Source organism: Cavia porcellus, unplaced genomic scaffold (genome assembly GCF_034190915.1).
Source record: "Cavia porcellus strain 051 isolate PalLab524CR breed Dunkin Hartley unplaced genomic scaffold, mCavPor4.1 scaffold_24, whole genome shotgun sequence".
NCBI lineage: Eukaryota > Metazoa > Chordata > Mammalia > Rodentia > Caviidae > Cavia > Cavia porcellus.
Genome location: NW_026947507.1, coordinates 54,465,619 through 54,537,707, shown reverse-complemented (window position 1 = coordinate 54,537,707; position 72,089 = coordinate 54,465,619). Strand labels below are relative to the sequence as shown.

Below are 72,089 nucleotides of genomic sequence, written 5' to 3'. Positions count from 1 at the left end.
ATGACTGCTTTTCTTTATACAATCAATGACTGCTATGAAATAAACAATTATAAGACTTGTCTATCAGACTCTTCAGAGAAACAGAACTAATAGGATGTGCAAAAGTGCAAATAAGAGACTTCTTAAGAATCAGCTCACAATTGCAGAAGCCAGAAATCCAAAATCTGTGTAGCGAGCAGGCAAGCTGGCTTTTGCAAGAAAGAAGCTGACAGACAGAGCAGTTCTTAGAGGCATCAGTAAACAGCTCTCGATAGCCAAGCAGGGCTCCAAGGGAGAAGGCATCCAGGCACCATGTTCCGGGGTTTGTATGCAATCTTTAGGGAGGTCCTTTGTTGGCTTTGTGAAAGTGAATCAATACAGTTGCCATCTTTAGGAGGGCTTCTGGTCAGAACAGACTTCGTGGGGTGTACTCAGTTTACCCAGGTCCTTGTGTTTTGAAGCAATGCAGTTGCCGTTTTTCACCTAGGCCTCTGACATGAGCTCAGATTTTCACTGCATTCTAACCTCAGAGAACCTCTTTCCCTTGTGCTCGTTTCCCCAGTTTATTCCGGTTTCCTCAGGTCTCCATCCGTGGGCCTCAGTAGTATAGACAGCTTTGTGTCTGTGATGTTCATGAGCACCATACCCCCAGAGAGGCTGGATCACTTCCTGATGGAGATGGGTTGAGAGAATTCATTAGTTGCTAACAATAGCAAACCTTCCCTACTCAGTGCTCCATCTCTAATGGAAATTCCACAGTGTGTGAACATGTGTGTGTGAAGATGTCAACATCGCGTTTAATTATAAAAAATTGAGAAGCCGGCTGAATAGTCATACAAAAGGAATGTTTTATTATAGTATTCTACACCCTATCAATGGAATATTCTACAGTGTAAAACCCTTAACTAGAACTTTATTTACTTCATATTTTAAGGAGAGAAAAATGTTAAAAACAAAAAAACTGTGTGTGCTTATACATGTTTTCATGAGCATGAAGGAAACAGGTAAAGATCCACCCTGCTACTATCATGAATGACCTCAGGGGCGCGGCCGTAGTCGGGTAGTTTGGTGCAGGAGGATTAGAGTACTCTTTACTTGAGTTCAGATTCTTTGCTTTTCTTTTTAAAAATTGGCATAGGTTACTTCTGCAATTCATTTTAAATGAATGAAAAACAGTTTCTGAAATTCGTTAAGTGCCTCAAGAGCACAGAGCAAATGGATGTATTATTTTGTCAAAAATAAATTCTGCGAGAGGGGAGAAGTTTAAGAAGTAAAGACTTAAATCATTCATTATTGTCCAAGGTACTAAGCCATCAAGGCACGGTGTAACTGGAGCAGATGGCAGCTCCATGGGACAGCCAAGGTGAGAGGCTGGTGGAGAAGAGCAGCACTCTGAGGCCAGGCAGGGCTGACTGGGGATGAGTTTTAAAATGTGGCACTAGGAAGTTATTCCTGGACTGCCATCTCTGGCCTGAAGAAGCAGGGTATTCTGGAGAGCAATCGCTCTACATGGAAATCTTCAAACAGTAAATAATTGCCAGGTCCCTGTGTAGACATCTCAAGAGGCAGAGATGAGAGACAGGGCTGACTCCCTGGATTCTTTTCTTTTTTTAAAATAAAAGCAAAATTTTGCAACAAAGTCATAAGAAAATCACAATAGTTAATTCACTGCATATCATTATCTTCAAAGTAATTCCTGGATTCTTGATAGATGTTCAGTCATACATTCCAGTTAGCCACTGAGTCCCCTTAGCTACTACAAGTTCCTCTGGATCCCGTTAATAAATTCTCCTTTTTTGCTGAAGTATCTCCAGTGATTTTCTATTCCTTGTATGTTGTATTGTGTTGCATATCTTGACCTTCTGACTTTGTCTATTCAGATATATAATTGTTTTTCTAACTAACGGACTTGTCAAATATTTACATGACACTTATGAGACATTGTCATCCTGTAGTTATAAGTACATAGTCATCTTCCTGAAACTAGTAGATGTTCCTTACATATGGAATAGTATAATAACAACAACAACAACAACAACAACAACAACAAAGAACAGGGCAGTTGATACCAGGACAAATGTGAATGTCAACTTTTTACATTTATTTTCACATCTTGTCCCAGGTACACCTTAAACTAGAAATGCTTACTGTCTTGATAGGTGCAGAAGTCTTTCAACTGCCAGCCTAACAACTATTACCCAGGGTTGATATTCATTTAAAATAATATATTCTTCTACGATATGAGCTACTAAGTATGATTTGGTATATTAGGGATATTCTAGCTATATCCAAAATAATTCAACAAAAAGTACTTGAAAATTTATTATGTGCCCAGTCACATATTCAATACTTGGAATAACTCAGAAACTACAAGATAGAAGAATAGCTGCCCATGGAGGGTTTCTGTGACATTGGTAAGGTACAGCAAGACCCATAATACGACACTGCCTACACTGGTAGTTTCGCTAACCCTGATGAAGTCATTGCAAATGAGCTGTTCATGGTGCACTACTTTCTTCTGCTTTGCACGCTGTGATACCAAATAAGTCTCTTTCTCTTTATCTATGTCAAGTCCCTGTATTTGGCAATGTTGATTAGAATAATTTGTGTAAAATATTTTCCAACAAATTGTAAATCTTCACATATCAAATGATTTCAGCAGAGTTCACTCTTCCCGTGAGTCAGCAGAAGCCTTGCTGGGTCTGGAGGAGTACAAGAAGCCAGTTCACCCTTCCTGTGAGCCGCGCAAATCATGCAGGACCCAGGAAGAGAGAAGCCAGTTTGCCCTCCCATGAGCTGATCAGCGCATGGGCTGAGAAGCAAGACCTCCCCCACCCAAGCAACTGGCTGGTTTGAAGGACAGGCTGAGTTGACAGCAACTGAGGTTCAAAAACAGCTAAATGCCTCTATTGTCTGACTTTGCAGGCCTAAGGCCGGTGGTCTGAGCATTTATTAGGGGGATGATAGTATGAAACATGGCAAATATGGGGGATTTCCTTCTGTCTTATTTTCATTTTCTTTTGTTTGTTATTTTAAAAAAGCAAAACAGAAAAAAAAGAAATGATACAGAATTTTAAAAAATAGTAGGAAATTAACACTAATAAATATATTGCATATTGTTATCTTAGAAGTAGTTGTTCAGGTTACAAGATTTAGGCACAAAAAATATCAATCAAACAATCAAAGCACAAACCGTTCTTTTGGATGAATTAATAGCGATTAGTAGTAGTTACCTATACTAATACATACATGTATACATATATATATGTGTGTGTGTGTGTGTGTGTGTGTGTGTGTGTGTGTGTGTGCCTATGTACCTATAATCTTTTCCCTTCTTCTTCTCTCCTTTCCCAAACAATCCCAGTTGTTCTTTCCTTTCGAGCACTTTCCCTTTCATTATCACAATATCTATTGTACATTTTGGATCTTATTACTCTTTCAAAGTTTTTTTTTTACTCAGCTATAAAGGATAATCTTGAGGATTTTGTAGGTAAATGAAGGTAACTTGAGACAATACTCATATGTGAGATCAATCAAACTCACATTTGTAAATATCATATTCTGTCTTGATTTTGAAATCAAATATTGCTCTCACTGTTTTGTTTTGTTCTGATTTCTTGTTTTATTTTTTAAGTCCATTTTATTTAAAGATAAAAAAAAGAAGAAACAGCTACTACAAAATTTCTAAGCACAACAATCAGGGGTATTGTTTTGTTTTATTAGTGTTCTTTTTTTTTTTTTTTTTTTGGTCTTTTTCTTTTTTATCGGTACCAGGGATCGAACTCACGACCGCCTGCTTACAAGGCAGGTGCTTATGCCGCTGAGCTAAATCCCCAGCCCCCTTGTGTTCTTTTTTGATTGGTTTTATTCTGGTTTTTTTTTTTTTTTTTTTTTTTTTTTTTTTTTTTTAGTCTTACTATGTCTGATGGTTTGGACAACTATTGTGAAGATAACAGACAGATTATGGTAGCCATTGTTGATTTCCTATTATCCTGCTTCGATGTTCTGTACCACTTTCACTGTTTTGTTTTGATTGGTTTGATCTGTTTTGTTAGGTTTTATTCTCTTTACAATAAAAAAGAATACCTCGTGCTCAAATAATTTCACCATATTGACCTCTTAATTGTGCAGTAGAAATAAACGAATATTTACTGAAGTGGAATAAAATCGATTCTGTATCACACCATGAAGGACCTAGGGACCGGGTGAAATGTGGTAGATGGTTGACGTCTCTTGCTGCCCTGGGAAGTTTCCTATGCCCTAGCTATATTTGAAAAGTCTCCCACCATTTAGTTCCTGCCTTGCCAAGGTAGAAAATGACCTGGGCAGTCAGGAGCAACCCTGAAACTCCACCATCCTTTCCAGTTGGAGATCCTATGAAAACAGACAGAACCCACCCTCTGCTGGACGTGGGGTATGGTGGGGGCATGTCCCAGGGACCTCAGTACTGTGTTCCAGGGTCATTACAGGAGCCCTTAACTCTGCACTCTGGCAGCAGCAGAGGGCCTGCAATGCTCTGCACTTTGGCTTCGAGTCTGGTCCTTTAGATCTCTGACTGGCCTGTGAGGCCCTCTTACACTTTCGATAAACTATTTTTCTATTTCATTCACACAGACTTCTTTTTCATTATTTGCTATTAAAAACACTGATCTACATTATTTTGCATAAAGGAGAGCAATTCTGAGTCACCAATAAACTGAAATTAAAATTGTATACACAGAAAAGAAGAGCAACCCTGGTATCCAGAGAAACAGTGGAAACTCATTGTGCAGGGAATGGGCCAGGTGAAGTTAGGACCAATGCTCCCAGCTCTGTTCCCGAAAGCCTGCTGCCCGTGAGAAGAAAGTTAGCTCTCCAACCCTTCCACTCAGTCAAGCAGGGAAAACCTTAATGGCTTATTTTCTTGCTTCGACCACTCACTATTCCCAAGATGTGCTTATACAGAGGAACACAAAAGCAGAATTATCAAGGGCAGATACAATAACATTTCTAAAGATCTAGGAAGCCATGGATCCTGCATGCGCTGGGCTTTTATTTAAATAACACATGCATGTTTTGTTTTCTCAGCCGCAATCTGCTGTAATTTGACTTAGCTTGTGAGTGATTCTAAAGCACGGCTGGGGGGGAATCCACAGCTCCTGCTGGCGCTGGGGTCAGAAATCTTCTCCACCAGTGGTTTCTCAAGTCCAGCTGCGCACACGCACCTTCTCAGGCCCCACTGCACTACTGAACCAGCAGTGACATCCTCTGAAGGGCCTGGTGAATGGTACAAACACTGACTTTCGGGCAACACTGCCCTAGACCATGTGTGCATTGTTCACGTGGGGATCATTTCACAAAATTCTGCGATCACACCCAGCAAGTGGATATCACAGGTTTCCTTCTCCACTCTCCCCTCTCCCGCCCTTTCCAGGGTTATCTGCAGCAGTAGAGCAGAGATTTCTGTTCATCTCTTCAGGAGATGATACCTGAAATCTCCATCTTCCTCCGAAAATCAAGCTTCTCATGTTTAATAGTTGTAGCATGAGATTCTGAATGTTTCCTGACCCTGCCCGCGCAGACACTGAGTGGGCTGGGGAGGGAGTGTGAAGCATGTAAGGTAAACATTATTTGGAAAAGATATTTTGGATAAAAAGAATACTTTATCTTGAAATAAAAAAACACTTTATTATATGTACAAATTTATCATTCTAATTTTATTAAGTTGACAATAACATTATCAACTGGGCCTGCTGCAGAAGGAAGTAATAAGCCCTTCTGGATTTGAAAAGTAGACGCATTTATGTTTCCAACCAAGGAAATACAATGCAGTAAATTATTTTATAAGAAAGTGGGTTGGTTGCATGACTTCTATTTTATTTTGTTGTTTCCTTTGTTTTTAACAATAGAAATAACTTAAGAAAGCATAGGACCATATTCTCTCTGCTGACTTAACTTTTCTTAGGTTATAATATGGATCTGACCCTGGTTGTTTTATAATTACTGATAGAAGCTTGTTAAATTTTTAGAGTTGGTATTTTAGTTTAGAACCCAGAGTATAACAATCTTCTAAATGGGGAAATTCCAGAAGTACAATGGTAAGAAAACAAAACCAAGGGCCGCCTTTGAGGGATGCAGTTCATGGCTCCTCTAGACAGAAGCCAAATTTGCTGATCTGCCCGCTTCCCCAGAACAGCCTAGTGTCTGGACTAAGCACTTCCTGCTTCCCCAGCAGGTCCGCATCCTCATCTTCATGGTGTCTTCAGGGCCTCTCTTCCCTGAGACACATTACTGTTGAGGAGGAAATAAAAAAGCAGGTCAGTGCGACTGCTGCCGTGACACAGGGCTGCACACAGCCCGGCCTCAAGAAGTTCGCTATCAGAATCAGACCATCATCTGAAAGGGAGTGGTTTCCAAGTCTGCATTTTATCCACTAAAGTTATGCTAAAATTTCTCCCAGTCAGGAGACAAAATTATGAGTAAAAGTTAGAAACTCCTTTATCAATTCATCCTTTTTACCAAGACATTACAACCCACCCTTACAATTGCTATTAAGAATTCAAACACCCAGAGAGAAGAATCCTGCTACAGCTCTCCAAATTGTGCTACTCAACCCAGAATAAAATTTCCTTCTTCACAGACACTGGTGAAAATCACACTGCAGCACACACACCCAGCAGTCTGTGGACAGGACACACCAGCTCGCTCTCCAGGTTTCTTTTAAGGTTCTTGACCCACAATTCCCAGTCTGAAGAATCAGGTCTCCAGTCTTCTGCAGCAAGGCTCCTCCTGCCTGATGATGCCATCTTGCAATGTGAGGAGCGTATGGCCCTCTAGGCCTGCTGGCTTTCCAGCTGAGGTTTTTCAGGAACGTCCCTTTTCTTCTTCATCAGGGGACATTCTATTCCCTATTCCCTTCTCATAACAAACATCCTTGACATGGCATGCAAAACCAGGAGTGTAACTTAGAAACATCCCTGTCCTCTCATCCTCTTCCTTTCTGCTCACCACACACAGCTCAGGTGAGTTCATCCACACTAGTTACTGAGTCCTGAGTTAACATGTGGCAGAGAAAAAGACAGGGCAACCACACGTGGAGAGCGTTTAGACCAAAGCAGGGATTAGGTTCCCACATACATAAGTGCCACCCACAAATGCCATGGAAGCAATCAACTGTGCCCTTTGTTGGGTCAGAGGATGTTGGGTCAGAGGATGCTCATATCTTCCCGCTCCACTGCGGTAAGCATCTTCTCAAGGCATGGTCCTCATGACACACCCCTGAAAAGTTGCTTGCAGCGCATATAAACCCTCCAGCAGGGACCTAACCAGATGACATGCTGGGTCCAGAAATGACTGCTTGCGCTCCAGATGTTGGACTGAGATCAATGCACCCTCCTGACCCTTCACACAGGTGGTTTTGGGGCTGTAGGTTGGTGCTCCAGATCTAGACCTACCGGCATTCCAGCTGCATGAAGGCGAAAAACCGGGAAGGGAGGTTATGCAACAGAGGTTAGTACCCTGTTACAAAGTATCTTCCCAACCCTCACCACCACTAGCAAATCACTGGCCACAGCTGGGTTCCATGAGCTCTATTATCTGCAATACAGCCTGAGATTTTGCTTTGAATTGAACACTCATTGCCTCAGCCCCCAGTATCTGAATTCTTTGTGTATGAAAAAGAAAATTAATATTGTGCAGGCTACACCATGCCTGTTTTTCATTACCTTTCCTTAAAATGACATTTCTGAGCCTTCTCATTGGCTTCCTTATTTTCCTGTAAAATCATCAAAAAGACTGAAATGTGTATGTGTAGATGAAATAATTTCATTTTGCACAGTAGTACAAGATGTACAAGAAAATGAAAAAATAAATACATTTGGCAGACATTTTTTTACAAGGAACTACACCAATGGTATTTCACCTTTTAAATTTTTGTGTAAAAAATTTACAGTAAATAGTCCATATCCTGTACTCTCCTTCTACCTGTGAAATAAAAATGATCCAAACAATTACTGAAAAGTCCAAATCAGACACCTCTGACATAAAAACTGAGAATTTTGAAATTGTTATTAAACTTTAATGTCAGGTAAGATTTTTAATTTGTCCTAATTTAACAATTTGAACCTTTGTGTTTCATTATGATAAGAACACTTGTATTAAGATCATAAAGGTCGATACTTCAGCCAAAATTTTGAAATCATTGAACATAGGATAAGAGACAAACTCAAGAAAACCTATCAATAAGGAAGTAAATGTTTCTTAAGTAATTTAAGGAGTGGTAATTAAATGACCAGAGAGAAGCATGAAAATATTTACCATTAATCAGAGAACTGTAGAAACCCAAAATAATGGCTATTTAATAGAGATGTAAAACATCTGATATAAAAATAATTATATGGAGATGTGCTTGTAATTTTGCCTTCTGGTTGTGCCCCACTGCTGGAGCCAAAATCTCAAATAGGTTCCTATTACTTTATAATCTGTCCCTACAAATGAAATAGCTTAAAGCAACGCAAATGTCCAATTTCACTTTTCTCAGGATCCTAGGGCCTTCACGATAGCGTTTGTGCCTCGGGTCTCTTAAATATTAATTAATTCAAATTAATATTTTGTTCTTTTTTTTGTTTTGGTACCAGTAGGTACCGGTAGGTCTAGATCTGGAGCACCAATTTACATGATATAAAAATAATTATATATCTTGCATGATATAAAAATAATTATATATCTTGCTTTCAAATTAATATTTTGTTCTTTTTTTGTTTTGGTACCAGGAATCAAACTCACGACCTTGCACTTGCTAAGCAGGCTCTTGTGCCACTGAGGTAAATCCTCAGCCCCAAACTGATATATTTAAATAAATTCTCTAGTAATGGTTGTAGCAGAAAGAAATCAAAAACTTGCTCCTCCTACCAAAATTTCTACTCTCTATTTAATCAAGCATCAAGCACTCAGTTTATTTAATAAAATCCTAGATGCTATTTTGAAGGAGTGCTTGATTAAAATCCTACATCAGGTCTGAAGGTATGAGCAGCTATTTTGAAGATAACAAGAGGCATTACGGTAGCCATTGTTGACTTCCTATTACCTTGTTTGAAAGTCCTGTGTCACTTCCACTGTTTTATTTTGATTAGCTTTACTCTGTTCTATTTTGTTTGGTTTTATTCTCTTCAAAATAAAAAAAAATTCCTATCAGTTAAGATAGAGAGATGACTTGGGAGAGAAAGATGTTCTAATAACTGAGACCTTTAAAAGCAGACCAGGAAGACAAGGAGAAAGACAGGCAGGTTCAAAGTCTGCGAGGATTCACCAAACACTACTAAATCAAAGATGAAGGAGAAAAGGAGCACAGAGCAGCCTTCAGGTAAGGAGCCGGGGAACCAAGACCACAGTGCTACAACCACAAGGAACCGCTTCCACCAGCAGCTTACCTGGAGCTGGGAGCAGTTTTGGTCCAGAGCCTGCCACAGAGACCCTCTCCAGCCAACATCTTCAATTCAGCCAGGGGAGACCCGAGGCACAAACGCTATCATGAAGGCCCTAGGATCCTGAGAAAAGTGAAATTGGACATTTGCGTTGCTTTAAGCTATTTCATTTGTAGGGACAGATTATAAAGCAATAGGAACCTATTTGAGATTTAGGCTCCAGCAGTGGGGCACAACCAGAAGGCAAAATTACAAGCACATCTCCAGAACTGGACAGCAGGCGGAAGCTGGCGGAAGTTCTGTAAGAACTTCAGGGACATGGTAGAGGAAGCCTAGACAATCATAGCTGAGCTGAGGATGATAAATGCACTGCTTGGGAAAGCTCAGAATGAAGCCTGAACATCTTCTAACAATTGAGGAAACAAGACTATTACACCATAGTAGCAGAATACTTAACGAAAGTTGGTCCTGAATATGTGGAAAGCAGCACTTGTAAATAAAAAACATGCATTTAGCTGAAGAGATTTCCAAGCAAAGGGTTGACGATACTCCCTGGCTTTAACCTGCTGCTTATGACAAAAAAGTGAGAGAAGGGAGAGAAACTGATGGAAAAACTGTTGTACGTCATAAGATGACAATAGGGGCTACAGAAGGCTCCTCAGTGAAATTAGGGAGGACACAGAGAGAGAGAGAGCATCAGGGCACAACCATCACAGGAGCAGCCAAAGCCAGAGAAAGGATCCTCTCAGGATGATCCTGTTACCATTGATACATTGTGTCAACTTGAGAAGTTTAGAAGTTTGACTGAGAGACTCAGCAGGGAGCCAGGATCCTTATGTTGGGAGCATCCTCATCCTGTGCAGGAGGAGGGCACTGAAGTGGTGTGAGTGCTACACCTGCCCTGGGGAGGGTAACCTGCTTACAGTATAGGGGAGGAGAAGAGGCTTGCTCACCCTCCTTTTGCTCTGGCTGCTTTTGCTGGCTGCCGCTGTGAAGTGTTGCCCTTCAACCACGCCACCCTGCCTGGGAGCCAGCTGATTATGGACTGAAACCTTCACAAACTGTGAGCTAAAAAAAACCCTTTCCTTCCTTCATTTTGGGTGTCAGGTATTTGGTCCCAGCAATAAAAAGTAACCTAAGCAGGCCCACAATGTGAGACATCTTGAATAGCATAAAGCTGTGCCCCATTGGAGTTTTCTGCAGCCACATAAACACTGACTGTGTGGCGTAAGAAGCAAAAAGATCACAGGATGAGATGTGGTTCAGCCCACGATTGCACTGACGGGAAGGAGGCAGAGGGTGTGAGGCCGGAAGGGAACCTTGTCCAGGCCCAAATCCTCATCTCCAAGCTGCATCTGAGAACTGTCTTGGACCAGCTACTCCTGTTTTATCTTACTTTCCTTTCTATTTTTGAAATGAACTGCTACTAACTATCCTCCTGTCCTCTCCCACCATGGTGTAAGGGAAGTTACAGAGCCAAAGATGTACAGAACAGTCGATTGCCTCTGTCCTCACTGATTTGGATGGGTTGGGAGGTCTTCAGTTTTGAATCGATGCTGACACAGGATGAGACTCTTAGGGACACTGGAGTTGGATGACTATATGGGTATTCTGCATACATAGGTCAGATATGAATCCCTAGGAGGCAGGGAGGATCCTGCTGTGCAAAACAACACCCCATGTCTTCCTCCTTTCGAGCTCTGCAACCACTGCTCAGCCTTTCTCTAGCCCTCCTTCCTCCTTTCTCGAGATTCTGGCCACTCTTAAATTCTATGAGATCAACATATTTATTATTGTTACACATATGAGCGGAATCCCACAGTACTTGCCTTTCTATACCTGGCTTATTTCACTTCAAACAATAATCTCCAGTTCCAACCATGTCGCGTCAAGTGACCAGATCCCATCCTTTTACTGTCTGAATAATATCTATCATCTATCAATAGGTGGACACCTTGGCTGTTCCATTTTGGGCAACTGTCCCATTTCTTGGCAATCTGATACTGCAGTGATCAGGACGTGCCGCGGCCTCTTCAGAACACTGGCTTCATTTCCTTGAATATAATCCCAGTACGGGGATTGTGAGATCACAGGGGAGTTCTATTTTAAACTTGTTTAGGAACCTCTATGGTGATTTATTTCTATGGTGACTAATCTAATTTAAACAGAGTGCAAAAATTCCCTTTCCCCCATGCCCTCTTTATCTTTGGACTTTTCTTAATAATAGCCATTCAGATATTTTCATTTGCATTTTTCTAATAATTATGTTGAGTGTTTCTTTAAACAACTGTTAATCACTTACGTGTCTTCTTTTGAGAAATGTCTGCTTAGGTCTATTGCTCATTTCTTTAAACTGTTGTTTTTCTTTGGAGATTCTGAAGTCCCTTGCATGTTCTGGAGATACATCTATATCTCCCAGTCTGTAATTTATTTTTTTACTTTGTTGATTGTTTCTTGCTGTTTCCCCTTTAGCTTGATGGAATCTTATTTGTCTAGCTTTGATCTTGTTTCCTGTGCTTGGAGGGTCTTATCCATACAATCTTTGTCTATTCCAAGATCCTGTGATATTTTGCCCATGTCTTCTCCCAGTAGCGATATGGAATATAGTCTTCTATTTAAGTCTTTGATCCATTTTTATTTGACTTTTGCAACTGGTAAAATCAGCTTCCTGTTTCTGTTTGTAGATATTCATCTCTCTGAGTGCTGTTTATTGAAAATATGTCCTGACACCCCGGTGTCAGCAGCCAGCCACATGTGTGGGCGTGCACTCCTAGGCTATCCATTTTGTTCTGTTGGCCTGTGTGTCAGTATTTATGCCAACACGATGTTGATTTGATAAAGACAGATTTGTGCTATGTTTTGAAGTCAGTCAGGTAGTGTAACAAACGTCTCCTGCTTTGTTCTGTTTATTCAAGATGTCTTTAGATACGTATTCGGAGATTTTTGTGATTTCATGCAAAGTTTAGAATTCTTTTCCGAGTTCTATGAAGAATGTTGGTATTTTGATACATACTAAATTGAATCTTTCATATGATAGTTTTCTCCATTTTTCTGTGTCTGTTTTTCCTCTTCAATTACTTTTATCAGTGGTGTATAATCATCATAGTAAATACTTGGTTAAATTTATTCCAAGATATTTATCTTGCAAATAAGATTATTTTCTTAATTTTGATTTAAGATAAATCATTACTGGCATACAACAATGCTAGTAACTTTTATACATTGATTTTATATCTTGTGACTTTGCCAAATTTATTTATTAATTTTCATAATTATTGGTGGGATCATTTGGATTTTCTATATATAAAATGATGTCATTGATAAACAGTGACATTTTGACTTCTTTCTCAATTTGAACACCATTATTTCTCTCTCTCCTGTGATTATTTATCTACATCTTCCAGCTGCTTGAGGCGGTATGCTTGCCTTGTTCTAGATCTTAAAGAGAAAGTTTTTAGCTTTTTCTCATCCAGGATAATATTAATAGCTGACTTATTATAAGTAGCTTTCAGTTATATGAGGTACAATTTTCCATGCTGAAGATATTCAGAATTTTTATCATGCAGCAATGCTGGATTTTATCAAATGTTTTATGCATCTATTGAAATGTTCACGTGGCTTGTGTCCTGTGTTGGGCTGATGTATGTATGTCACACTTACTGATTTCAGAGGTTAAGCCATTCTCGTGTCCTTGGGTGAATTCCCCTGGACCATGACAAGCTTTCCAGGGTGCCACTGGACCCTACATGCACAGCCACCACAAACATGGCCTACTGTTCTCTTTTTTGTTATTGTGTTCTTATTTGGTCTGGTAGTAGCACACGCTGGAGAGATTTCCTTCTACCTTTGGGAGTAACTTAAGAAGAGCTGTAGTAGGTATTCTTTGCCTATTTGCAACACTCAACAGTGGAGTCATCTGGGCTTTTTTTTTGACAGGAAATTTTTATACCTGATTCAATCTTATTGTTACTACTCTATTCATATTTTCTATTTTTTATTATTCGGTTTTAATAAGATGTATATATCTAGGAATTTGTCTATTCTAGGTCTTCAAATGTGTTGATATACATTGTAATTTCTAACACTCTCACATTCTTCACAAAATCTTAGGAAATTTAGGGCTAGGGATTTAGCTCAGTGGCATAAGCATCTGCCTGGCAAGCACAAGGTCATGAGTTCAATTCCCAGTACAAAAAGAAAAAACTTAGGAAATTTTTTTTACCTCATAACAAGAAGATCATGTTCAGAAATGCAGAGTAAATGAATTGTAATCTTTGGGGCCTTAAAGCAACTGAAATATTGCACCCTGGGTTTATAAATGAGCCTCTGGGAACCACTACAATCTCCTCTTTATGCTTTTCCTTTGTAGCCTTCCATACACACACCTTCTCATCACGCTACCAATTCACATACAGTTGTATAATGGCTCTATAATGTGTGAAATGCCAAGCAACAGGACTGTGTGTTCAGAAACGGGTCTCGCCAAGCTACTCTCTCAGTAGATTAATCCACTGACAAGTTCATAGTGCAGTGCACCATGGCGGGTGGGTCCAGTGGATGAGGGAGGTCACTGAAGGTGTGCATATGAATGCTCTCTCCCTGACTCCCTCTGTGTGTGTGTGTGTGTGTGTGTGTGTGTGTGTGTCTTTCTGGTTGCTCTGTCTGTGCTTCCTGGTTGCCACAGCTGTGCAGTTTCCCTCCACCATTCCCTTCTGCCACAGTGTTTCTATCTTGGAGCCAGCAGATCATGGACTGAAGCCTCTTGAACCATAAGCCAAAACCAACCACTCCTCTTTAAGTTGCAAATGTCATGGTTTTTGTTTTTGTCCTAAAACTTGGGAAAATGACCAATATAAAATGTGATAATCAACATTCTTGAAAATTAGTCTTCTCATGTTTTCCTCTGGATTTTTAAAAGCTGTCTCATTCCCTAAATACTAACAGTCACAGCCTGGAACCTCCAGTTTCCTCCGCACCCTCCCCATGATATCAATCTTAGAGGACTGTACTGCATTAGAACCCTAACACCAAAGATATCAGGGGCATAGATTTTACATCAAGACAAAGAGGGTGTGTGCTTTTTAGCTTGTTATTATCTTCTGTCATCATGATAGCTGTGCTGAAGACAGAAGTGGAAATGCTAACAACTGATCTTCCAACAGTAACAATCCTCACCCAGAGCAGCTTTTCAGTTCAGTGGATGCTCACAGTGCATCTTAAATGAGCCTTTTTAAACTTGCAGAAACTCGTCTTCTTTCTTCAGACAATTACTTTACTGGTTTGGGAAAAAAAGGCGGGAAGAGGGAAAAACAAGCTCATGTCAATAAATTTGAAATTGCAGGCAAATGCTTCATAAACATGCATACATAGCTGTTAAAGAAATTTAATTCACTCACTGTGGTGGATTATATTAGTGTTCAAAGTATTTGCAGTCTTTCTTTCCGATGCCCCTTCCCTAAGGCATATGTTCCCAGCCTGTTTATATCAGCAGTGACCACGGGACTTCCTTTGGTCAGTGAAATGTCAGAAGAAAAGAAATGTCCTCCTCAGGCAAAAGCTTGCGAAAACATCACACTCTTCACCATGAACGGTTTCACCAAGCCCTGTAACTGGTAACGTTACGGACAGGGGTGACGCCATGTTTTTCTGTGACAGGTAGAGAGAGGACAAACTTTTCTTTAAAAACTACTGCCTTGTTGAGGTAACTTGTTATCAACAGCCTAACCCAGACTATCCATAAACGGGGAGAAATTTCCTGTTTCTCAGCTGCAGCACAGAATGCAATTAATAGTGAAACTTTAGAGCAGTATTCCCTGGGCTAAAGCTAAGGGTTAGCACTGTCTGCAACACTGTATAACACTGTGCTGGAGGTTAGGGTTAGGTCTCAATGACAGGCACAAGAAAATAGATGATAGAATACAGGTAGATGACAAATAGATGAGGTATTTTTACATGCAATATATGTATATATATATATATATATATATATATATATATATATATATATGATATGTATTAAAAAGAACTAACCATTCTCCCCAGGGAACTGACATCCAAATATTGCAGTTGCAGACTTGTTAGCAAAGGTGAGGACACATAGCAAGTATGAAAATCAGCGCAGACCATTCATCACATTCTCCTACAATGACAGCAAACAACAGGAAGATAAAAATGTCTTAAACTTCCACTTAAAAAGCAATAATAGAACACCAGGGATGAATCTAACAGAAGAAGCCATGAAGAAATAACAAAATGTTATTGGAAAACATTGAAGAAGACTTAAAATAAAGGAAATCACTCTATTAATCTATTAATCATTAAGTTACTTTCAAACTCACAGAAGGTCAGTTTACTGAAAGTTAGCAAAACCCATTTCAAATGTATAAGAATGAAAAAAGACCCAAGAGTAGTAAATGTAATACAACTTATATAAATAAATACGGGGCTGAGGAAAACAAGGTGTGGGGACTCTCTCTGGTATGGTGGCTAAGTACTAGTCACAGCGCTTGAGACAGTGCAGCCCTGGAGGAGAGCTGCAGGGAAGGAGGGTGCAAACCGCTGGAGAGGACGCAAGAAGCAAGCGGGAGCAGATGAGGAGGAGACGGATGACAGCCATGAGGCAGGGACAGGGGAAAAACGTCCTCAGCGCTTCAGGATAGGAAGAGCAAACTTACGGAAAACATTATAAGTAGACTATGTTAAAGTTTAGAACTAAAACAGAAAGAAGCAAAGTTCCACGAAATGAATGCAATCACATGTACTGCAAACGCAGGCTAATGAGAAACAAAATTTAATATAAAATTAAATGTAAAACTAAGGTACATGAAGAGGCATGTGAAGAGAAAGGAGAAGGCGGGAAAGGGGAAGGGAGAAAAGGGGGAGTGGATATAAACCTGTGCGTCACCAGCGAACAGCGGTGACTAAAACCCACAATCACATACACTTAATTACCATAAGGCAACTCGTGAAAATGCGCAAAGGATAAGGAGTTGATTTCTGGAGAGAGAAATCAGAGCAGTCAACAAACACATAAAATTAATAAATCCCTAGGAATCCGTGAAATACAAAAGTAAGAAAGTGCAAACGTTGGGCCTCGAATTGGCGGGAGTGTGAGCGCCTGGTTGCGGAGGGAAGGTGGCTGCTCCCCTGGGCTGTGCGAGGAGGTGCTGTGTCCCCTGCAGTGACCCCACACCCACTGCTCAGGGGCACCCCAGATGAGTGCTGGCCTGGGCCTGGGAGGCTGGAGCTCAAAGAGAGGCCCGAGCTGCCTGTGGTAGAGATGACCAGCGACTGAGGGCTGTGCCGGACAGAAGCGAGCTCTGGTGGTCAGTCCTGAGCGCAGCCCAGGGCAAGTGTGTGTGCATAGTTGTTCACAAATTTGTGTTTTAGGGTTCCCGTGCCATGCTGTGGACTGCCAGCAACCTCTGCACGGTGCTCAAGGCTGGAGATTCCTTTGCAAGCTTTCCTTTCCCCACAACCCCTGCCCCTGCCTTAATAGCTGGCTCCCCGAGACCCAGGCAGGTGGGCTCTCCTGAAATGCAAGGGCCCCCGGCAGCCTGGGCTGGGTAACCCTCATGCTCTCAGGTTGTATTTGTGCAGGGTAAGGTGGGCAGCCAGCCCATCCTACAGTGCCCCGTGAGGTCCTCAGAGCTCCTTCCTTCAGCCATCGTCATCTGTCCGGTCAACCGCAAGCCAGGCCACAGACTTTCAATCTCGCCCTTCACAGGATTCTCAGTGGCAAGGCTCTGCTCCTCACAAACGTGAAAGAGACCAGGGAAGCAGGGAGAGAGGGGAGGGCGCGGAAATTAAAGGAAAGCAAAGACATTCCAACTGCTTTTCAGAGGCGGGAAGACCCCGAATGATGGCAATGTAGAGAACTTCTGGCATCTCCACCGAAACTGGGACCTCAGCATCTGGACGTCCAGGCTTCCTTAGAGCTCTTTCACAGTCTCCACGCTTCCTTCAAATAACTGCTCACACAGCCTCCGAATCATGTCTCCGAAATGCTTAACCCCACAAAAACCACTATTAAGGATTAATGGGCACTAACATAATGATATACCGCATTCTCCAGATATATGTTGACCACCTGAAGGGCCAGGTAAAATAGACACGATCCACTCCTGGCACTTTCAGAGTCCTTCCCCGCTTCGCAGGCTTCAGTCACCGTGGCCACTGAGCCGGGAGATACCTCCGGGCAACAGAGCCTTAGGACCTGACCAGGCCATCCGAGGTTCCCAGCTCACCTGCTGACCCTTATGACGCCGGTCTGCAAATTCCCTTCAATCCACCCCTTCCCTATTTCATGGTGTAATTACTGGGGAAGGTTAGATCACCCTGAGCGTAAAGAGTGTGTATTCTTTTTACCAACCAATCCATTTATTTCAGAAATATTTATAGAGCATTGCAATGTGCCAGGTAAACATTAACCTGCTGAGTTACAAAATGTTACTTGCTTTCTGCCTTACTGTGTTTAAGCATTCCCTGCTCTTGCAACCCAGATTTGCTTCTGCTCCTTCTCTTGGTCTTTCTTTGCTTTGTCAGCACACACGCACACACCCACGCGCGCACACACACACAATTGCACACCGCCTACAGTGGAGACAGGAGTATGGGGTATGAGGTCAGGCTAGTTAGGGTCATGTGGGTTTCAACGAACAGCCTCTTTGATCCTTGAATTAGAGGACCAAGATTTTAATAAGCAGTTCATAAAAATAAACTTTTCTGGGAAATACACTTTTAGGAAATTTTTCCATTTACCTTTATTGATTTAAACACCCAACATTACATAAGCTCTTTGAAAAATATTATTTTTTCCATTGTTGAGAAATTCCTTATTTAAAAATCTTTGCAGCAATTCTGAGTACAAAGTAACATTAAAAATTGTGCAATGAGAGAATTATTGGTTTAATTATATTTTGTCTTCAAAAGGACACGAAAATATGAAAAATACAATTCATTTTATTATAAATGTATGACATTTGAAAAATAACAACTCCAGAACCTAGAGTTTTAATCTGATTATCTCTGTTCTTTCCCCTGTCTTTAACTTTTTATTCCTTTTCTTTTTGGAGACAAAACTTCCTGGTTGTTTTGCATTTTTCCTTCTTACATATCAACAAAGGATGAGAACGGTATATTTTGCTCTTGTTAAAATGGTAGTTTAGCGATTTTTTAAAAGCCCTGTTCCTGCCAACCTACTGAGATGACCCTTAACCCTCCTATTTATCAGGAAGACTATTGCAATTGCCTCTTCCTTTGTCTGTCTGCATCAGACTGTAATCGCCTCCTGCATTTTGCTCCCAGGTGTGCCTGCTTTGCGCCACAGCCAGGTCTCCTCCCCTGCAAGTCGGACCCTTTACCTTTGCACAGCTGTAAACCCTAAATGGCTCCTCTGAAGTCCATTGCTCCTGCGCTTTTCAGTTAGTCCCAGATTCCTACTTGGAGCATTTCCCACTGGCTTATACAAAAATAGTGAAAATGGGTCAAGATTTGCTTGTCAACCAGAACAAAGATACTCAGTGAGTTTCTACCCAGACGAAGCCCTTCGCTCTGAACTTTTATGCATCTTCTTGTCTCAAGGATTCTGACGTGAGACTTGCACTGACAAGGAATCTGAGACTTGGTCACTGTGGAAACTGGCATCTTGCATCTGATCGTGAAGCTGATGACTTCGAAACCAGCACAGGCTTCACCTGACCCCCAAATCTATGTTCTTCCCTAAATATTTCATTAAGTAGTGCCTGAGAACTGTCTACCTCATATTTATCTGGAGTGTGCGACAGAAATACAGGGGACCGATCCTTTCCCAGGCTGTCTGAATTTGTGTTTATGAAGAAAAGGACCATAAATACACATTGTTAATGAGTCTCTCACATTACGGTTTGATCCACCAAAGTTTGAGAATTGCTAAACTGCAAAGCCCATATTTCATGATTTTTCCATTTCTCAATCACTAAGCACAGTATTTCACTAATAGATACTAAATGCTGATGATTTTTAAAAACTGTTTAATGAGCTGAACTTAGCTAAGTCTACCATAAGACAAATCATTTGCTGTCAAGAGAGAACCCTTGAATATTCAGAAAAAGGACCTGCAAAAACATCAGAATATATTAGTATTCCGACTCTACAGTGGGGCACTCAGAGTGCTGGCACTGTGCCAAGCTGGGGAGTACCACACTCATTCATTACACACCACAGTAAGCCCACTGCACAACGACACGCCTCACCAGGAGATTCACTGGGAGACCAATGTTAGAATGCTGAAAGATTGCCTATTATAAATGCTATAAACTTCAGAATGTATTTTTTTTTTTTTTTGGTCTTTTTCGTTTTTATCGGTACCAGGGATCGAACTCACGACTGGCTGCTTGCAAGGCAGGCGCTTATGCCGCTGAGCTAAATCCCCAGCCCCCAGAATGTATTTAATAACCAAATTAATTCAGTAGCTGGATACAAAGTTAGCACTCAAACATCAATAGCATTCTTGTATGCAAATAACAAACTCACTGAGAGAGAAATTAGGGAAACCACATCTGTCACAATAGCATCTAAAAAAGTGAAATACTTAGGCATCAATCTACCAAAACTAAAAGATCACTACATTGAAAACTATAATACTCTCAAAAAGGATATCAAAGAGAGTATCAGAAGATGGAAAGATAAACTTTGCTCTTGAGTAAGAAGAACCAATATAGTGAAAATGACCATAGTCCCAAAATTGTTACAGATTTAATGCAATCTGGATTAAAATACCAATAGCATATCTCACAGAATTAAAGAACACAATCCTAAAATTTATTGAGAGCCCAAAATAGTAGGTCCCTGGCTTGAAATTATGCTAAAAGGTTTTGTGACAAAAACAATATGGTATGGCAAAAAAAAAAAAAAAACATGTGAGGATCATGGCCAGATAGGAAGATGCAAAAGCAACTCCAAACACATTCAGGCACCTTAATTCAACACAGAAGCTAAACATCTTCACTGGAAGAAAGAACCTCTTTAACAAATGGTGCTGGAAAAACTGACTTTCCACATGCCAAAGATTAAAACTAGATGTATGTCTCTCTCTCTATTATCATCCGAGTTTACAAGGAAAACAATTTAATACAAGACACACAATTTATAGAATTACTTTATAATAGTCACCTAAAGAGTTAAATACAAAAAGTGCGAGAAATTTGTCCACACTCTGAAGACTCCAAAGAATCCAGCTGAGGGCCTAGGTCCCATGGCAACATCTCACATGAGTCCAGCTGGAGACCTAGAGCCCATGAAAATGCCCCCACAAGTCCAACTAGAGGACTAGAGTCCCCAAGAGTGGCTCATGAAGTCTGTTTCACAGATCTGTGCTGGGAAGGACCAAAGATCAGTGATGGAAGCCAGAAAGTCTATGCCAGTGAGGTGAAGGACTTGTGCTAGTAGGCTGAGGGTTCTGCACTGGAGCCAGGAAGTGACATTCAAAGTAAGAACAAGAGATCCCCATTCTCAGCAACAATGAGATCCCGAGCTTGGACTCGAGCTCCTCTGATGGTGAGCACAGCTGAGTTCATATCAGGAAGCCAGCATGACAAGCTCCTCCAGGAGAACCATCAGCACTACCTCTTCCCCTCCAGTTCTCCTGTATATGTTGGCAACAATACCCAGCTGGGCATTCCACATGGATGCAGTTCAGCTGGTATTACAAGTTGTCCACCAGTTGTTAATCCATCACCCCTGCACTAAACTAATATTGAGATGAATCAAAGATCTAAATATTAAAACATACACCAAACCTGCTGGAAGAAAATAGGTAGAACTCTCAAAAACACAAGTATAGGCAAAGACCTCACGAGCAAAGCCTCAATCACAAGGGAAATATTACAAAAAATCAAGAACTAGGCTCTCATTAAATAGCTTTTGCACAGGGCTGGGGATGTAGCTTAATGGCACAGTGTCTGCCTGGAAAGTGTGAAGCCCTGAGTTTGATTCCTGATGCTGGAAAAAAAAAAAGCTTTGGCACAGCAAAAAAATCACCAACACAGTGAGGAGACAACCCACAGGATGGGAAAAATTTTTCCTAGCTGTTCCTCAAAGGACTACTATACCCCTCCAAACTTAAAGACCCAATCCAAAAATGGGCATCTGAAATGAATAGGTACTCTTCAAATGAAGAAATACAAATGGCAAATAAATGTATTTTTAAAAATGTTCAGCATCATTGGTCATTCAAGAAATGCAAATTAAAACCATGCTGAGATTCCATCTCACCCCATAAAAAATGGTTATTATCAAGAAATCAACCAATAGGGGCTGGGGATTCAGCTCAGTGGCACAAGCCTCTGCCTTGCAAGCAGGAGGTCATGAGCTCCATCCCTAGTACCCATAAAAAAAAAAAAATCAACCAATAACAAATGCTAGTGGGGTTGTGTGGAAAAAGGAACCTCCATGGACTTCCAGGAGAACATGTTGGATAGATAACAGCAGCTATGGAGGCTCTCTGAGTTAGCCAGCTTAAATCCAGGAATGGTGCGGTAGGAGGAGTCCTAAGCAAGGGGAGATATACACTGCCGACCCAGGAACAAACTAAGCTGAGAGAAACCAACTGGAAATGCAATCCCGGTGCTATAACTGGAACAGATAAAATCTCAGTGCTGAAGCTGGAACCCTTGCCTCTGGAAGCCATGATTTGAATTTCCTGCTGCTCCCAGCTGCATCTGAATCAGCACAGCAGGGAGAGAGACGCAAAACCTCTGAGAGCGGGAATCGGTGAATGGAGTCAAGAGCGGAACCAGCGGGGAGCCCTGCATCGACCTGCGGTGAGTGAGAGGAATGGGCACCCTTCCATAGACTAGGAGGCTCCAACAGAGGACATTCTGCGACCGGGCAGACTAGCCGGAACAGGATGCTGCATTGACTTTAGTCGCCTATTCCTCGCTCAAGCGGGATAGGTGAGGAGCGCTTGGCCTGAGTGACGCCACAGACTAAGACCCAGTAGGCTAGCCTAAACCCGGTCCCAGTGCCTGGCAGTGAAGCCTTCAGTAGGTTGACTGACCTGGAGGGGCAGGCCCAGCAGAGGCTGCTCTGTGTCTCCCTAGTACACTGCAACAAACTGTAAGCAACAAAGAAAGAAACTGGGCCTCCTATATATGCTTGTATGGAAGGAACAAAAAGTATGGGAAGAGGAAGCAACAAGAAAGGGTCCTCGGCCCCCAATCCTGAGAAAACTGATCCAGGAAAGGTAAATGCAAAGTAGAATGAGGACAGAAAACATGCAATATCAGACATGGCACCAATAAACATAAAGCAATAACTCCAGAGCCTCATAGTTCAAAAGGGAAGTATTTAACAACCTAAAGCAAGATATAAGTAGAATAGTTAGAGAAATGCTAAGTACCACCCTAGAAAAAACAGATGGTGAAATGGAAGAACAGAAAAAAAGGGGAGAATTGTTTGATGGAGAAAATAGACAAAACATAAAATACATGAAGCAGGTTCAAAGAGATTACCAGGAAACTAAAAACTCTATTGAAAGCTGGCATAACAGGTTGAAAGAAACTAAGGATAGATTATCTGAACTGGAGGGCAGATTTGTAATGTGGGAGCATGAAATGAAAAACTTCTTAAAAATAACAAGAAAACAAACAGCAATAATACAAAGGCTTGAAGATGATAAGAGGATCTATAACTTAAGAATTAAGAATGTAAAAGAAGTAGGGACACAAACAAATGAACTAAAAGGCTATTCACAGAAATAATCCAGGAGAATTTCCCTAATTCTCTTACCTTTTAGCAAAAGGTAAAGAGAATTTCCCTAATTCCCTTACCTTTTAGCAAAAGGTAAAGATACTCAGACGTATGATGCATACAGGACCCCAGCCAACTACAACCCAAACAGAGCTACACCCAGGCATATAATAATCAAAATTCCAGAAATCCAATATAAGAACAGAATATCAAAAGCTATCAGAGACAAGAAACAGATCACTTACAAGGGAACACCCATCAGAATTACAGCAGACTTCTCGGCACAAACCATCAAATTACAAAAAGCGTGGGGGGAAATAATTCAAGCTTTGAAAGATAATAACCTCCAACCAAGATTGATATATCCTGCACAACTGTCCCTAGAAATTGATGGAAAAACAAGGTGCTTCCAGGATAAAGAGGAACTAGGGGAATTTGCAACCACCAATTCAACTCTACAGAGAATACTGCAGGATATTCTAAAAAAAGAAAAATACCAAGATTCCAGAAACAGTGGCAGAGAGGCCACAATGAATGGAGCAGAAAGTGAAATGAAGAAGACAAACTGACAACTAATGACAGAAAAAGAGCTCAACAGAAATGAGGCAGAGAAGGCTGGATGATAGGAACAGCTATTTTGGAGAAAACAAGACATCATAATAGCTAGTGCTGATTCAATATCATCTTGTTTTGAAATCCCATCAAGCTTTTGTTCTTTTGTCTCCATCGGTCTTAACATGTTGTATCTTATTGGATTTTATTATATGTGATAGTATAAAGAAAAACTTTTATAGACAAGGAGATTATACAGAAACCATTGTTCATTTTCTGTTAGTTGGTTCTAAATACCCTGTAATACTGTGATTCCTTTGAATGGTTTTACATTGTCTTGATATGTTTGATGCTACAGTATACAAAGTTATACTCAAAGATTTCAAGGAAAGAGACACTATGGTAACTACTTTTATGTCGGGATATGATATCTTGTGGTGAAACACTATTTTGCTTAAATGGTTATGTTTTGACCTGCGCTGTTTTGTTGTTATGTCCTCTTTTATCTCAATCTCCTTTTTTATATTATTTACTTTTTGTATTTTTATCTTTTTAAGGGGAAAATTTTAAAAAATAACAGGATATATTATAGTAACCCACTTTGATTTCCTATTAACTTGATTTGAAACCATGTATTGCTCTCACCTTCTTGTTTTGACTGATTTTCCTCTGATCTGTTTTGCTTGATACTACCAAGTTTGAGAGTATAGGCAACAACTGTGAAGACAATAAGATTCATTATGATGCCCATTCTGGTTTGACTATTACCTTCTTTTGAAGTCCTGCAATGTCTCCAATGTTTTGGTTTTATTGGTTTTGTTCTTTACTGTTTTGTTCAATTTTATTATAACTGATGATATAGGCAATACTTTTTAAGATAGCAGGAGGCATTATGGTAACCAGTGTTGATCACCTTGTATTCTGTTTTTACATTATGTACTATGTCCATCCTTTTGATTCAACTGACTCTGTTCTGTTATGTCACATTTGGTTTTATTCCCTTCAAAAAAAGTAATAAGAATTGTGGGAGTAATAAAACCCCAAATGTGTAACTGTCATTGTACAAAAGAGAGGAAACAAAAGTGCTCTAAAGGATATAACTGCATGTATATTTAAGTGTATAAGATAGATAACCATATTACTGAGTTTTGTTGGCTCACTGAACAGAACTGTTTGCAATCTCACTGTTTGAATGTCCACTTTATATGCTTTAATTTTGTAACTTGAACAACTATGTCTAAGATGACAATATGTAATCTATTAACTAGTGATTTCCTACTGTTTCTTTTTTCTGAAATCCTGTATAACTTGTACCCTTTTTCTGTTTTTTTTTCTTTTTCTCCTTAAATAAAATTAAAAAAAAAAAAAAAAAAAAGGAACCTCCACGGTTGGTGGGAGTGTGGGCTGATGTGGAGATTCCCCAAAAACTAAAACTAAAGATTCCAATTGTGCTTCTTGATATCTTCCCTAAAGAATTAAAAGCAGGTCTGCCAGGGAGAACTAATAAGGAAGAAATGCAGCCCCGCCCCGCACAGGAAGAGCTCCCGCTGGCCCAGGAGAAGCAGCAGGGAAGCCCCTCCCCACCTCCCCACCTCCCCCTGCCAAGGTGAGCAGACAGACCTAAAGCGTACTAAGATGATAATAACTGAAACAGGGAAGCAGCCTGACGTTTATGTTGATTAACTTTGCAGGCCTGGGCCAGTGGTCTGGGCAACTATTTAGAGGACAATAACATGCAGTACCGTAATGACTGTGGATTTCCTACTGTCACTATTTTGTTTTGTTTCATTTTATTGTTCTGTTTTACTCCCTTTAAAATAAAAAAGAATTAAAAACATTATATCACAGAGATATATGCATACCCATGTTTATAGCAGCATAGTTTATAGTAACAAAATCTTGGAATCAGTCCATCAACTGATAAATGGATAAAGCGGAGTGCTTTGTTTAATACAGTGGAGGATGACTCAGCCATAAACAAGGATAAACTTGAGGGCATTTCAGGCAATCTGAGGCACCCTAAGGCCACACTCTTATGTGAAATCAACTGGACACACATATGTGAATTCCATCTTGTTTCACTGATATGAGAAACCAAGGAGTAAATAAGGACCAAATGGATAACAGATATTGTGAAATAGGAAGAAAATGTTCACATGGGGAGAGGAAGGAGAAAAGGGGGAGAGGGAAAGGAAAGGAAAAGGAAATAAACAGGAAAAAAGGGAAACGGGAAACAAAGCTTTTGTAAATAACAACGAGGAGGGGTTGGAGGGAGGATAGGGAAACAGAGAAAGAGGAATCAAGATCCGTCGTGCACAGGTACAAATTCCCTGTGATGAGTGTGATCATTATGTCTGCCCAAGATGTGCAAATACACTTAATTAAGTTTTGAAAACTCATTCAAGATGTCCTGTTCTTGTTAATGAAAATGTTTGCTTAAAACTAACTCCTGGCATTTCATGCTAGTACCACCCACCCCATCTGCAATCTCAGTATGATTTTTTAAAAAGTTCACCATGAATCATTATCCAAAACAGCCATCTGCTAGCGACATGATTAATTACATGTGTAAGTAAAATCACAGCTAACCAACAACAGCCTTTGGCGTGAAGTAGTGGGAGAAGCAATGGTCTTAAAAGGTAAAGGTAAGGAAAAGAAGTCTTTCTTATCGGAGGCAAGGACGGGAGGATGTTTACTTGGAGGCTTCTGCAGGCCATGCAGCTGTTTCTCCTTAACCTTCTCCGGATGGGAAATAGGGAGCACTGAGCTGAGTTTCAAGGTAATGGTAAAATTCCTGATAGATTATTAGGCATGCTAGAAAAATCAAGCTAAATTAACCTTAAAAATTCCAGCTCTGGTTCTCATTCAGGATCTCGCCTGGTGTGTTTTGTGAAGGGTAAGAATTTGGAAGATGTGTGTGTGTATGTGTGTGTGCAAATGTGCACACAGATACACACAGTGTTTTTTTTTTTCTAGTGCCTTTCTTTCTGATTTAGGACAAACATGTAAGAGAGTCAAGAGAGATAAAGGGGAACCATACGCGAGATAGTGACCTCTGGAAGAATGCAATCTGGAATAAACTGCCCCTCACCCCTCCTTTATGAAATCCCCACATCTGGTCCTCGGGTTAGAGCTCTACCATAGACAGCGGACGGTAATCAGCATCCTCTGACATTTTTCTGTGCCCCTTACATTTCCACTCATCCTTGCCTGTATGTGCTGGGACAGCAAGCTCTCCTTCTTTTGCCCTTTTCAGGAGTATGATGTGTAAAGCCTCGTAATCATTAATGTAAGTCTCCTGTAAACTATCATCCAACTTGGATGGGCATCGTCTTCCCTTTAACCTAACCTAACTGACTACAGTAATCACATAATTTACTAAACTACTGTTAGAGGTTGTATTCATCCATTTTCACAGACTTTTCACACTCAGAGTCCTCTAAGAGCTTGTGTGAATATTTCCCCTCAGCTTCCTTCCCTTCTCTGCTGGCTCATTCTGTCTGCTTTTCTCTACTACTTCTTAACAAAGGGCTGGGTTTAGGGTTAAGATTTAAGGTTAGAGATTAGGGTTGGGGTCCCTGTTGGACTCTACTGTCTGCATTAGGTTAGGATTAGGGTTAGGGTCAGAGCCGGGCTCAGGGTCAGAGTCATAGTTAGAGTCCCTGTTGGACTCTGCTGACTACATCTTTCTCTTTAGCTGCAACTTTCTACCTGAAAACCTGGGAATAAACCATAAAAGAGCTTCTGTGAAACAGTTAGAATAGAAGAAATAAAAAATAAGTAGACAAGGAACAGAACACTGGACTTTTGCCTCTCTGATTGTAGTGAGACCCTGGGTTAGATTCCTGTTAGTTCCCTGTGTAGGAATTCTCGTGATTTGAGAAAAGTTGGTGAGACAAGGTTCATTAGCCCTAAATTTACCTAGTGTAGCTCCTCTGCCTTCAAGACTAAGGACCCCAAGGTAAGTTTTCAGCATTTACAGGACTTTGTATTGCCAGATTTTAAGCAGACCACTCCCCCACTGCAGAGTTGTGATTGGAAAATCAAATCTGTCACTACCCTGGCTTCCCGGAAGGGCAGAGACTTGGCAAGGTCACCTCCAAGCAGTCATCTCACTGGGACTCAACTGTTGCTCAAACTTGAAGGATCCTTCCAGAACTCTGGAAACCAGAATGAGAAAATGAGCCAACAAGCCCCAGTGCTCCCCCCCCCCACCTAGTTCATAAAGCCGGCCTCTGGTTTCTGTGAGGGGGCCAGTCTGAACCCCTGTCACAGAAAGCCCTGTCACTCGATCATTTCGTGTCTGTGTTGTTATTGCTGTTGCTGGCATGATGGTTGTTGTTCTTGTAATGGTCTCATTTCTTTTTTTCTAGGCTTAAGTACCACACAAATGGCCTGTATCTCATTAGACCCAATAAAGTTTGTCTTGCAAGTAATAAAAGGCTCCTTTTGACAGATATGTTTGGCAATCATAGATTTAGTTAAGTGTTTAATGTTAGGATCAGTATATGATCATTTTAATGCCTTGAATACTTGAAATTTCTCTGGGAGGGATCGTGATGAGTCCTGGAATGTGCAGTTCTCTGGCTGCAGTTCTTTTGCTCGCAACTTCCTGGAAATACCCTCATGAGAGAACAGCCACATAAAAATGATGCTACGAAGGACAATTAGGAGAAACGGCATTTTTAATGTCATGGAGCCCACGGCAGGCTTTTCATTCATCCCACATTTCATTTGGACTCTGGTCTTTGTTCCTATCATCAGCATCATTCCTAAAACACGCTCACTATGTAAACTAAAAGTTCAAATCAGTCCTCGCTGAACTACGGAGTTCGTTAGGAATTTGTGTTATATACAAATTAGAAAAGTAGCTAATCATGTTTGACATTAAAGTAATGCAAAACAAGAGTCTAAAAAGAAAGTAATAAACTGTTAGGAAAGAGAATATTGCTTAAGGGTAGACATTAAATTTATCCAGAATAATGCACGCCAGGTAGGAAGGAAGGAATGTTAATTGTAGTCTTTTCCCAGGACAGTGCAGGCTAATCAATCTTCTGTGTTTATCAAAAATAGCATTTTAGGAGTTGTCTTAGACACTGGCTTTTGGTACCACAGGCTTGCTTTTATTCTTTTTATGAAAAAAAAAATATATATATATATTCCTGAGACATACATGTATCTTCTCTTTCTTTGTACATTTAACTATGGTCCTACAGGTGTAATCTTTTCTGAATAAGTCAGTAACTAAGAAAATGAAGGACTTTAAATTCTTCGGCTTCTTCCTGGTGATTTCAGAGTTAACTCTTTCAGTTTGAAGTTCTTGCACTGGAAGTTCTAAACCAAATCTTCCTTCAGTCAACTTTCCTACATCTCTCCAGGCACATAAGAAAGGCTTCGTCACTCAGCTCTGTCTGCTGCCCACGTTTGGATCCAGGTCACACTTCAGCAGGAGACTGTGGGGTACTGCTTGGATCCGGAGGGCTCCCTGGTGGCTCAAGCATCAGGCTTTGTTCCCAGCCTGGCCCGCAGGGAGGTGGTGTGCAGCGCACGTCCTCTGAACACATGGGCCCAGCCTTTTAGGAGGCTGTGGGGTCTTGGGCTCTTCCTTTCTCTTTCACTTCCCAGCCATGAGGCAAATGGGGTGCCTGTCATGTGCCCCACCACACACACACTGCTGCCAGCTCAACACAGACCAAAAGCAAGGGGACAGCCAGCCACGGGCTGCAACTTCCATAACCCGGAGTCAAAAGTGCTTCTTTCAGGAATTTGTCACAGGGCAGAAGGCTGAGCAACAAGGATCACGGTCCAAGAATCAGTGGCCACAAGGGGACAACCAGTGGATGCAACGGCTGCTTGGAGCTTGTTTCTGGGAAAGTGCTACGGAAGAAAGAGAGAGATGAGGGAAAAGCAGAAAGGAGAGCAGAAGGAAACGTGCAAAATTATAACACAATTGTCTCAAGTTAGTTGAGTATTTCTGTTATCTATGCTGTAATCCCTTGAAGGAGCAACTATTTTTTATATCTATTCTTTTGTACACCTATATTTTTTTTAGTGATAGGTACCTACTAGGCAAATAATATTTGTTACATAAATAAGTAATATCAATTTTTCATTATCATTTTATTAATATCACCTTTTGTTTTGAAAATGTCTATTAAGTACTCTATACTACAATATTTATAACTTGTATACAGTTGAGAAAAATAAAAGTAGCAAATACTGGAGAAGATAAGAATCAACTGTAGTATGTGGAAGAAAGTAAAACAAAACAACCACTTTAAAAACAGTATGCCATTACAGTGACAATGGTATTTTTGGTAGGCATTATATAACTATGCTTTAGAATTTACATCTGTGTTTGCATATATTCTTATGGACCAAGTAGCATACTTTTTGAGAAAGTTAAAATATGATTTTTGATTTTTATTTCTTTTGTGTTAGTATGTATTTATAGTATATAATGCTTGCATATAATTATAAAGCAAAAATATTCCGCAATGATAGCCTAAAAATAATTCCTCTTAGGGAAAAAAAAAAACCACTCACCTATATGGACATGGTTTGTGTGTCCTACCCCAGAGAGGTGGCAACATTAATAACAGCTCATAATATCACAAGACAGAGAAAGACAATGAGTGTGCTGGATTCATTTCTTGTTTTTGGATCATTAACTTTTTTCCTCATCAAAGTACTCTGAACAATAGACTTAGTTTTCCAACATATGAGACAAATTAAACAGAATATCTTTTTTCTCATTGTCATGCCCAGAACAATCTCTTTGTTTAACTAGGATTCTGACACTCCCTCAGACTTACCCAGGACTTGAAGGAGGGGGTGTAGCTGAGGAAAATCCCAAGCTAAGCATTCTGTGTAGTCTTTCTATGTATTTTTGCAGCAAGTTTGTTACAAGGAAACTTTGCAAAATTTTATTCTGTATGTCCTCTGATTGTGACATGGAACTTTTTCTCTTTGAATCGATATGAATATCATCAGAAACTATTGGCCTAGAGAAGAGACTTTCGTCACCAAACTGTCATATCCTCTGGTTTTCACCCTCCTGGAACGTCTAGCACAGGACCATAACACCTGCTACACTGTCTCCGAGTGCACCTGTCTTCCTTAGGAAGTGATTAAAGAAGCAACATTCCATTACCGTATCCCGTGAAATCTAGAGCTGTCATTCAGTACCAGCACACACTGTTAATGGCAATGACTTCCATATCTATGAATTTACAGTGCTAGAAATGTAATTTTTTGTCTTCACATGCTTAGGGATGTACTTTAAATTTTTTTCTTTCTCATAAGTAAAGGATGATTGGATGAAGAAGCAAACTTTTTTTTTTTCTTGGTACTGGGGATCGAATTCACAACTTTGCGCTTGCCAGGCAGGCGCTTACACCACTGAGCTAAATCTCCCACCCTGAAGCAAACAGTTTTCCAGCAATACAGATCTATTGTAATCACTAACAGTTAAAGGAAGTCCTGAGAAATTTCTGCTTCATTAAATTATACTTCAATAAATTCTAATTCATTAAATTCTTTCCTTATTCACTATACAAAAAAAATCCATGAGTACTGCAGAGAAATTTAGCAATTAGGAGTTAACTAGAAATTTCTAAATTCCATGCAGTCTTGCTTCTTCTCATTCCTTGTGCGTCACCTCTTCATTTTCTTTTATTTGATCTCATTCAAGTGGACAAAAGCAAGGTAAAGAGATGCTAATGCTATATAAAGCTAACAAATCAACAAATAGTTCCAGAATAATACAGTGAAGTTGAAAACAAAAGTCTGATGTTCATCTCCTGGGCTGCTTGAGAATCCAAAAGGTTTTTTTCGAGGAATTCCATCATGTTTCTTTTTGTTTTTGGTGCTAGGATTGAACTCATTACCTTGTGCTTGCCAGGCAGGCACTTATGCCACTGAGCTAAATGCCCAGTCAGGAATTCCATCAGGAATACTTCTTTCCCATGAATATTCTTGGTTACTTTTCTCTTGCTGCTGGGACAAAATATTCAACACCCAAAATGAAGGAAGGAAAGGTTTATTTAGCTCACTGTTTGTGAAGGTTTCAGTCAATGGTCAGCTGTCTCCAAGGCAAGTGGCATGGCACAGGGGCAACACTGCAAGGCAGCAGCCAGAGCAAAAGCCCGAGAACGACCTCTTCTTTCTTATATTGTAATCAGACTACCTCCAACCCAAGGTGGGTGTAGCACTCATACCACCTCTGTGCCCTCTCCTAAACAAGCTGAGGATGTTCACAAAGTAAGGATCCTGGATTCCTACTGGGTCTTGGTTAAATTTCTAAACTTCTCAAGTTGACACAGTGTATCAACCATAACACTGGGAACCTTTAACCAATGTTCGTTTAGCCTCTTAATGCATCTCCACTGGGAGACCCATTCCATCATTGGCCCTAGCCTTCACCATACTGCTTTGTGGCTTCCTTATATTCACTGTCAGCCTATTAGCACAATGAACCTGTCCTTGTGTCCCCCTAAAGATTTAAAAATAATGTTCATTTAAAATAAACCCTTAGAGAAATACAAATCAAAACAACACTGGTGATTCCATTTCACCCCAGAGAGAATGGCTGTTATAAAGAAGTCAAGCAATAACAAATGCTGGAGGGGCTGTGGCAGAAAAGGACCCTTCCCCACTGTGGGGGGAACGTAGACTGGCACAACCACTGTGAAAATCAGTGCGGAGATTCCTCACAAAACTAAGACTAGAGGTTCTATTTGACCCAGTCATTTCCCTCTGGGGTACATCCTGGAAGAATTAAAAGCATCATACCACAGCGATGTATGCACATGTATGTTTACAGTGACACAGTTTGTAATAACTAAGTCTTGGAAACGCCCAAAGGCCCATCAGCCAATGAATGGATAAATAAGACGTGATTTTTTAATATAATGTAGTACTACTTAGTCATAAAGAAGGATAAGGTTGAGACATTTCTAGCCAAACGGTTGCACCTTGAGACCATGCTTGTAAGTGAAGTAAATTGGACACACATGTTTAAATACCCACATTGTTTCTCTGGTGTAAGAAATCAAAAATGTAAATAAGGACAAAACTGTAAATAGATATTGTGAAATAGGAAGACAATATTCAAATGGGGAGGGGAATTAGGAAGGGGGAGGGTGAAAAGAAGGTTGAGAAAAGAAAAAAGATAAGGAAAAATGGAAATGAAACTTTTGTAAATAAAAAGGGGACAAGGGATTGAAGAGAGAGTAGGAAAATGAGAAAAAATCAAGTTATATACAGGTACAATGCACTATAATGAATGTTATCATTATGTATACCTAAAATATACTTATAAACTTAACTAACAAAAATAAAACAAAATAGCAGGGCATGGTGGCACCCGCCTATAATCCCAGCCTGGTCTACCTAGGGGGGTCAGGCCAACCTGTCTCAAATACGAAAAAGTAAATAACCCCTGGGTCACATCCAGATGAGATTGTTCACCCTGTTTTATCAATGGATTTGCAAATCATAACACGTGCATCTCCAAATATACCGAATGTTTTACTCTACATGTGTTGTATGCGTATCTTCTTGATTAACCATATTAGCAATTCATTCACAAAGGAGCAGAAAGTTTATTATGACAAGGAATCTATAATGAAGCCTTGTGGCGATGCAGTTCTCCAAAGTTCTTATAGATATTCACAAATTTTTGCTATTACTCCATCCCATAATTTAGTCAGAATTGAGACACTGCTGCCCTGTCTGTGGTTTCCAAGTTCCTTCTTCTCATCCTCTGAAAGTTTCACAACTGATTTCAGTTTTCTGATGCTTTTCACCTACCATCCTTCCCTCTGCCTCCCAAACTAACAGACAACAGTGATTCTGTCCACGGGAGCAGGAGCTCACCCAAGCCAAGTGTAGACCCGTGCTCACCGTGCAAGTGGATGGGGTGGTGAGAAGGACACCGCGGGGTCTTGCAAAAAAAGCTGAGATTTTCAGATTTCTTTTGGGCCCCGTATAATTCCTTCAAATGGAAACTTAGTGGCTGGCCCAAAGGGAAGCCGATGTGACTGGTGATCTCTGGCTGAAGGAAGGAAACAAAGCTTCCTTCACATGTACGGTATCTACGGGACTCACCTGGGGGCCTGCTGCACTGCACAGCCCATGTGGTGGGTCAGTAACTGATGATCAACTTCAACACTAGCTGAACTGGATCAGCGTGGTGCTGAGCGTGGAGGGCCCATCTGAGGGCTGTTGCAAGCATAAAAAGGAGACCTGGAGAGGAAGAGTAGTGTTGTGGGTACTCTTAGGTGGTGTGTTGTTTGGAGTTCTTGGTTCTCCTGGCGGAGTTTGTCATGTTGGCTCCCCTGATATGAACTTGTCTGTTCTCATCATTGGAAGAGCTCGGAACCTCACTGTCACTGGGGATAGCAATGGCACTTTTCAGAGGGGCCCGGGTCCTGATTTTGAGCATCACTTCTTGGCTCCCAACACGGAACCCTCAGCCTACTGGCACAGATGCTTCCACCCGCTGGCACAGACTTTCTGGCTTCCACCACTGACCTTAGAGTCTTCCCAGAGCAGATCCATGGTATAGACTAGCATGAGTCATTGTCATGGGCTCTAGGTTTTCAGTTGAACTTATACAGGTTGTTGTCATGGGATCCAGGCCCTCAGCTGAATTTTCTAGGCCTTTGTGTGGTGGACAGATTTCCTGCACTCTCTTTGTATGTGACTCCTTGGATGGCCATTATAGATAACATTATGAATTCTGTGTCCTGTACTTTCTTGTTCTCCTTGCAACCCCTGAGTACAACCTTCAGTGAGTACCCGCAGGGTTCATTCTGCCTTTCCAATAAGCTCCAGGTGATGCCCGTGCTCTGAATTGTGGATCACACACTCCGCAGCAGCACCCTGGGCCCCCTCACAGTACTCCGTGGTTCAGAAAGCCAGTTGACCATGAAACGAGATTATCCTGAGTTTTCCAGGGATGCTCAGTGTAATCACGAGGATTCATGAACATGGAAGGGAGGATCAGCCATGGCCGTGCAACTCAAAGAACGCATACAGAGTTCAAAGACAACTGCTCCCGCAGAGCAGTAGGGACCAGTGTCAAATATATACAGTGTTTCCAAGCCAGAAAAACCCACTGGAGACCTCTGCTGTCTGTTCTAGATCCTTAACCAAGAAATGCGGTCCTGCTGGTGCTTTGATTTGGGCTCAGTGAGACTCCAGTCAGACTTCCACCCTGCAGACTGAAAGATAATAGATCTGTGTTGTTTGAAACCAACAAATGCAAGGTCCTTCATGACAGCAGCAAGAGAAAACACTTACGTGCTCCCGACCACGTTTTCACAGTAACTCAGGAGCCAACAGGAATGGTCTCTGTCACAGCTCTGTCCTCGAGTGACGGATGATATCTGAGTGGAGCTTCTGCATTCTCCAATCCCTACTTCAATTCCAAGCTATGGAAACAGGTAAACAGCACAAAAGATCTCATTTACCTGTAAGTCAGAGAGCTGTGCTCACAACAAGATCATCTACCGCACCAAGCCAGTAGATGTTCATTTCTCAAAAACACTCCAAACTGCCTTCTTGGTTTTAGAACAAGATTTACTACTCAGACTAACTGCCTAGGGTCTGACTTTAGGTATGACATTTTATTGTTTTTTAGTGTTCAAAATGTGTCAGCATTACTGCTTCAAAAAAATAATTGAAAACCTATAAAATAATTTTTGCTAAAATTGTCCTCCTTGTGGTATTTAAAAAGAGCTTTGCCACAGTCACCACAGAGTAAGTTTAACTGTCAGCATAATAACTTTTCCATAAATTCTCAGTCAGTTAGAATTTTGGTTGGAAGGAACCACTAGGAGACCAAAATGGAAAACATCAGGCTTAGACCTCTTATAAGAACAGACTTTTACCCTCAGCAGGCGGTGGGGATGTGTGTGTGGGGGGGGGGGTCATAAAATTAAAGCCCCTTGGGACTCTGTGTCTCAACGCAATGGAAGCTTCACCGTGCAACAGCTCAACAAAAGAAATTACCATTTGATGGCAAAATTTTTGTGTGACATCACAGAATTGCAAAGGAATATTCGAATGCATTACAGACCCACGGAGGAGTTGCATCTATTCAGATGTACTGGCTCCTGCTTTAGCGTCACCGGGCTGTGTGGCAGGAAGTCTGTGAGGATGGGTTAGTTCTCAGCGTGAGACGTGTGACAGCAGGAGGGGTGCGTGGTCTCTTCTCCTCCCCTGCGGGCGGTGGAGGCTGTGGGCAGGACCTAGAGAAGGGCTGGGGGGGGGGGGGGCGCTTGCTGGGAGAGGGAATCAGGGAAGGCGCCGGATAGCAAAATAGGGTGCCCTGAGGATCCGGATGCTTCTCGTGTAGGGCTCCATGTTGCAAAGGACAGAAATCAGCCCTGATTTGAGGGAAAGGGGAATCCACGAGAGGCTGCAGAGCGGTTCGCCACTCTGGGTTGGAGAATAGAAGACGGAACAAAGGCAAGAAACCAAGATGCAGTCTCAGGAGGAAGCCAGACCAGCGGTCACTGCAGCTGTCCCTGTGGGTTGCCTGCGAGGGCACTCTGCGCTTCTGTTGATAGCAGCCGTGGGAAGAAGCTCCAGTCCACCCCAATGCTTGCTGCGCTGCCAAAGGATCGCTGTATTCCATCTTTACACACGGTCTGGAGGGGAAAATATTCCAGACTTGTTGCAGAGCCAGACCTGCTGAATGCTAGCGCAAGTGGCAGAGCTAAGACCTTGCATTTCGAACTGGTGCCCGAATTCCGAAGCCCAGTTCTGATTACAGAGCGCTATAAGGCGGGCCAGTAAACTTCACCTTACCCAGTTTTGCTTTATTCTTCTTACTCTTTGGTGTTAAAATGAACTCCATCAAAACTTCAACAACAATAATTAAAATTGCAGTTGAAAGTTTTTACTTCTACAACTGGGAACTTTTCTAGGGTGGGTGAGGCCCTGGGCTTACTTTTTGTAGAATAGGTATTCACGTAACTATTTGACTTTAAAATATATTACAAAATTCATGAGTCCCTGCAAAAATGACTTACTGATGAAGCATTAGAATAATGGGTAGAAAAGGAGCTTTTTATCCAGTCAAATTATATGAAGACTCTTCTGCAACCAGATATCTCTTCCCGTTCAGATCTACGGACCATCTTTTGCGTGCTTTATGATAAATAAGTGAACTTCATGCCTCCCCATATGGGCCGGTGTTATGACCACAATGACATGACTTCTCAGAGTCCACTATATTGAAGTGACACGCCCTTCTTACCTCAAGAGTTCCCTAACATCATTTACTATACACGTTACTTCGTTGTGATGGTTGCTGAATTGGCCCTCACACTGCCTGTGAATATTGGCTCCTAAGGAATCTCTCAGGAGTTGCTGATTTTCTTCTTAAACAATGACAGTGACCACAAATGCTCCATACAACCACAATGACCACAGGCCTGCCTTCCTCATACGACCTCATGGAGGAGGACGGTCAAAACCAGGCGCAGCCCTAGAACGGAATGTTTTGGCGTACACAAATCATGCATCCTCTAACCCCATGTGGCTTACAACCAACCCAAGGGAGGACGTGAGAGGCTCACAGGCCTGAGCAGCAAGGGTCTTAGATGGAGCTGAGAAGCCTGGAGAGGGGCTGGAGAGACGCCTCCCTGTCTGCGCACCGCTGTGGGGACACTGGGTGAGGGCCGCCTGCCCACCCTTCTCCTGGTCTCCGGAGGTGCTGGATGTGACCCACTGTTGGCTTTTGTTTTCCTGTTGTTGACTGTCTGTGTGATTATCGCTGACTCAATAAGTCCCTAAGGGGATTGTATGTGCCAGAAGTCCCAGAAGTCATGAACCATCTCTAACCACATCTTCTCTGATCTTAGTCAATCTGAGAACACTGCGTTACTGTCTTCACCAGCTCTGAGTCCACAGTGTAAATATCCTGCTCTTTTGCTGCACTGCATTTAAAATTCAGCAACCAGCTAACAGCGTACAGCGGTCAGTGTTCTGGAAGTGTCTGCATGGTATTGTCTTGAAAACAAACTAGGCTCAAACAAACAACTGCACCAAATATAAGAATCAAGCAACACAATCTGTGAGGTATTTGCTGAGCAATCTCGCCTGTGGCTAAGCAAATAGAAATGCCAGCTGACATCTGTTTCCAGCTATCGTCTTAGATATAAACGGAGAGTTTGACCTTGTATTTTTGTGCTGCTATTGACTGTGATCAAAGCAATGTATGACAAATTTTGTAGGAGGCCACTGGAGGAATTAATGTGTTTTAGAGACTAACAATATCAAATCATGGAGGGGCGGACATTTGATTTAAAGTAGAGCTAGCAATGTTGAAAGCTGTTTACTTTGTTATTGCTACAGAGAAAACAATACGTTCTGTGCAGTACCCTAAACTGTGCTGCTTCCTGATAGTCTATATTGCATTTATTAATTGAACAATATACTTAATATTTTATCATTTACCATTCTGAATCTATCTCAGTCTTTTTAAAATACATGATCTATATTTTTCCTAAATAACATACTTTTATTTAGCCAAGTATTATCCCTAATTTAATAATAAAAACACACCAAAAAAATCAGGATTCACTTAACAAAAATTTGGACAGCAAAAATTTTTATTCTGTTAAGAGAAGAAGGGTGGGAAGCAGCTCAGGCTGAAAGGGGTTCTGCAGCTGATTAACTGACTATTTACACAGCATTACACAGACAGCCGAAGCACATGCAGAAATAATCACAAGTATTCACAGCAGAAATTCCTTCAATTTTTCATGCAGGTCAAGTTCTTCATCCCTGAGAAAGAGTTTGCATAGAGAAGTGTCCTAAATTCTCCTAGCAAGCATTTCCTAACAGCTCCAAGTAATACATCTTGTCCTTGTACGTGAGAAAGTATTTAGTAAAACCAGATGGCCAACTCTCTTCCTGTCCCAAGGCACTATAAACTGGGAAGAACAAATTTAAGGTCAAAAAAGTTACAGATTCTAATGACATGAGCAGACCCTTTAAAACTCTAGTTCCCCCTTAATTAGATTATTTCATTTATTCTCTACCCAATTCTTAAGTGACATCTGAAGAATAGTATTATAACACATATTGGGCTCAAATCTCCTTTTCTGTCTTTGTGAAGGTCTCTACAAGACCTATATTATCATTGGAAACACTGAAAAAGCAATAGGGAAATAAATTTAGACTCTCAGCTTGTCCTTATTATTAGATCTTGTGAATGGCATCCCTAACATTCATCTCAGAGAAGCCCAAAAATAAAGGCATATTCCAGGCTAGTGATTCCCAACCACGTCAGCTAGAGAGCTGTCACTATGATCTGCATGTCTAATAAGTGCTCAGATGACACCGATGCTACTGGACTACAGGGCGGTTTAATAACAAGTTTCCAGGGCCAAGGTTCAGAATTCTAGTGCTGCTCTCTCTCCCAGCTTCTCCTATGATTTGTTCCCAGTTGTATTTGCTTTCTTGTGGCCTGTCTTTCATGACCCTGAGCCTACCTCCGCTTCCCCTCACCACTGAAGCCTCCCTGGGGTTTGTAGCTTTGTCTCTGTCTACACCCTCTGTTTCGCATCCCATGTAAAGATTCCCTTTCTAGTTTTCGACTTCCACACTCCTTCCCTTCAGTTGATGGCACTGCCACAGCTCTTTGTAAATGAAGCAGTGTCTAGATACTAAGCCTGTGAAGAAAATGTCAACGTAAAAGTATACTGTAAGTTACCGAAAGCAAATATAGTGTGAGATAGCAACAGCGCTATCTAAAATTCTATTTAGACAGACCAAGTAATTCAACCTAAAAAATCTGTTAGGAATGCAGAATAACATGTAAGGGTTAAATGACCAGCCAGTCCTCAGAGAAGAGTCACTAATCTCAGCAGACTAAGTGAGAGCAAGTCCGGGGCTTAAGGGGAGAAAAGGTTAGCAAAGGACCCAAAGGAAAGCCATAAGCACACCCACAAGGAGAGGCAAAGTGTGAACGCGAAGTTCCCGGATGTCAAGCTCAAAAACTTAGTTCTGTTTGTAGGTGGCAGAAGGCTCTAGGTTCTAGGGGCGAGAGAGATGACTGAGTTGATTCTGCTTCCAACTTCACTCCAACTGTTCCAATTTATACCGCTTTCCACTCCCCACCGTTAAACCGCCTTTGCCATACAGAGTGACCTCGTTTGAAAGATAAACTGCCTGGTCTTTCAAAACCCAATGGAACCGGTTTCTTATCAGGGGCATGGAGTGCATTTATAGTCTCCAGCCATCTGGATCATAATAGAAGGACCAGGGTGCTGCTAGGAGAGTCTCAGCATGGCTGTGTGGGTTAAGATTTACCACGCTTACACACGATCTTCATAGATTTACAAAAAGAGATGACTTAGCGTAAAGAGTGAAGCGGGCTCCTCACAGAAGCGAGCTGCTTAGCACAGCAACACGAGTGGAAAGCAAGCTAATGGCAGGCGCACTTTGCCAAGGAGCGGATCTTCCCTCTCATTTTTCATTTACAGCTTATAAAATCACATCTGTATTCTCCGTTGTCTTACATACTTTTAGATCCAGAGGGAGGAAAAAGAAACATAACAAGCATCTATCCTCTATTTTAGTGGACATATCAAATTTCTAGCTTATATTCCCAAGCTCAGATTCAGATAAAAACATCCATGTTCCCTAGAATACTTTTTAATAATAAAGCGATCATCAACAGAACAATGACCACCGTGCGTTTCATGCTGGGTGGGCTTAGACGGAGCCCAAGTTCAGTGACACACCACAGAGTAATCCTCATTAAGAACCACAACTGAAACAGAAAATTGGTTTGAGTTACATATGTAAAGATTAATCTGACTTGTTCCTTCTCTAGATCCAACTTTAGGTGATCTATGTATTCCTGCTTGTTTATCTCTCCTGTCAGTTCCTAATCCAGGAGTAATTAGGGTTCCTCATTGCCTGAACTGGAAGTAGGTAAGGATTGAGTGGATCAATACACCTTTCCTTAGCTACTAAAGTTTTCTTGGCACTATCTCCTTAAATTTGTCCCACACTTGTCCCTCCTCAGGAGCTTGGACAAAGCCAGCTCCACCTCTGAGCACTCTGCTCTGCTTGCTCTGGGCCTGTTTGATGCCCCTGGAGCTCTTCTGAGGTCCCCAACTTTCACGCTCAAGGGCGCTTTTGCTACTGTTTTGGTCTTAGTTTCTCACATCATTTCAAGCCAAACCTTTTGTGCTTTGATATGCTTCTGGGCCCCTCGTCAGCTGGAAGTCTGATGAGCTTTGCATTTAACCTATATCATAATGCAAAAGTGGGGAAAAAAATCTGGAATGCAATACCTTTACAGATGACAAGACTCAGCACAGATACATAATGAACTCGCTGGGGTACTAGATCAAATCTGTGGCAGATTTAAATGGCAAAGCGGATGCTGTATTTTCTAGTTCAAGCTTTTGTTTACCACAAGCGCATCTTTATTTGTGAGCTGCGGTTCCAGCATTGAGACCAACTTTAACAATAGTGTAATTGTACTTTACTCATTGGCATATATGTCTTCTATTATTATTATTTTTTTTTTTTTTGGTCTTTTTCCTTTTTATCGGTACTGGGGGTCGAACTCACGACTGCCTGCTTGCAAGGCAGGCGCTTATGCCTGCTGAGCTAAATCCCCAGCCCCGTCTTCTATTATTTCTCTGTGCTCACTAAGCTTCGTTTACGTGGTACCACTAATTCCATTCTCACCTGTAAAACAGATGCTCCTAGGGTGAAATATAATAGCTACTGAAGCAATTCACTAAAAGCAAATTAAATTCAAGCAATAGGGGAATAGCATGAGCAATCTGAAAGGAAACGAAGTATCTAAATAGTGCTGAGTAGTTATCAAAATAAAAATAAAGGTGAGCTGGAATATATTGTTATCCTCACGATGTTCCTGGAAAACTACCGACATCAAGAAGACATCTTGTGGGTTTTTTTTATAACAAGTTAGATCTTTAGATTTCCCAAGAGCACAGAATTAATCAGTGCATATAGTAGTGATTCAGAACTTCTTCAAAAGAATAATTCCACATTCTAAACTGCCAACACTGAGAGTCTAACAAGCTAAGAACTCACTTTGCCTACAGACCTGAATTACTTTAAAGATAAATTAAACAAACAACAATGATACAATCACAGTATCCCAACTCTGACAGTTGCTACAAAAAGGTGGAGGGGGCCAAGAGAGATAAAATCACAGCAGAGTTTCAGAGTCTCAAACGCACATCTCGTTCCAGCAGCGACACACTTGGACTGCCCCCTTCTCCACTGAAAACCAAACCATTAATTTAAGTGCCTTAGAGCTAACATGGCTTTTGTGTGAAACATTTATTGGATGCCTGACATTGAAATAAATCAAGAGATGGTGAAAAAGCCATTTTACATAGAGAAATGGGGATCCAGGGTCAAGATCGACGTACTTTTCCTCTGTCTCTTCCATTTTCTGTAACAGGTCCCAGAAGAGAAGAGGCGTAAACAGTAAAACAGAAAGAATGAAAATTGGAACAGTTGACCTCCTAATCCCTGAGCAGAAACGTAGCAGCAGGAAGCAGACAGAGAAGCCGAGGCCTGCTTCGCCTTTTAGGTCTTGGGGCGTCGTGGGATGGCCCCTGTTTAGAATCTCCTGCTAGTGCATCTTTAAACAAAACTAACAGGGGTATGAAGAATAATGTTTCTTACAAACTATCTTTAGGAGAGGGACAAACTAACACTCAATCGGAAGGCTGGCTCGTTTTGTTTTCTTGGAGGTTTTTGTTTGTGTTCTGTGAAAAGCATGGACAGTCCTGAGTCAGCAGACACTAACAGGACATCGCGCATTCATGACAAGCACTAGAAGCTGCTGTGTGTTCTCGCTGCAGCCTGCATGTGAAGTAGCATGGATGACCTTCCTTGCCACAGTTATAATTACTACAGCATTCATGGAAAGGCCAACAAGCAGGGGTGCAAAGCAATCCCCTTGCTGTACTCACTAAAAGTCTCAAGAGAAGGAACCCAGCTGACCGAACACCCACTATACTCCTGTGTGATGCCCAGGGTATTAACATTGACAGCAACTTTCGAATGCGTGGAGAGTTGGCACCACTGGCCTTCTCTTACCAAACGCACTACAGTGGCTCAGGCAGCGACTAAGGCGGGGAATGATGATTCCAATCTAAATCGTGCTTACTTCAAAATCCACTTTCTCTCCACAGCACTACACTGACTTTAAACACTCTAACAATGGCAGGTGGCTAGCCAAGTACATTAATTAGACAATGACTTACTATATACACCTATTGTTACGCAAATGGAGAGAGACAGAACCAGAGAGGCTATCCCACAGGAGCACCATGATTATTTTGTATTAAAATGTCACATATACAGAACTAAAAAAACTCTCTTCCAAGTAATTTAAGAAAAAATCCCCAGCCTATTCAAGGCATCATATTTCTTAATATTTATTTGATTGCTTTCTTATTTTCCCCTTTATGTCCCTACTAGAAGGAAGGAATCATTAGTGATAAGACAGTCGTATAGATGAAATGCCACAGAACTGTCACAAGACAAAGCTTTCAGCCATGGCTGCTGACACACATTCTCCCCAGCCTCAGTTTGGAGTCAACATGTGAGGGCTTGTAACCAGCCCTGGGATTGCAGTCTGTGGCCATGGGACAGGCTGGGCTTCCCTGTGACACTACGTAGCACCTCCAGAGCTGAGTCATGGGGCCTCACTGCTGTCTTCAGGGGATTCTCTGGCTCAAGGAACCCATGAATTCCTGACAGCCCTTCCAAAAGCCCAGGGTCAGCTATGTGTTGGTTCCAGGCACAGGCATACACTAGGATACCAAAAACCTCACTCAACACCCATGTAAACATCAGAAGTCTTTCAAATGTACTTCAATTCAGAATCAAGTTCTGATTTGTAGTAAGAGAAGGAAAATTCACTTCAGTGTCAGACTGAGGCAGCAACCATCCGCGTAATACTCAGCAGCCAGAGCACCTCAAAATGAGCCCCAAACCCTTTGCTGGCTCCGAACTTTGCCCTGCCTCATTAAGAACTGTTTGCATTCCTCTGCCTGAGCGCTACACTGCTGCAAAGAAAAATAACAACAGCTACAGACCATCCAGTCCCTCCGGGAGCTCCAAGAGGCCCCAGGCCAGAAGCGAAGTGAGTCACCAGTACTGAATGCAGTGTGATTGAAATATTTGGTGAGTGTTTAAGTTTTCTCTTAAAAACCGTTATTACAGTGAAGGACACATTGCTGTTAATCTGCCTCAGAATACTGCCCGTCGCTTCAAGCAGCACACTTAGCTGGTTCGTGCTGCTTTCTGAGGCAGCTCTGAAGTCCTCTTTCAAGGGTCCTCATCAGGTGCCTTTCAAAACACAGTGAGAGCCGATGCCGTGCACCATCCTCCAAGTGCCAGGCTTGCAGACACTGCAAGCTGCATCCTCACCTCCTGATCCACCATGTCGGCACCGTGTGGCTCCTGGCTCTTCCTCAAAGTCACGCTGACCGTGAAAGTCAGTGTTGAATCAGTTCAGGACACGGAGGCAGCCAGAATGGGGCAACTACAGACACACACAGACATTTAGGAAAGAGGACGCCAGAGCTGCGGCAGGAAGTGGCAGGGGACAAGGGCATTCACAGCGAGGGAGAGTGCTCTGAGGGGAACCATGACCATGCTTTCACTGCAATAAGTAAACACTCATAGGTTTTGAGCGCACCTCATGTAAATCAACTAGACATCGTTTTTCTTAGCTTTTACATTGCTATTATGAAAAAAAGATAAACAAAAGGAAAGGAGTTTCTTACACATTCAGAGGGAAATACCAAACTCAAAGAAAGTCAGTTTTCAGCTTGTGATCGCCAATATTCAACTGATAATTTCAGTTACCTGCTTAGGTGGCTCAAAAGATTTATTAATCAGTAGCACACAACTGCACCTACCATTAAGGACACTGTAGTTAAACTTACCCAGAGCTTTGTATGTTTCAAAAAACAAATAGAAAGGCTTATGTATATACTAACAACAATTTGGCAATAAAAATAGTTATCATTTAATGAGTACATAGTGTGTTCCAGTTTCTAAAACAAGACCAGGCATCCAATTAATAAATAACAGTTGAAAAAGTAACCTATTCTAAAGTTTATGATGCTTTTCTTTGTGCTGTGATAATTCTCCAGAGATCAGAACAGATCTTCCTCAGGGAAGAGGGGCAAGTGCTAGAGAGAAGGAGAAGGAGGGAGGAAAGGGTGTGAGAACAAAATTAGGTGCATCATTTCACGCAGTCCCCAAGAAGAGCGAAATCATTACGTACCGCAAACATAAAACATAAAAACTGAAAGCAAAAACTCCAAAAAGATAAGCAGAAGAAAAGGAGGATGAAGAAGTGGGAGGAGACAGAGGCAGGATTATCATTTTGTTAGTGTGCAAAAGAAAAAAACTCTGCCATCATTTTGCTTAAAATAATTGGGCCATTATTTTTCTAACCCACCCCTGTCTGGCTAGCACAGTGGTAATTAAAATGTAGTCAAAGAGCCCTGAAACTATTCATCAAAAATCCTCTTCATCTTTTTTAAAACTTAGAAAAACTTAAACTATTGCAAAGTTTTTAATTATGCAACATTAGGTGACTTCTCAACATCACTGTGTAAGCAGCAGAACAGGGCCACTTCTTCACTCATAGTGTCCTAAGCATTCAAGATTTAAGTGTTGTCATGCACTGTGCCTGCCTCAAGAAGCTTAGGGAGGAGTAAAAAAGAATTAAGATGTGTTACATAGATGTGAACCAACTCCCCACAATGGATGTAATCAATATGTACTGCAAATGTGTACTAAGAAAAATAAAAAGAATTTTTAAAAAAAGAAGTTCAATCTCAGCTAGGAAGAAAAGGAAATTAAGCAATCAATGTGAAATATTTTAGAGCACAGAAGAATTTATATCAAAGAGTATCTTCATGACCTTGAAATAAGCAAGGAGCTTTTCAGTATAAACACAAAGTCTACTGCTAATGAATTACTCATAAATTGAATAACATAGTTAAGAATTTCTATTCATCAGTGAGTAATTATGAGTGTGATGTTATGTTTACCTGGTCAACTTGCCTGGACTAATTGGTAAAGCATTCTTTGTGAGTGTGTCTAACAGGGTGTTTGCTAAGAAATTAGTGTTAGAGCGCTAAGTAACAATAAGACCCTCACCAATGTGGGAGGGGGTCCAATAAATCCACTGAGGGACTCCATAGAACAGAAAGTCAGAGACTTGGGGCCAGGGATATAGCTCAGGGCCATGAGTGCCTGCCTGGCAAGCACAAGGTCCCGAGTTTGATTCTCAGTACCAGAAAAAAAATTTTGTTAAAGCAAGAATTGAGCTAGGACATTCATTTCTCACGCCCTGCGGGGATGACCATTGGTGGTCCTCTTTCTCAAACCTTCAGGCTTGGCGCAGGTCCTGTTGCCTCAGGTTTCTCTGGTTCTTGGCCCTTCAGGGTCACACTGCAGAGTTATTCCTGAGTTACACCACCACTTTCCTGCTTCTTCAAGGTCTCAGACAGGGAATGGCTGGGTTTCTCCACCGCCATCATCAGGAGAGCCAGTTTCCTCTGTGTGTGGACATGTGTGTGTGCACATGAGCATGCATGTGTGTGTGTCTATCAGATCTAATCCTCTGAAATATCCTGGCTAATACAGAGAGTAAAAAGGAAACACCAGAGGCACCTCAGGAGATTATATGAAGCACAAAATAAAGGGTGCGATATGCATGTGAGAAGCTCACACAAACCGTAAGTGTGGCAAATATTTCAATAAAAGACAAAAGACTGGAAAAGGCACTTCGTAAAACAGGATGATTAAATGGCAATACGAAAAGATGCTTAATGGGGCTGGAGATTTAGCTCAGCGGCATATGCACCTGCCTTGCAAGTAGGCAGTTGTGAGTTCGATCCCTGGTACCGGTAAAAAGGAAAAAGACCAAAAAAAAAAAAAAAGAAAAGATGCTTAATTGCATCTGTTATTAGAAGTGCAAATAAAAATTACATAAATATGAACAGACCTATGCTTGCACAAAATTAGGTAGAATAAATAAAATTTAATACATAAAAAAATACCAAGGTGTGACGATGATGTAAAACATCAGAAACATTCACAGACTGATGGTGAAAGTCCAAATTGACATAAAACCTCAGGAAAACCTAGTAATAACACCTATTAATGTTCAATATACACATGCTCAATTACTGTTTGAATACCCAATGAAAACACATGTAAATCGCCAAAATATTTACGTAAAAATATTTGTTACTAATTTTATAATAGCTAAAAGGTTCTTGCCTTAGTAGAAATTATGGCGGTGGCCTAATGTGGTAGCAGGCCAAAGCGGGATGCCTAGCACTTCCTGCTTCTTCCTCAGCCATAATTGTAACTCCCCTTCCTGTTTGCACACACAGAAAATTCCAGTCAGCTCCTGATGTGTCATCAATGCCTGCCCTAAGCGCCACTCTGCTCAGAGGTTATATGTACATCTCATGCCCCGCGTTCCAGCAGAGAAAGCCAGGTTGCGGGTGGTCATGAAGTTCTCTCCATGTCCTGGGAATAAATATAAAGTAAAAAACTTTATATTCTCTCTTTCATCATGTCGGAAACTCTTTCCATAGCCTCAAGTTGGAAAACAACCCAAGTCTTTATAGTGAAATAAATAAATCATGCTCTACACATATGTTGAAATTTATACAGCAATGATAATAGGCAAATTACATCTGAACATAATATGGATGGTTATCAACACAGAAAATGTTCAGTGTGAAGACAGACATGTGAAAAAGTACCTACTGTGTAATGGTAAAGGAGAAAGAGGGGAAGGAAGAGGAGAGGAGGGGGAACGGGACCAAATTAATCTATGTTGATACTTCTGCATCCAGTCCAGCTGAAGTAACAGGACTGATTCATTTTTCTGCCGAAGCTGGGTGTGGCAGCACACACCCATGATCCCAGCATTTAGGAGGCTGGCACAGGAGAATCCCCACCAGTTCAAACCCAGCCTGGGCTACACAGTGAGTTCAGGGCCAGCTAACTACATCCTAAAACCCATCTCAAAAAGCCATGTGTATGTGTATGTATTCTGCCTGGAAGAACTGTCAGGTGAAATTACATCCTTAACAGTGGTTTTCAAGATACCTGATGTCAAATAATGAAAGAAATGATCGTTGAGTGGTAAAAATAAAAGCAAATGAAATTAATATTACTATGCTCAAGCTCAAGGATGGAGACACCTTTAAGGCCATTATTCAGGGGGAAAAAAACCACAAGCAAATCCCAGAAATACAAAGTCAGTTATCCAGAAAGGCAAAAAGGGCTATAGTGTTGGCAAGGACAGAGTTACACACAGGGAGTGCTTGGTAAATCTCTCTGCACAGACCTTCCTCCAGTCTTTTATTCAGTACTGATTATCACATAGGAGTAAGAAAACTGTGTGGCTAGGGAAAGAACCACGAGAAAAAAGGGAACAATACTGAGACTCATAAAGAGCCCAGAACAGTTGTCATTTTCCCCAGCCATAATGAAAAATCTGATAGCTCCAGGGGCATTGTGTATAATAGTCAAGAGAGTTTAGCAAAATAAGACCTAGATAAAAGGCTGGTCTGGTGGTCCTCACTAACAAATTTTACAAGGAAGATATGAATATACCAATGTCTTTTTAAATACCTTAATTATTGTTTAGAAGAAAGGCTCAAAAATAAAAATACAAAAATGGCTGGGTAGGGTGGTGCATGAATGTAATCTCAGCACTTGGAAGGCTGAGACAAGAGGATCACTGTGAGTTAGAAGCCATCCTGGGGCCACAAAGTGAGTTCAAGACCAGCCTGAACTACAAAGGGAAGCCATGTCTCAAAAAGAATAAATAAACAGTATAAAAATATCAAAACACTGCAAGACTAAACTCAGAATTTCTCATAATCAGCCAAAATAATCATGAAGCATGTAAAGGAGATGAAAAATGTGATCAATAATAATGGAAAGTGGAACCCATACCAACCCTGAAATGACATAAATGATACAACTGGTCCAAAGACATAAAAGAGTTATCATGGAAAAAAAGAAATCATAAGAATTCTCAATTAATCCAAAGAAATCAACTGAAAAAAATAACAAAGGACAGGCAAGAGAAATAAAAACCAAATATCAAACAAAAATATTTAAACTCAATCATATCAATAATTACATTGCATGTAAAAGCTTTAAACATTTAAGGCAGAGTTGTAAATTAGATGAAGAAGCAAGTCCCAACTATCAATTGCAAAAAAAGAAATCTGGCTCACAGACAAGAAGCAAACAGGTTTAAAAAAAAGATGTAAAAGAGTACATGATGCTGATATTAGACAAAATAGATGCTGTTGTTTGAACTTGATGTGTATTCCCAAAGATCTAGTGTAATTAAAGATTTGGTCCCTAGGGTAGCCCTATTGAGGGCTGAGGCCTAGAAGGTGATCCTTAGGTGATTGAGGGGTTGAAATAATTTGCATGTGATTCCTCAAATTCTTGTGTGACCCCATGAGTTCTCAAGAGATGGCTGTTATAAGAAGGAGCAAGCCCGGCCCCATCTACCGTCCTTATCATTGTCCTGTACCAGATGTGATCATTTGCTCCAGGGCTCACCCATCACCATGAGCAGCCTTCACTGGAGGTCAAACTAGGGATGCTTACTTAATCTTGCACTTGAACCTACAAAGCTGTGAGCTACATAAAATCTCTTTATATGTCAGCTACCTCAGATATATCTTTTTTTTTTTGACAAAAGCTGACTCACAGTAGAATTCAAAACAAAATATATTAACTGTCTTAGTTACTTTTTACTCGTCGCTGAGACAAAATACCTGAAGCCCAAAGTTGGGAAAGGAAAGATTTATTTCTTACAGTTTTTGGAGGTTTCAGTCCATACTCAGTTGGCTCCACGGCAGGCACGCATGGGCGAGCCACAGTTCATGGCGGCTGCAAACAGCAAACAAGAACCAGCAAAGAGCAAGACACAGCTTCTTCCTGCCATTACATCACATCCTGGCTCCACCCCTATGTAGGTGTAGCACTGACACCATCAATCCAAGCACTAGACAATGAACCAATCACAAATGCACAATGCAAACTCATGAGGCCTGGGGGCCACAGACATAAACCATAACATTAACATATTAACCGAAATGGGAATACGTATTTCACAGTGATCGAAGCATATACTCGTTCAGAGATCATAAGAATCCTAAGTTGATTCTAGTATACTAATACACAGGTACATCAAAATACATGAAAATAGACAAATCTATAATTACTGTGACAGATTTCAGCCCTGCTCTTATGAGAGACTACTTACTCAAAAGATCAGTAGGTGCACAGAAGACTGAACAACACTTTCCATCAGTTGAAGCTTATACACATTATCAGGGAGCCCTGCAATAAGCCTCCAATCTCCTGCAAGACAAAATGGCAGTGCACCAGGGATCTGGGTTGACCAGTTGTTCATGGGCCACAAAAGGCCACAGGGCAGCCAGAGCCTGAGCTTTTATTGACTGAGAAGGGTTCTTCAGGATGGCTCAGAGGGTGGTGGTGATTTTGAACCAAAATGGATCTTTCCCTGCAGCGTTTTTAGTCTTAGAAGTCTTAGTCTTGGTCTTAGTCTTAGTCTTAGTCTTAGTCTTAGTCTTAGTGGGTAAGAGAAACCTGCCCACCCTAATGGGAAATGGGAAATCTCAAAAGGGTGTTACCAAGTCTCCCAAGCCTCCCTTAGGGAGGTATGTTAAACTAGACATTGTGAATCTGTGGGCCCCAATAATGTGTGTGTACCATTAATGGAGAATTCTGTTTTTCACCCAAACATGGAACATTTATTATAATATCTGAGCTATAGAAGCCTCAACAAATTTTTAAAATTTCAAATTATATGAAGTATGATCAGCATAAAGATAGAAATAAATTACAGAAAAGTATTCAAGAAATCTCCCAAATACTTGGAAATTAAATAATGTATTTCTAAATAATCCAATGGCCAAAAAAGAAAACAAAAAGGAAGCTTAAAAGTATTTTTAACTAAATGAAAATGCAGCACATCAAACTTTGTGAGATATCTTTAAAGTATTTAAAGACCAAACTTTATGAGATATCTCTAAAGTATTTAAAGACCAAATTATAAATTAATCACTCACATTAGGAAAGAAAGATCTAGAAGTATTGATCTTTCCACCTTATTGATCTTTCCTTCTTAGAAAAAGAAGACAAATTAAGTGGAAGTAATTAACGAAAGGAAATAATAAGAATGGAAAATGAATGAAATAGAAAGTAGGAAGAAGAAACAACAGAATCAAATGCTTTTTTAAAAAAGATGATCATTAAAATTTAATAAATCTCAAGACAGAATGATCAAGAGAAAAAGCGTAAATAATACACAAATATCAATATCAAAAATAGAGAAGTAACATCCCTACAAATTCTACAGATAGTAAATGAGTAAAAGGTTAGTATTATGAGCAACTTTATGCCTCTAAGACAACGTGGATGAATTCATTAAGAAGTACAGGCTACAAAGGTCATTCAGGAAGAAATAATAACCTGAATAACTCTGTATCTACTAAGAAGTCTTTCCACATAGAACATTAAATTCAATCAACACTATCTATCACCATTCATATAATCAGCAAGCCATTCCTGTCTATTTTTCTTCAAACTATCCCTTGTACCACCACCATTCAAACTCCATTTCAAATTTTGTTTAAATAAATATTAAAGCTTCTAAGCCATTACTCTGCTTTCTTTCTTCACCATTTCGTTTACCTGCTTGAAACAACTTTATAATTCTCTTCTACTCTGCAAGAAAATCGACTTTCCACAGTTCTTACACATTTTCTTTGTCTTTTGAAACAAAGCACTGACTGTCCTTCCCTTAAGATTATCTCTACAAGGATATTTATAAAAACAGTAAAGATTTTCTATCTTTTCAGGGTAAATGGCCAGCATGCTTAGGGCTTGGAAGGCACAGAGGCTTCTGAAACAAAGGTGGCCACATTTCCTTCCTTCATGAACGTTCAGGTCTCCTGAACTCCAGATTCCTCTCCTGCAGGAAGACCTACTGTGTGTGCAGGTGTCATGTGGCCTTTTTTATCACACTAAAGGAATGAGAGCTCCGGGAACCAGGTCATTCCATCCACAAATACTACCCGATACCCAGACATTCCTGTAGCTGTTAGTTTCTGACTGCAGAGTTTCAAGTTTTAAACCAGGTTCTTGAAACTGGAAAACCAATATCTTAGGTAGAAAACAGAGTAAATTTCAGGTCCTCCAGATTCTTGAGACTTAGAATCACACAGAAAGACAAAACCACCAATGTCCAGTTTCCATCCACATCAGAAATTTTAGCTCTGGCAGTGAGCCCTCAGCATCAAAGCTTTCCAGGTAAATCTAACATGCAGCCACCTTACAGCAACCTGTAGGATAAACAGAGTTTATATTTAGGGCCCTCTAAAATCTGACTGAAATTTAATTTTTCAAACTGTTTCTTTTTTAAAAATTTTTTTATTTTAAAGAGATTAAGACAAAAGAGGACATAACAAAGCAGATCAGAACAATGCAAATAACATAGCATTTTACCACAAGACAACCATAATTAACAGTAACTACCATAAAGTCTCTTTCTTTGAAATAGTTGAGCATAGCTTCATATACTAGAGTATCAAACAGAACAAAACAGTATAAAACCATCCAAGAGTGTGAAAGCATTACAAGGCTCTCAGAACCAAATAGCAGAGAACGAACAATGGCTACTATATTATCTCATTTTCCATAGAAAATTTGTTTATACTATCACACATAATAATATCAATAAGATATAACAGGATAGAACCAAAGGAAACAGAAAAACAAAAGCATAGTAGGACTTACTAAATCAGCACTGGCTATTCTAATGTCTTGTTTTCTTCAAAATAGCTGTTCATACTATCACCGATAATAAAATCAAACAAACTAAGATAAAACCATTCCAATTAATGAATGCAGACATTATAAGGCTTCAGAGCAATGTAATGGGAAACATGATTACTATAAATTCTTGTGTACCCTTACTATTTCTTACAGTAGGGAGACTATACGGTATTTGTACATGTGAGTTTGATTTATTTTGCTTATGAGTATGGTCTCAAGTTGCGTCCACTTATTTATAAATATCTCAATGTGATCATTCTTTATATCTGAGTAGTACTCCATTGTATAAAAATACACAGCTTTTTTATCCATTCCTCAGTTGATAGACACTTAGGTTGTTTCCAAGACTTATTTTCCAGGTTAAAAAAAATAGAAACAACTAAAAGAGACAGGAAGAAAAACATTTTCACAAAAGCCAATTGAAATATGGGAAGCAAGATGGACGCATAAAAATGGAAAAAAAATAAATTATAAAGGCTGAAATAGACATAAAAAAGAAAAAGATGCATCCAGAACTGTTGGACATCAAAGAAGGTGTCTGAAAAAGAAGAAACTTCTAATGGCCATGGAGTCTGTCTCAGTTACTTTTCTCATGTTGAAACAAAACACCTGATGGCCAAAATTAGGGAAGGAAAGGTTTATTTATCTTACAGTTATTCAGCTGGCTCCAAGGCAGGCTGGTGTGGCCAAGGGGCAGTCGTTCATGGAGGCTGCAAACAAATAGAGCAAAAAGGGCAAATGAGTCAAAAACACACCTTCTTCTCTCCCTTACACTGTACGCCAGCTCCAACCCTGGGTGGGTGCAGCACTCACAGCACCAGTCTCAGCGCTAGACAATGAAACAATCACAAATCCTAGATTCTTGACTGCATGAGGCTTGGGGAGCTACCAAGACAAAGCCATAACAGGGACCACTTATAACTGAGAGAGGAAAAGAGAGGTACAACCTTAAAAAATAAAAAAGAATGATTCCCCAAGAAGACCAGAATCCAGGCAACTATTAAGAGCTGACTTCTTGAGCTAAAAATATAGAATTCCTTCTAAAAAGTAGTTGAAGAACAGCTCCTTAAATTTAGGCCAACCATGTGAAGTGCTTAAAGGAAATGAAAATCAAAAGAGGATGGAAGAGAAAACCTGGCCCATGGCAGTAAAATACTCCAATAAGTAAAATACTTATTAGGTTAGTTGCAGAATGAGTGAGCCCTGAAAGCACACGTGGGCTGCATGAGTGAATCAGGATTGACATGGACGAGCAGAGATGCTAGGGATGGGAACGCAGGACCATGCAAAGCAGGGGTCTGGTTAGATGCTGGCCTGATGGGAAAGTATTTCTGGGGCAGGATTGTTAAAAAGCTTATATTGGGCAAATGCATTTCAAGAGCCAATGTTTCAGCAGTGCCTGAATATATTACTCCCAGAATATATTACGTTCACAAAACCTGGAAGGAAAGGAGAAAATACAAATAATCTCAAGACAAAAAGCTTGTATTGAGCAAACAGTGCTCGTAAAGGAAAGAAAACAACGTGTGAAGGAAATGTAAACATGTGACTGATGATTCTCAACATGGAACACAAGAATGAGAAATGAAACCAGAGACTTTATAGCTACACAAAAAGATGAAGGAGAAAATACTATTATTCAAAATCTGGATGATTTAAAAACTAGCTATAATGTCAAACTATAAGCCCCTATGGTACACAGGTTTGAGAGCATTAAGAAGGAGCCTCAGTTCTGAGGTCTCTTAAGAATGATTCTTTGGGGGCCAGGGATATAACTCACCAGTGCAGTGCCTGCCTGGCAAGCACAAGGTCATGAGTTCGACTCCCAATACCAAAAAAAAAAAAAAAAAGTGATTCTTAGGTAAGTAACAAGAGAATACTTCCTTAATGGCAGGTTCCTGGGCTTAACAATTCATAGCAAACAGGAATGAAAAAGTGTAGAGTGAAAAATTCCTGATCACAAGACACTGGAACACTATATCCATAGACTCATAATGCTTGCTGTACAAAGATAAAATAGAAATTAAATTAAAGGGTTTGGATATATGCAGAAGGAGGAAAAACCATCTGAAGTGAGACCCATAATTCAAAGTCACCTATATTGTAATTTCTAAGCCTGGAAAAGTTTACAGAGCACATGGACAGGTTTCCCTCTCTAATTCTGGTCATGAGATAATGCCAAAATTAACTCTCACTAGGAGAAATCTCTGACATTGGAGTTGACTGGTTATACTAATCAGCTTTCTTATACTGTAACAAAAGATTTGAGTTTATTAACTTAAAAGAAGAAAAGGTTTCTTTAGGCTCACAGTGTTAAGGTCTGGGTCCATGGTTGATCGTTCCTCTCTGATTTGGAGTCTGTGGTGTGGCAGATGTCATGGTGGTTGCGTGAGCTGGAAGTGTCTGCATGCTCCATGGCATCCAGGAAGCAGAGACAGACAGAAAGGGGCAAGATTTCCCATGCTCCTTTAGGAGCAGACCCTGGTACCCAACTCCCCCTCCAGGTCCAACCTCTGGAGGAAACTGCTGCTTCTCATTAGCATCACCAGTGTTCCCATGGGGGCATCTCAGATGCAAACTATACTCAGTTCCGATGGCCATGGATTTGAAATAGGTGGAATTATGGACTGGAATTAGAACAAGTATGAACCAAGAAAATTATCCCCAGCTAATTTCCTTCTCTAAAAACATTGCCAAGACTTCGACAACACTAAATTCAGGGCTGTGAGGGCCCAGCTCCCCTTGAGATCACTGCTCTGGACGGCAGGTAGTCTATTCTTCAAACTGCATGGCTGCAGGATTGGTGCAAAGATAATATTTTTTCTTTTTTGCCTATTAGTTCTTTGGACACTTTTCTTCAAAGAAATGCTGTGGAATAACTAAGTTTACCGAAAGCACCACGTATATTATAGTGAAGACCGTTGGCCACAGGTGCTAAAGAAAACCTGATTCTGCCCATGTCCGAGGAGTAAAGCAAGCAATCAAGAAAGGACTGAAAAAACAAAAGGGTTGAAGTCCTTTCATTTTAATTGTATTTAAGCAACAGAATGTGACTTGGCACTTGGAGTTCATGGACTGTCCCTGAAATTTTGATAACTGAAGGAATTTACATCAAAATGCGGAGCATCTCTGTGCTGGTGTGAGTGTATCACCAGAGGTTTCCATGTTCCATTTAATCTTACTGCAAATTCCAACCAATTTTGGGCATCACACACGCCTTTAGCTGCAAAACATTGATTTAGTTAGCAAACTGTTTGACTTATTTCAGATGCTTGTGGGTACTAAATCTGCAGCGTCCACTATGTTTCCAAAAGGCTTGAGAATCTGTATAAGCAGAGTTGCCTCATAAAGAGAGAAGCAGTTCCCAAAATTTCACCTTTTCCCCCAAAAGAGAAACTTCTTCTCCTGATTGAGCTTGGGCTTATGATTAAACCCATGGTCTTAAATAAAAAATAAATTAATAAAAATTTTAAAAACCCACAGTCTTAAAAGCAACAGCAAAGTTCATGGAGTAAGACCATGGCAGAGTATTTCGGTCACTTCAAGATGCTATAACAAAACATAAATTGGTTATGTCAGTAACAACACATCTTATTTCCTTCATATCTAGAGGCTGGGAGTCCAAGGTCGAGGGCCATGGCAAGCTCGGAACTGGGTGAGGGCTCTTCCCTGAAGAAACCCTGTGTTTTTCCTTAGACTGCAGGAGAGAAAGGCAGGTGCTTCTCTGAGGCTTCCTTCACAAGGGCACCAGTCCCATTCAGGAGGCTCTGCTGTCAGGAATTAGACACCCCTGAAGGCCCATCATCACCTTGGGGTGATGGGAATCTCAGGGAACGCAGGGTTCTGGAGTATGAAATTCCAACTTCAGGCCCCAGCACAGGGATAGAGGGAACTCAGCACTTTGTTAGACTGATAACTCTGGGAACGGGAGCTGGACAGATGAAGCCAAGGCCCTTCCTCCTTTTGTGAGGAAGGACAATGTGCCTAAAGAGAGTACACAGCATCCCCACCCTCGGCACCACTAAAACTTTACAACCCGCCACCGTGCAGACAGGCCTGTGGGTGGTCACAGCTGCCTGTTTATGGGGCCTGTCCGGGGTTCATCAGCTTTGCCACACACCGAGACAGATGTCCCAGCAACTCCTCCCTGGCTAGGCTGCTTCTTCCAGCGCAACTGGATCAGAACTGGGACAAAGGGTTAGCGGGGCACAGTGTACAGCTGCTCCGGAAGCCTCAATCTCTGTATCCCTAAGGCCCCATCCCATCCAGACCACAGCCGTCACTGGAGGGCTGTGACCTGCCGGGCCTCAGTACTCAGGGGTGACCCTGGCCCGGTGCAGAAAGGAAGTGAAGACGGGATGAGTGCAGGAGGCAGGGCAGAGGGTGGATGCCATCCAGGCGGGTTGTGCGTGGCGGGAGTGTGACAGGGAGACCCACTGATGTGCGCCATTAATGCGTTACTCGCTAGGGACGGGAAAGGCTATGGAACTGGCAAGGGTGGGATGAGTACCAGGCTGCACCGCCTGGGTAGGAGGAGAGAACATCAGAGATGACACAAACACTTCATCCCTGAGAACGTCTGTGTGCAGAGGAGGGGAGGCAGACCCTACTGATGGCACCACTCTCGCATTGCATGAACGTGTGGCGGTGCAGCCGTGCACAGGCACTGTGGTTGAATTGATGGCACATGGACGCCAGGGCACAGCGGGCCCTCTGCCACACCAGCGTGCCCTGCCAAGTCTTCCCGGTCTCCAGAAATGTTGGTTCCCAAACTCCTCATTTCTCAACCCAGGAGCTCCTCCGCCCTCCTTCCTCCTGATTCTTTTCATTTCCCTTTGCACCTAAAGCTCTTCAGTCTTGCCTGGATGGCCGTCATGGGGTGGCATCTCCAGCCACCGTCACTCTCTGGGAGACTCGGTCCATGACTTTGTTCTGTACTGCCTGCAACTGTCACCCCAGCCTGGCACCACAGACACCCCGAAATCCCTCCTAGAAGTTCAGGTGCCCTCTAAGAGGGAGCAGGAAGGCAGCTAAGCGATCTGAGCCCCAGAATCTTTTCAGGAGAAACCAGAGGAAAGCACCAAGGACATTTAGATAGAGTGTGTATGGAAGGGTTTTTATCGGGATCTTCACCTGGACAGTCCATGCCCTCCGGCTGTCCTTTCCAGTAACCACCTTGTTATTTCTGTTGTAGGTAAAAGGGAACCAAGGCTTTGGGGTTAACATTCCTGAGATTTGCAAAGACAGAAAGAAATGCAGCAGAACAGGAACTCGGGCCCGCCCAGCTCGGGATCCCTTAACCTCTCTGTCACAATGAGTACATGGCAGGCGTATTTTGTCCATTTGTTATTCATTGTGCAAAAAACTCCCATTTTATTCAACTTTTTCATCCAAAAGATCTGGAACTCTCAAGCACTTGGAATACCATTACACTCAAAAGCACACACAAGGCGTCAACACATGGTAATAGTTAGAACACCATTATACACTCCGGCTACCCCTTACCCCCAGATGTATTTCTATAAATTCTCTTGCTTTCGTAAGCCAGTGACCACCCGTCAAAGCTAAGGCCATGAGCCTGGTTCAGAGCCCACCATCTGTCTTAGTATGTTCAGTTAGATCACCTGTCTTTGTCTTTGAGATAGTCCCTACTACGGATCTTTTCATTACCTGACAACCATCACCCCTGCCCTAGGTCTTACCGCTCTACACTCTGAAGCATCCATCTCTGGGGCATCCGTGTCTAGTGGACCCCTTACAATAGATAAGGCACAGTGCACGGAACCCTGACAAAAACCCTCCAAAGCCACCTGTGCCTTCAGCCAACAGCCTACGTCCTGGTCAGGACCCAGCCCGCAGCCGGGAAATTCAAGTACCTTGTGAGCTCCCACTAGATACTCAGCCCCGTTAGTCCCTAAACATGTGTGTGCATTTCTTAGTTTTAAGTGAAACTTGAACAACTAATAACACATAAAAATGGGCTTATCCTCACTAGCTATACTGTATACAAAGAAAGATAAAACAGTGAATACAAATTTTAATTCAACCAATAAAGTCAAAAGATTAATAGCATTCAGTGTCAATCAGATTGCAGTATAAAGGGACATTGTCATTCATCGATGACAAAAATCACTTCAGTATTTGGAAAGCTATTTTTTCCAAAACTTCAAATGGCAAAGAAATGATACATGTCCAGGGAGTGCAGCCCAATTTGAACGTTATATAACACCTATCTGCACCCAAATATCTCCTTGTGACCCTAAGTATGCACAATCTGTACACGCCCCTTAAACACATACTACCTAGGAAACAACCTAGTCCCAAATAGAAAATAAGTAACCAGTTCAACAAATTCAATAGTGCTTGTGCACAACGGCACACTTCACTTCTATAAAAAATTCTTAGATTTTATCACCCTGTGTGTGGAACACGGAAAAATCCTCAGATGTATTACTAAGCACAGAGAAAATTCGCTGCAGCAAACCAGCAACTCACAAACCACTGCACTGAGTAGCAGAAGGGCTGTGTTGGAAGGGTTTAGGTTATTAATGCCACGCATAGAATATGCTCAAAGCAACGAGTTCTGGAGAGGAACAGATTTGTGACTGCTGGGGTAGGGATTGGGGTGCGGCCCCAGGGACTGGAGGGGCCCCTGCAGTGGTGAGGCCAGCTGTGCCTTGTATGTGCTGTTACCTGGAGGAAGCCACACACAGGACAAAATCGCATTGCAGCACACACACACACAGGTACACACAGGAACTCATACAGGCACAAGGTCGCATGGGTAGGCATGCAGAGCACTGGCCAAATCCAAAGAGCTCTCAGGCTCTGGGCCCCGCCGATGTCTGACTACTGGTCTGAGGCCCAACCACAGGTGCAGGTACACTGGGAAGGTAGGGAAGGAGTCTGCCAGGCCCAGGGGTAGCTGCCTCACCTGTTGTGAGTACATAGCCACTGCAAAATGAAAACGCTTTTCCAAACACATAGCATAGGAAACTTTCTTCCTTCACAGAAAATGCAGTACAAGACTTCCAGGAGAACATGGTGGTCAGATAACAGCAGGTACGGAGGTTCTCTGAGATTGCCCGCTTAGAATCCAGGAATGGTGTGGTGTGAAGAGTCCTAAGCAAGGGGAGATATACCCTGCCGACCCAAAAACGAACTAAGCTGAGAGAAACCAGCTGGAAATGCAATCCCGGTGCTATAACAGGAACAGATAAAATCTCAGCGCTGAAGCTGGAACCCACACCACTGGAAGCCAAGATTTAAATTTCTTGCCACCACTGCTGCGTCTGAATTGGCACAGCAGGGAGAAAGATGCGCAAAAGCTCTGAGAGCAGGAATCAACGAACAGAGTTGAGAGCAGGATTGGTGGGGAGCCCTGCATCGACCTGTGGTGAGTGAGAGGAACGGGCACCCTTCCATAGACTAGGAGGCTCCAAAAGAGGACATTCTGGGACCGGGCAGACTAGCTGGAACAGGATGCTGCAGTGACTTTGTTGCATATTCCTCTCTCAAGCAGGATTGGTGGGAAGTGCTTGGCCTAGGTGATGTTGCAGACTAAGACCCAGTAGGCTAGCCCAAACCAGATCCCAATGCGTGGCGGTACACCCTAGCAATGAAGCCTTCAGTAGGTTGTCTGACCTAGAGGGGCGGGCCCAGCAGAGGCTGCCCAGGTCTGTGTCTCCCTAGTACACTGCAGTGGGCAGGAACACCTAGCTGGCGCAACTCAAACAAACTGCAACAGACAAAGAAAGAAACTGGGCCTCCTATATATGCTTGTATGGAAGGAACAAAAAGTATGGGAAGAGGGAGCAACAAGAAAGGGTCCTCGGCCCCCAATCCTGAGAACACTAATCCAGGAAAGGCAAATGTAAAGGAGAATGAGGACAGAAAACATGCAATATCAGACACAGCACCAATAGTCATAAAGCAATATCTCCAGAGCCTCATAGACAGTTCAAAAGTAAAGTATTTAATGACCTAAAGCAAGATATAAGTAGAATAGTTAGAGAAATGCTAAGTACTGCCCAAGAAAAAACAGATGGTGGAATGGAAGAGCAGAAAAAAAGGGGAGAATTGTTTGATGGAGAAAAAGGGAAAACATAGACTAAGTGAAGCAGGTTCAAAAAGATTACTAGGAAACTAAAAACTCTATTGAAAGCTGGCATAACAGCTTGAAATAAACTAAGGATAGATTATCTGAACTGGAGGACAGATTTGTAATGTGGGGGCATGAAATGAAAAACTTTTTAAAAATAACAAGGAAACAAACAGCAATAATACAAAGGCTAGAAGATGATAAGAGGATCTATAACTTAAGAATTAAGAACATAAAAGAAGAAGTAGGGACACAAACAAATGAACTACAAAAGCTATTCACAGAAATAATCCAGAAGAATTTCCCTAATTTAGCAAAAGGTAAAGATACTCAGATGTATGATGCATACAGGACCCCAGCCACCTACAACCCAAACAGAGCTACACCCAGTCATATAATAACTGTCCCTAGAAATTGATGGAAAAACAAGGTGCTTCCAGGATAAAGAGGAACTAGGGGAATTTGCAACCACCAATTCAACTCTACAGAGAATACTGAAGGATATTCTAAAAAAGAAAAATACCAAGATTCCAGAAATAATGACAGAAAGGCCACAATGAATGGAGCAGAAAGCAAAATGAAGAAGACAAACTGACAACTAATGACAGAAAAAGAGCTCAACAGAAATGAGGCAGAGAAGGTTGGATGATAGAACAGCTATTTTGAAGAAAACAAGACATCATAATAGCTAGTGCTGATTCAATATCATCTTGCTTTGAAGTCCCATCAAGCTTTTGTTCTTTTGTCTCCATCAGTTTTAACATGTTGTATCTTATTGGATTTTATTATATGTGATAATATAAACAAAAACTTTTATAGACATGGAGATTATACAGAAACCATTGTTCATTTTCTATCAGTTGATTCTAAATACCCAGTGATACTGTCATTCCTTTGAATGGTTTTACATTGTCCTGATATATTTGATGCTACAGTATATGAAGTTATACTCAAAGATTTCAAGGAAACAGACACTATGGTAACTACTTTTTTGTCGGGATTATCCTGTGATGAAACACTATTTTGCTTAAATGGTTATGTTTTGACCTGTGCTATTTTGTTGTTACGCCCTCTTTTATCTCAATCTCCTTTTTTATTATTTACTTTTTTATTTTATCCTTTTAATTAAGGGAAAATAAATAAAAAATAGCAGGATATATTATAGTAACCCACTTTGATTTCCTATTAACTTGATTTGAAACCCTGTATTTCTCTCACCATCTTGTTTTGACTTATTTTCCTATATTCTGTTTTGCTTGATACTACCAAGTTCGAAAGCATAGGCAACAACTGTGAAGACAATAAGATTTATTATGATGCCCATTCTGGTTGACTATTATCTTCTTTTGAAGTCCTGTAATGTCTCCAATGTTTTGGTCTTATTGGCTTTGTTCTTTACTGTTTTGTTCAATTTTATTATAACTAATGATATAGGCAATTCTTTTTAAGATAGCTAGAAGGATTATGGTAACCATTGTTGATCACCTTGTATTTTGTTTTTACATTATGTATTATGTCCATCCTTTTGATTTGTCTGACTCTGTTCTGTTATGTCACATTTGGTTTTATTCTCTTCAAAAAAAAGTAATAAGAACTGTGAGAGTAATAAAACCCCAAATGTGTAATTGTCATTTTACAAAAGAGAGGAAAAGAAAGTGCTCTGAAGGACATAACTGCATGTATATTTAAGTGTATAAGATACCATATTTAAGTGTATAAGATAACCATATTACTGAGTTTTGTTGGATCATTGAACAGAACTGTTTGCAGTCTCACTGTTTGAATGTCCACTTTATATGCTTTAATTTTGTAACTTGAACAACTATTTCTAAGATGACAATATGTAATCTATTAACTAGTGATTTCCTACTGTTTATTTTTCTGAAATTCTGTATAACTTGTACCCTTTTTCTGGTTTTTTTCTCTTTTTCTCCTTAAATAAAATTAAAAAAGAAAATGCAGTACAGTCGTGGGTTTAGAGATTAAGAAACTTCCCAGAAGGCTGAATCTGCTCATGATTTAAAATGCCATATAAAGAGATTTTGAACTGTGGACACGCGGTGGTATAACCATACAACCTCTTAGTAAATTTTATTGTAAATGTGACATCATAAAGAGAACACAAGTTACAGGATACTCAACTTGTGTGCCATACTTCATTTGTTTAAAATACATAAACACCAATGGATTAAAGTATCAGGAATATCTACACCTAACTACTAACAATGGCTACTCCAGGGAATGGGACCGGGAGAGTTGGGCACAAGGAGACGGGAATTTTACCTTGTGCATTATACATTTCTCTACTGTTTCTCCTTCTTTTTAGTAGGATTTTAAAAATTTAAAGCTGAACAGGAAAATAATGAGGAAGCAACTCAAAGGCCCAATAGTAGTAACAATAGTATCAGTAGCAGCAGTAGTAAAAAGAGAAGGAGTTCCCGCCCAGCCTCTGCCCAGCACATTCTTCCTGACCCGTCGGAGGACTTCGCCCTCCAGAGCTCTCAAAAGAGCTGAGTCCAGAGAAAACTGAAAACATGGAGAAATGGCCATAACAATGCTCGCGCAACACAGCTACTTCTTCCAGAAAAGCAAGCTAAGTAAGATTCTCACATTAGCACCAAAAGTGACTCTGCATCCGTGCCAGGCTAGGCTTCCCATGCGCCCATGCCACCTGTGGACAGGTATCCTGTTGGCCCCACAGGATGGATAACCTGAGTGAGCGGTCAGTCAGACACACTTCCGTGTCCTTCACCGGTGCCAGGGGACAGGTCAGATTCGCCTCGTGCATCTGAAGGCACGCTAGCCACATTCCCCAGAACTCACTGGGCCTGGAGCATAGACCTAGCTCCCACGCTCAGTGACACCATCTTCCCATCTGGGTATTTATCATCCCCTAGATGTAAGGTCAAGAAGTGTATCTGGGGTATATCAAAGTTTTCTCTTCAAGGCAAACAATTTTATAATAACATCAATAGCAAAATCATATCTGCATTTTACCATAAGTAATTATTGCGCACATTAATTTTTCAAACATATGCTATATCCCAAAGACGTGACATAACTCTCAAAGACATGACATAATATTAATTATGAAATTATCACGTTAGACAGAAGATTTGGCTTTATTCTGATTCAGAACAAAATACAGAAAGGCTGTGGGGATTTTCAGTTCACTTTCTAATATAACTGTGATTTGAGCGCCACCTACAGAAAATGTGTAAAACTTTTAAATTGAACACAAACATGGATTATAGCGACCAAATGAAGGTCGTGTTTATACAATAGAAACTATTTCACTTGCCTGAGATGATTTTCATGTGGTGTTGTCAAAATGTGACTTACCATCTTACATAGGTGAAGTCATATATCAATTAAAATTTAACATGAAGAGTTTCAATTGCTTAAAATGTTTACTTAAATATAAACTTTATTAGTAAATTGAAAAGCTCATACCTTACATGTTCCTCTAATGCTAAGCCAATGTATATCTTTTGAAATTACATATAACACTGTGTTACAAGAAAACAATTTAAACAGGGGAAAATCTGTCTCTCCTTTGTTTTCTACATGAAAAGCAAATTTTTTATTAATGACAAGGAAACCAAAATGTAGATTTAAAATCCTCCCAAATCTGGATTTTTTTTTATTACCAAAAGAAGAGAAAAGAACTGAATTTTTCACCAAATGTGTTTATCCACTATCTTTCTGGAACTCAGCAAACTGAATTAAAATAATTGTTCAAAATATCTGCTGTGAGCAAACATCTTTAAGGTGAACTTCTGTCTTTGCTAGGTATTCGGCTTATTTTCTAAAAATAATTGTTACTAATAAACAACTTTTTAAAAAAATTAGAAGAGCCTTCTGACTGGTTTGTTATGCTATATTGATAGCACTTACTAAAAAATCAACATCTTCATTTTTTTTCAAACTTTTTTCCCAATAAATCTCACTAAAAGTGGTCTCCTTTGTAGCTACATGCCGAGGACCCCTGATGAAATCAGCAATGCGGATCTCGGCTGTGTGATTCAGAAACTCACCCAGCATCTCTCCAAGGCCTTTCACCCTGGCTTCCTCCCCTCCCTGTCCTTCTGCCTGTGACTTCCTGACATGTGGGAGTTGTCTTGGAAAGCACTTCCTCTTTCCCTGTGTGACTCAGGGTCCAGGGAACTGATTTAGTGTCTCAGCAGCTCTCAAATCTCCAGCTCCACCATTCTAGTTCAGACCTCAAGGCCCCTGCATGGGCCACTCACCCCTTCCAAACTCGTCCCCACAGCCCACACCAGATCCCACAGCAGCCAGGCCGTGCTCTTCAGGCTGCTTTTGCCCCAGACCTCTGGATGCCCCTTCAGCAGCTGCCCTGCTCCCAGGGACTGAGGGCCCCATCTGCTGTGACAGTGAGGCCTGTGCCATCACTGGGCACCTTGCCCTTCCCTTCGTGTTCCATGGTGCAGCCGCCAAAACTCCCACATTTTCTCTAACCACCAGGACCCGTAAGTGCTACGGCTCATTCCTGGACACTCCTTCTCCCTCTCCATGTTCACCTCCGTGTCCTGCGGATGTAGGTCAGCCTCTTTGTCCCTGCACCCTTCGTGGGTCTGGTCCTGCTCTCACTACATTGTCAGTGAGAGGCACTTAATAAATATTTTTTAACAAATATTTCTTGAATAACAAATAAATACATAAAAAAATTAGATAAAAGACAGAGTACCTAAAATATCTCCTCTATTGCCCAAGAACCAATAAAAGTGATAGTAAGCTGTACACAGAAATGGTAGACACTTTCAGCAGCACTGAAAGATAATGGCAGTCAATAGACAAGCTCAAAATGTTAGGAAGACTAAAAGCCAGCAAGGGAGAGAATAATCAGTGATACCTGGGTCAGAGGAAGAGGCTAGGAAGTAGACACAGAAAAGGTCGAAGAAGGAAACTGTTGTGTGCCCCAGAAGCAGAGGACCGAAGACCTGGGAGGGCGGCTTACAGCGGACAGCAGGCGTGAGGCTGGGCTTAGACGGACAGATTCCCTGGAGCACCCCGGAGAAAACCTGCCCCTCCCCGACGGGGCTCCTCTCCCAGCTCTGCCTCAGAAGCTAAGATTTACCCAAAATGGTAAGGCAGAGCGGGAGAGAGGAAGACAGGGAGAGACAGGAAGAGAGATGGAGAGAGAGAGAGGGAGAGAGAGGAGGAGGGAAAGAGGGAGAAGCCAACGCCATCATTCCACTCCACAGAACTTTAATACATTTCTTTGGAGAAGCGGGGCACAGTGGAATTTGCAAGTCTAGGGTTCAGGGTGCAGCCCCCACCCGTGCATCTTAGAACAAAGCCTTCCCGCGGTAACTAACTGCACCTGACAAACTCACCGGCTTTGCCGTTACCACTTCCTTACACCAAAACAGACAAGTAAGAGCCACCAGGTATCGGAAGTCGAAAAACAACAGTCAGTGTGAATAAAAAGGCTCAGAATAAAAATGAGTCAGGAAAAGCAGATCAACAACCGAGGATTATGAAGAAAAAAAGGCAAAACAAGAGGACAGACGGCTCTTGGCTGCATCCTCTGAGGTACTTGAGAGGATATTATTCCCTTGGTGCAGCCACAGAGCACACAAAACTAAGAGTAGGATGTGATTTAAAGTAGAAAGAAGAGAAATGAAACCTTGGAAATTAGAATATGAACATTAAAAATCTTCCAGAATGATAGAACTAAACAACAAGCCATAGGAAGTCTGAGATAAAATGAGACATGGATTACTCCGAGACTACAGCATTGAGGGGGAAAGAGCAAAGGAAGCCGCAGGGGTGGTAACAGGAGGCACTGGCCCCCAGAAGGAGCCCGCATGTGTCCAGCTGGGTGGGCAAGAGAAACACACGGTCTACCCCTCATCAGCACAAAACTCGGAAAAGTCCACACGGCAAACACAGATTTCCCAGTGTGTAGACAGAAACAAATTTTCTAAAAAGGCTCAAAACACAGACCACCGTTAGGATTGTCAGTGGTACTGGAGAGAAAGAAGTGGAAGACTAGTTTCAAAAGTTCAAATGAAAGTGGTTTTCACCCAGAAATTTAGTCCCAGCCAAGCCACCCACCAACTGTGACAGCAGGTAAACGATGTTTTCACACCCGTCTGAGGTGTGATGGGAAGAGACTTTAACGTTAAAAAGTATTACAGTGGGAGAGGGGTTGCAGCAAATCTCCCCCAAATCCCCCCTGGCTTCAAACACTTCTCCCACTGTTCCTGAGGCTTTCGGAAGCAGCTCTGGGGTGCTCCTTCCTGAGTGTCGTTAGTGCTACTACCCTGGCTGCCTCAAAGTCCTGAATCGATTAAAAACACTTTCCCTTAACGGTCCTTTTGACTTTGGGGAAGAGCCAGAAGTCACACAGTGTGGGATCCGGCAGGTGGAGGGTGAAAATACCCTGGTGTTCCCTGAGCTGCCTTCCCATGGGCACACGGGTACCCCATCTTTGAAGAGGCTGATGAACGGGACCTTAGAACTGCTCTGGAAGGTGGCAAGAAGGGTGGATAAACAGGTTCTAAGAGATGGGAAGGACTTTGACGGGGATTCGTGGCAATGTGTCTTACTGTAATAATTTTTTAAAATTTAAACACATATATTTTGGTCAGCCCTTGTTTTATATTTGTTGCTTGGTTTTTGTTGATTTTTTTGTCAGCTCTTGTAAGTGCACAATATGGATTTCTTGTGAAGGTCCTTAAGAATATATTCCAAAAGTACAGCTTGGAAGGAATAAACCCGAGAGACAGGACAATCCGGCGAGCACGGGGCCCCCTCAGAGTCTCAGGGCAGAGATGCACCGGGAACCCGAGGATGCCAGCAGAACCAGGTGGAGAAAGGTCCACACCCTGTGGACCGCGGGGCAGGAGGCGCAAGCAAAACAAATAAATGGTGCCAAGAAAAAGGAAAGAAAAAGAAAAAAACAGCAGAAGGAACGAAGAGCTCCACGATGAATACAATCACTCTATACCCACACGAATAAAAATAAAAACAAGGAAAGAACAAGAACTAGCAGGAAAGGGAAGGAACCCTGGATGTGATGCTTCCTGCGTCTCCGGGAGCGGCTTTCATACAAGCACAACAGCTTGCTGCTGTCTGCAGACCTGAGTGGTTCAGGATCGACATGCAGATGAGTCGTGAAAGGCTGGTGTAGGTGCAAGGATGTGAGCCTTGAGAAGGTGGACGGGACAGCACCCCTGCGCAGGCACGGGCAGAGGAAGGAGCGAGCAGGCCGGGCCGCGGGTTACCAAGCCAGCGCCCTGCACCCTGCGAGGGACCCGCCAGCCAGGCAAGAAACCCGAGCTGCAGGGCGAAGGCTACTGTGCAGCAGACAGATGTGTTCACTAAACTGTCTGGAAGGCAGGAGGACGTCGGAAGGCTTGGTGAACTCGAGCTCTTAAAGACAGAAATGATACAGTATTTTTTTTTTTTGGTCTTTTTTGTCTTTTTCATTTTCATTTTTATGGTACCAGGGATCGAACTCACGACTGCCTGCTTGCAAGGCAGGCGCTTATGCCGCTGAGCTAAATCCCCAGCCCCGATATAGAATTTTTTAAAAACCAAATTAACACTGTTAAAATATTGCATATTGTTATCTTAGAAATAGTCGTTCAGGATACAAGATTTAGGCTTGAAAAGAATGATCAATCAGTCAATGAGAGCACAAACTGAAGTTTGTTCCTCCTGAGGAACTTAGAGATTAGTAGGAACTGTCTATTGCTTTATCTTTAAAAGCGTATCTGAAGTGGCTCTATATAAGCTCTATAAGCACATTGGGGGGGGGGGTCTTAGAGGTGCACAGCATCTGAGTTAACCCCATTGCCTGTTGGCTCTCTCCTCTGTAAAACAGAGCATTTCTGAGGGGAATGAAAGGAGTCAACGCATTTAAGTGGCTTATTATGTGGTACCTTATGGGCACTATCGATAGACTGATGGATCGATCAGTCAACTGATAAATAGCTTGATGAGTGACACTGGTAGAGATGCAAAAGCGGCTGTAGAGCTCTTGATTTCATTACCTACTCCTATTATTTTATTTCTTTTAGCACAGTTAAGTAATGCTTTGCTTACCAAAAAATTACTTATGTAAGACTTTCTTTTTGAGACAGACTCTTGCAGTGTAATTCAGGTTGGCCTGGATCACACTATGTGACCCAGGCTGGTCCTGAGTTCAAGGTGATTCTCCTGCCTCAGCCTCCAGAGTGCTGGGATTACAGGCATGGCACCACCATGCCCAGTTACAATGACTGTAAAAGGTCAGTCAATTACAAAGTTTAAGAGATGCTATATTCATGCTTATATCAGGAATGACTTTTTCCAAAACCAAGGCTTTGCACATGCCAAGCAAGCTATCACTGAGCCACGCCCCTAGCCCCAAATTCTGATTTTGTAAGCTCTGCTTTAAAACAAACAAAAATCTATATAAAGCCAAACTGAATTAAAGCATTAAATAAGAGTGCTAAATAAACCAAATTTTTTTAAGTCATCATAAATTTCTCTGGTTAAATTGCTGGCAGTTACTTTTTCTTTCTTTCAGTTTCTTTTTTATTATTTTGCGCTGGAGAATGAAGCCAGTGTAGAAGGTTCACATGGACCTACACACCCAATTCTTTCTTAGTTTTTTTGTTTTGAAATAGGGTCTTCCTGAATCATTAGGCTGAGTCAAAACTGCAATCCTCTTGTCTCAGCCTCCCAGAGAGCTGGGGTCACAGGCATGCACCACGACACTCAGCTGACAGTGGCAAATTTTGATAAATTTTGATTTTTGGATACATTTGGATTTGCTTAAAAGTTGCAGAGATACAGAGTGTGCCTCGTAGGGGCCGGGCCGTTTCCCCTGGTGTTAATTTACTACGCAGTCAAGACACATTTGGCCACACCTGAAGACCCACAGCTCCCGTTCCAGCTCAGTACCTCTGGCTGTTTCTAAATTCTCAGACCCGAACCAGAACATCACAGTGTACTTCGTCATCTTGCTTCTCCGGTGTCCTCTGCCTGGTGCCCTTTCTTGGTCTCACCTTGGATTCCATAACCTTTGGAGGCTGGGTGGAAAGGCCGAGTACTCGGTTTGTCTGAGGTTTCCTCATGACTGGACTGGGCTTGCAGGTGGGTCACGTTGCTTCAGAGGCCACTTGATTAACAGGATGTCACTCATGTTCCTAGCAAGTTACACTTCCAGGATCTTCCAGGCTAAAGTGCCCAGTCACGAGAGGAGCCAGTTCGCCCTCCCTGTGAGTGGGCAAAAGCCTTTCGGGGTCTGAGAGCAGCACTTCAGGAAGGCACTTTACCCTTCCAGGAAGCCTCACAAACCACGCGGGCCTGGGAAGAGAGGCCAGTCCACCTTCCCGTGAACTGACCAGTGCGTGGTCTGAGAATCAAGACATCTGCTCCCTGCCATAAGCAGCCAGGGTTCGGAGGACAGGCTGAGCTGACAGCAACTGAGGTCCAAAAGCAGCTAAATGCTTGATTGTGTGATTACTGCAGGCCTGGGCTGGCAGTGGAGCATCTGTTAGGGGGAGATCACTGTGTAATACAACAAATCCAGGGGATTCCTTCTGTCTTGCTTTTGAAATCCAATATTGTTCTGTTTTGTTCCAATTTATTGTTTTGGTTTATTCAATGTTCTGTTTTGATTGGCTTTATTTTGTTCTGTTTTACTTGATTTTACAGAGCCTGATGGGTCGGGCAGCTACTGTGAAGATAGTAAGATATACTCTGGTGGTCACTGCTGATTGCCTATAATCCTGCTTCAAAGCTCTGTTTCATTGGGCTTTATTCTCTCTAAAATAAAAATAAGTGAATAAATAACAGTGAAGTGCCGGGGTCCTCCTCGGCTATGCCCCCTCCCTTCCCCCTTCACTTGCTTCCCCGTCTTCTTCCCTTTCTCCCTCTTTTTTTCTGCTGCATTGCTGCCTCAGCGTAACTCAGCACGTGAGGGTCTGACCCACACCGTTTATCGGCGGATTTTAGCACCGGACGGTGGGAATCAAATTTCAGAAATTAGTTTATTCGTCACTTCAACAATTACTACTGTAAATAAATACAAATTATTAAATATTCTAGGAAACAGAACTCTCTGAAGTACATCCTACGACACAGTTTGGCCTAGGATGTGAAACCCTAGTTCTGGGAGAGTGACGATGAAGGAAGTCGCCGTCCTTTTTGGCGTCTGGGGAGCCCGGGAATTAAGGTTCAGGCTTATTCTGCTTGGTCCTACAGGCTTTTTTTGCTGCGTGCATTTACCGGGTGTGACCAGCAGAGGGCGCGCGAGGAACAGGCCAGCAGGTGAGCGTGGGAGAGACCGCACCTGTTCGGGCTTGCGGGTCACACGCTGCCAGTCCACGAGCAAACAGACCTTTCCCCGGGCGAGTGTCAAAGCACACTGCGTGACCTAACCGAGATGCCTTTATTCTCAAAAGTAGCAGGCAAATATCAAAGTGCTTCAGCGCAGCTCATTGCAGCCAAATATTATTTTGGAGAAAATAAAAGTGGGAGTGGTACCTGTTGCCCGGACTTTTCTTTGGGGACCCGGACTTAGGGCTCAGTGCTGGCGAGGCTGGCGCTTGTGCTGCTGAGCGACATCCCCTGCCCTTGCCCATTTGTTTTTGCACTCTTTTGGAAACATCACCTACAAGTATTTCAGAGGACCTGTGATTACCTTTCTGACTATGGCCAGTGAGTGCAGGGGAGCCCAAGGGCTGCAAACCGAGGCGGGCCACCTGGCTCCCCGAATTCTGCCGGCCGGCCGGCCGGGAGCGCGGACCAAGGCCACAGCCAGCCTGCGCAGGGCCCTCTCGCTGCGCCCTTCCTCGTGCCTTCTCTTTCGTATTTCATGTGCTTGTCTTTATTCTTTCACCGCCACAACGCTTTTTCTGTTTCCTGTTTTGCATGTTTTTATTTCATTATTTGTTCTATTCGTATTCCAAACTTGTCTTTTTTCTCTCATGTGTCTCTGTCGTTTCTTCAGTACATTCCTGGTCTCCTAGAATGTAAGGCATCAACTTTAAAATGTCCTCTCCTTTCAGCTCTATGAAGAAAGCCACCTTTTTCTTCTTCTTCTTCTTCTTTTTTTGAGATGTGGTCTCGCTGCGCAGTTCAGGCTGGCCTTGAGCTCACTTTGTAGCTCAGGCTGGTCTCAAACTGGCAACAATCCTCCCACCTCAGCCTCCCGAGTGCTGGGATTACAAGCATGAGCCACCACACCCAGCTACACCTTTTCCTTCTTTTTGAGAGTAAAACAATAACACTTCATCTGTGTTGCTTGATTCCTTTATTTTGTAAGTGTTTAATGACCACAGTAAGACATGGACCAGGTGTCATGGGTGGCTAAAATGCAGCAATAAAGAGTGAAATGGGAAAAT

The 72,089-nt window shown here is 41.6% G+C and overlaps 1 long non-coding RNA gene across 1 annotated transcript; it reads right to left on the bottom strand.

Moving 5' to 3' along the window:
* Positions 1-28,327: 28,327 nt before the first annotated feature.
* On the bottom strand, positions 28,328-65,769 carry LOC106025705 (uncharacterized). Its single transcript, XR_010042746.1, has 3 exons — positions 65,597-65,769; positions 53,274-53,332; positions 28,328-29,537 (listed from the first exon to the last, which is right to left on the bottom strand). It is a non-coding gene; the product is annotated as an uncharacterized LOC106025705 (long non-coding RNA).
* Between the last annotated feature and the right edge of the window lie 6,320 nt (positions 65,770-72,089).